The sequence below is a fragment of the Crocodylus siamensis genome, unplaced genomic scaffold (genome assembly GCF_052110815.1).
Source record: "Crocodylus siamensis isolate JL-2025a unplaced genomic scaffold, ASM5211081v1 HiC_scaffold_319, whole genome shotgun sequence".
Classification (NCBI taxonomy): Eukaryota; Metazoa; Chordata; order Crocodylia; family Crocodylidae; genus Crocodylus; species Crocodylus siamensis.
Window position 1 is genome coordinate 1 of NW_028324729.1, and position 58,093 is coordinate 58,093.

At 47.2% G+C, this 58,093-nt stretch overlaps 1 protein-coding gene and 1 long non-coding RNA gene across 2 annotated transcripts; both read left to right on the top strand.

Moving 5' to 3' along the window:
* The first annotated feature begins 13,379 nt into the window (after positions 1-13,379).
* On the top strand, positions 13,380-33,987 carry LOC149851728 (butyrophilin subfamily 1 member A1-like). Its single transcript, XM_090030443.1, has 8 exons — positions 13,380-18,698; positions 19,552-19,899; positions 22,225-22,506; positions 25,377-25,481; positions 30,419-30,439; positions 30,862-30,882; positions 32,106-32,138; positions 33,589-33,987. The coding sequence occupies exons 1-8, from the start codon at positions 18,503-18,505 to the stop codon at positions 33,843-33,845; spliced, it is 1,263 nt and encodes a 420-aa protein (XP_089886569.1). The 5' UTR covers positions 13,380-18,502; the 3' UTR covers positions 33,846-33,987.
* A 6,381-nt stretch (positions 33,988-40,368) lies between these two features.
* Positions 40,369-57,413, top strand: LOC149851729 (uncharacterized). Its single transcript, XR_016439560.1, has 3 exons — positions 40,369-41,140; positions 55,792-55,943; positions 57,046-57,413. It is a non-coding gene; the product is annotated as an uncharacterized LOC149851729 (long non-coding RNA).
* The last annotated feature ends 680 nt before the right edge of the window (positions 57,414-58,093 follow it).

Genomic DNA, 58,093 nt, shown 5'->3' on the forward strand with positions numbered 1-58,093 from the left:
ATTCACGGTCTAAACTAATGGAAAGAGGTGACTGGGGGGGAAACTTTTACTGTGAGTGCCATTAAAGAGGAATCAGTGCAGGGAACAGCTTCTTATAAAGGCTGTAATTCAGGACCTATGCCATCCTGTACTAAATATTCTTTACCCTCCCGTCTGTCAATGCTGGTATTCCTCTCTGTAGGTCAAGACAAGTCTAGGCACCAGTTTGCTTTCCCCTTCAGCAGATGCAGTCCATGTAGTGATTCTAGTCTCATCTTTGGTCCTAGCAGAAAAGCTGACCTGCAAAAAAGAGATTATTTTTCCATCTCTATTTCTGCTTTGAGAATATTTTCAATGGGAATCCACTGTCTAGGTCTGTTCTGCAGTCTTGATTTAGAAGGGTTGTGAACTTCATCATCTCCTTCAGTAATAAATGAGAGGAATTGGAATTGTGGTTTGTGGGCATAATTTTTACCTATTTGACATTAATGAAATCCGGTAAGAAGACATTCAGTAGCAACAATAACCACTGATGTTTGACGTTCTCAAACTGAATGCGGGGGTTTTTTTTTTTTTACAGTTTTATGTTTTGCCACAAAATGTGGACTTTACCATACCAAAACATCCAAGAAAGTCCTGTTATTCTGCTGAGCTGTTTGTTGTCAAAAGAGGGGGCAATTGTAACCCTAGAGACAGCGCTCCCAGGAAGTGCCAATTGTTGCACAAGGTGCCTTGTGCACCTGTTCCCTCTCTAGCTTGTGGTTGGCATCTCGGCCAATTCAAAAGCTGCTCTGTGGTGTTATGTTTTCCCAGCACATTTGCACTGGTCCAGACAGATGGTGAATAGCACGGGGAACACTCTTCTAAGGCACTGCAGCAAATACACATCACACCATGCACCGGCCTCCCACCCAGGAGACTGCAAACACCTCCTCATCTCCTCAGCCACAGCAGCCTTGCCCTGGGCTCCCCGGCACTGTGGGTGTGAGCGGTGTTTGTGGGGGAGGAGGCGGCTGTCACTGAGGTTCTGCAATGTCCTGACATGGGAATTATATCTCTGGGTGCACATTCACCCCAGCCCCGTGGAGGGGCTCTGCTTGCCTCAGGGATGTGCTAGTGCCCAGCCTGACACCTCGGGGCCACAAGTTGATGTCCAACCCAGCCCAGCGCAGCAGGGGCTGACAGCAGGTCTCAGCCCAGCTAACACAGGCTGGGCTCACTGGACATGACATGTGCATTGTGGGGTCTCAATCCTGGCTCTCCTACCACAAGGGCATTCCCTGGCACTGCACTGAATGGCCATGTCTGCCCGTGTGACACTAGTCACACTGCCAATATGACCTGCAGAACAAATACCCACGTAAGCAACAGGGGCCCAGGTAGTACTGAGATTAGGGGGCCAGTGTATGCATCTTCAGGAGGCCTCAAATGCCTCTACACAAATGGTTGTAGTAGGGGGACAAGCAGGTGGAACTTACCCTCCTGCTAGCTGACGCCAACCCAGACATAGCGGGGCTCACCAAAACGTGGTGGGACCCAACACACAACTGGGCGGTGAATATCAAGTGCTATAAGCTATACAGGAGGGATAGGACAGAGAGGAAGGGTGGGGGTGTGGCGCTCTATGTCAAGGAGAAATACACATCCTCAACGAGTAGCACAGGGTCAGAGGAGGGGCACGCTGAAGTGCTCTGGGTTAGAATACAAGGCAGTCGAGGGGAAAGGGACTTAACGGTGGGGGTCTATTACAGACCTCCCAACCAAGGGGAAGAGCTCAACCAGGAATTCTTAAGTCAGCTCATGGAGGTAGTGAGGTCAAAGGACATGATCATCATGTCTGGAAAGTTCAGGTCACCCATCTGCTGGGAAGAGCAGACATCCAGGTCTGACCGCTCATGTAGGTTCCTAGGTGAGGTACAGGACCTCCATCTAACCCAGGAGGTGCACAGCCCCACCAGGGGAGACGCCTTGTTGGATCAGTTCTTGGCCACGGGCGATGACCTGGTGAGGGGTCTGCGGGTGCTGGACTACCTGGGTGACAGCGATCATTGCCTGCTGGAATTCACCATCCAGCGCAAGGTGGCAAAGGCCTGCAGCAAGGGAGCAGCCCTGGGCTTCAGGTGGATGGATTTCAAAGAGGTAAGGAGAATAGTCGGGGAGGCACTGAGGTCCTGGAGGGGAGAGGAGTCGGGTGTCCAAGAAGAGTGGTCGCTCTTTAAGGAGACGATCCTCCAAGCCCAAAGGGAGGTAATCCCAACACAGATCAAAGGGAGCAAGAGGGTGCAAACTCTCCCATGGCTCACCAAAAGCATATGGGAACATCTCCTAGCTAAAATGAGGTGTACACCCAATGGAAGGGAAGGGCCATCACCAGGGAGGACTATACCGCAGTTGCTCGGGGGTACAGGGCGGCGGTCAGGAAGGCCAAGGCAGAGATGGAACTGGGACTAGCGACCCGGATCAAGGACAACAAGAAGTCCTTTTTTAAATACATAGCAGGTAAAAAGAAGGTACCAGGTAACATGGGGCATCTGCAGGACACGCTAGGAAATCTGGTCATCACACCAGAGAGCAAAGCTAATGTATTTAACAATTTCTTTGCCTCCATTTTTCTGAGCAGGGACCGGGTCACCCCCTCACCAAGCCCCCATAGGACCCAGGGGAAGTGCACCCGGGACTAGGGTCAGTGAGGACCTAGTCAGGGAACTTCTGGAGGGACTGGACGTATTTAAAATCAGCAGGTCCTGATGATGTCCACCCCAGAGTGCTGAGGGAATTAGCAGAGGTCATTGCAGGACCTCTGGCACGGCTTTATGAGCACTCGTGATGGTCTGGCGTGGTGCCAGAGGACTGGAAAAGGGCCAATGTGGTTCCCATTTTCAAAAAGGGGAGGAAGGAGGACCCAGGAAACTATAGGCCAGTCAGCCTTACCTCGATCCTGGGGAAACTTTTTGAGAGAATTATCCTGGCGCATGTCCACGAGGGGCCAGCAGGGGAGATTATGCTTAGGGGCAACCAACACGGGTTGATTAGAGGCAGGTCCTGTCAGACCAACCTGGTGACCTTCTGTGATCAGGTCACAAAATCCTTAGATGCAGGTGTCACAGTGGACATAGTTTTTCTGGACTTTAGGAAGGCCTTCAACACTGTCTCTCGCCCCATTCTCATTAAAAAACTAGGAGACTGTGGTGTCAACACCTACACAGTCAAATGGGTCACTGGTTGGCTGGAGAGCCACACCCAGAGGGTGGTGGTGCACAGGTCTTATTCGACCTGGAGGGACGTGGCCAGTGGGGTCCCCGAGGGCTCGGTCCTCGGGCCCGCACCGTTCAACATCTTCATCAGCGACTTGGATGAGGGGGTAAAAAGCACCCTGTTCAAATTTGCAGATAACACTAAGATGTGGGGGGGAAGTGGGCATGCTAGAAGGGAGGAATAGGCTACAATCAGACTTAGACAGGTTACAAGGGTGGGTGGATGAGAACAGGACAGGTTTCAACACTGACAAGTGCAAGGTGCTGCATCTGGGGAGGAAGAACCAGCAGCATACCTATAGGCTGGGGATCTCCCTTCTCGTCAGTGCAGGGGCAGAAAAGGATCTTGGAGTCACTATTGATGCCAAGATGAACATGGGCCGGGGGTGTGGGGATGCAGTCAGGAAGGCCAACAGTACCTTGTCATGCATCCACAGATGCATCTCGAGCAGGTCCAAGGAGGTGATCCTCCCCCTCTATGCGGCACTGGTCAGGCCGCAGCTGGAGTACTGCGTCCAGTTCTGGGCGCCGCACTTCAGGAGGGATGTGGACAACATGGAGAGGGTCCAGAGGAGGCCACTCCCATGATCAGGGGGCAGCAGGGCAGGCCCTATGAGGAGAGGCGACGGGACCTGAACCTGTTCAGCCTCCACAAGAGAAGGCTGAGGGGGATCTGGTGGCCATTTACAAACTAGTCAGGGGGGACCAGCAGGCATTGGGGGAGTCTGTGTTTCCCCCGAGCACTACAAAGAGTGACAAGAAATAACGGTCACAAGCTGGCAGAGGGTAGATTCAGACTAGACATCAGGAGGCGCTACTTCACGGTCAGGGCGGCTAGGGTCTGGAACCAACTTCCAAGAGAAGTGGTGCTGGTTCCTACCCTGGGGGTCTTTAAGAGGAGGCTAGATGATTACCTTGCCGGGGTCATTTGACCCCAGTACTCTTTCCTGCCATGGCAGGGGGTCAGACTTGATGACCAGCTCAGGTACCTTCTGACCCTACCAACTATGAATTATGAAGTGGTGACAAAGCATCCAAATCTCTTATAAAATGCTGTGCTGAGGGGATGTGGAAGGGGATGATGTAAAAATCTCGGTTCGTTTCTTTGGAGGCTCATGAATATTAATGATCCTTCAGGCATACATTGTTGGTGATACAAAAGGTATATATTTGCAAATAGGGTCAGAGAGAGAAGACAAAAGACCAAACTCTCTCTGCCCGCGGGGAACATTCCTCAGCAGGCTTTTATCCCCTCTCTCCTGAGCACGTGTACAGAAGCAGGAACTCTTATAACTCATTTCCGGTTCATACAAACATATATGAAATGACGTCACGTCATACATCGCATGTGTATTATAATTAACTACTTAAGTATGCGGGGCGGATAGGCTTATATGTATTAGCTGATTGCGCTTGCTCAGAAAGTACTTTAGGTTACAAAAAGTTCAAATTCAAGGACAAGATAGTAATTATTCTTATCTAGCTAAGAAATGTGGGAGCCATGAAAGAAAGTGTGATTTAGTGTAACAAAGAGATAGTAAATTTGCAGAACAAAGAGAGAGTGATACCTTAGTACAAAGAGCCCTTAGTAGCTTTTTTTTTTTTTTTTCTTCAATCTCCAACCCCCCTTCTTCTACCAAGGAGACAGGGAGAGCTAGCAGCTGTGCTGTTCTAACAACACTATTGATAATGCATTTTTAATAATATTTCTAACAATATCCCCCCTCAAGATGCTTTCTGCTCTTTACTTCATTTGGGCATATCAAGATAATTACGAGGAATTTTTCTGAGGACCATGACTTTTGCTACAGTCTGTGCTTTCAAAGGGACTGCTGCGACCTGCATTCCTTCTACTGTGGTGGTTATCAATCTAGTGAGACAAGGAATAAGGCAAGGGATAAAAATCAAACCAGTCAGAGAACACAAAAGCACAAATCCTACTTTTTTCCACCAGGGTCCTCCAAATAATTGAAACCACCAGTCCTTATTCCATGTGGTTTCCCACGTTTGTATAGGTACATGGGCTATTTTCCTAATCTCTTTGGCAGTCTCTAAATCCGCTTTTCCGTTGTCGTCTATTTGGAGGCAACAATTAGAAAGGTTGAGCTTTCCGCAGACTCTGCCATCCTCTGCAAGTAAATAGTCTAAGGCCATCCGATTTTGGTATATGGCTGCTCTCATCTGAGAACTCTGTCGGGCCAATAACTCGAGAGCAGTGGCAGTCTGGTTAGTAATTATTTCCAAGACTGCCTGCAACCTGATGATTCTATTTAGCATATATATTGGTGTCCGGTACCCCCAACTCCCATCATTAGCCCATGTAGCTGGTCCATAATACTCAATAATCCTCTGAGGAGGCCACTCATCTTCCTTCCACTTTTGGGAGCCACCCTGTGTCAAACTTGCATCAGTACTTCTCTTGGCCCTTTTCCAATCATCATACAAAGAGACTCCCAGCTTATTTCCAACCTCAGACGGTAACAAAAAGAAAGCTGGTACAATTACTCCCATATAGCAAGTTCCTGTCCACCCTTGTGGTAGTATTGTATAGGCCCGTCGTCCGCAAATCCAATAGTATCCTCTTAAGGCCCTATTTTCTCTATTAGTGGCATTTGGAGGGGCCCAACCATAGGGCATCTCAGGAAACCCCAAGCCTCCTTCTGGACCCAAAGGACCAGCGACTGCATGGCCTCCTTTCATGGAACATTCCCATAGCCCATCCTGGTTCTTGTCTGTACAATCTGTCCGATCATCACTTCGATTTGTGGCACTCCAATACTTATTAAACCACACAATTGTTCCATTAGGATGCTGCCACACTAGCCGATTATACCCTGGGCTATTAGGATAATGAAGCCATTCTAATTTTGTAAGGTTCATCCACCTTACTTTTAAAGTCCATATGCAACGGCTGTGTCCCAACCTTTTTCCTGTACCATTATTACTGATGCAATACTCTCCCAATGCCACTTGGGAAAGTTCCCAACTGTGGTTCTCATCCCATTTTTGACTAGTACTCTTAACATCTGCCTTACTACTTACTAGCCACTTCGGGGCCAAAGGAAAAGCCCTCCAAGGCCACTGGCCTCCGGCCTCCTGGAGCCCCCCACAGGCCCAGCAGTTGGTAAGATTAAAAGTACCTGCAATTCTTTCCATCATGTCAACATACAAATTTGTCCCTGGGGAAACAATTGGGGAAAGCGGGGGCATAGGCCAGCGGCTAAGGCTACGCAATCCTGCTTCTTTCATTATGCAGATAACAACAAGGCACATTAAGATTCCCACCATATTTTCCCTTTTACTTTCTTGACTAATTTTCTGAGCTCTGATTAAGCCGTCTCAGGCGCACTTGGAGATCACCAGTAGGTTCACAGCTCCACTTGCTGGCTTCTTGTTCCGAAGACGACTCAGCTTCCGGAGTGAGTTCGTCTTGGGAGTTGTTGTCCTCTGATGCTTGTGGATGTCATTTCACACGGGTATGGTGTATCCAACAGTCATGGCCAGCAATCTTTACAGCGGTGTGGGTTGTTAGAAGTACCTGGAAAGGGCCACTCCACCTCTCAGTCAAAGGTTCCTTTTTCCACCGCTGCACCAAGACCCAGTCTCCCGGGGAGAAGTCATGTACCGGTGCGTCTAAAGGCAGGCGCTGAAAGGAGGCTGGATACCTGTGAAGAGAAGACAAGACAGACTGCAAAGCAATAACGTACATATGAAGTTCACTATTACCTAATTCAAAAGTTACATTTTCTCGCATCCCAGGAGGTAAGACTCGAGGGGGCTTGCCAAACATAATTTCATATGGGGTCAATTTAAGGCCCCGTCGGGGACTGTTTCGAATGCTAGTAAGAGCGAGCGGCAGTGCTTGAGGCCACTTAAGGTGTGCTTCAATACAGATTTTGGTGAGCAGAGTCTTTAAAGTCCTATTCATGCGTTCCACTTGTCCTGAACTCTGTGGTCTCCATGGTGTGTGTAATTTCCAAGTAACCTTGAGAGTTTGCGTGACTTCTTGAACCACCTTTCCCACGAAGTGTTGTCCTTGATCCGACTCAATGGACTCAGGCAGGGAATACCGGGGAATGATCTCCTGCAACAAATACTTCACTACTGTAGCCGCAGTGGCAGTCCTGGTGGGCCAGGCCTCGACCCAACCAGAGAGCTGGTCTACCATGACAAGTAAAAACCCGTGATGTCCGGACTGTGGGAGCTCAGCAAAATCAATCTGCCATGCCTGTCCAGGGTACGCTGCCCAGGGTCTACCTCCCATTGGCACAGGGGGTTTCCTTCGAGGGTTTACTTTCTGGCATGTGATGCACTTGGTAGCAATGCGCTGAGCTTCTACATATAGCCCTGGGGCTACTGCTTGGCAGATCATTAGATCACCCATGGCCAAACCTCCCATATGGGTTCTTGCATGGAGCTGTTGCAGCACCTCCTGAAGCAATGGCCTGGGTATCATGACTTTCCCTCCTGGTACTATCCACCACCCCGGGAGTTCTTTTCTGCACAAGCTTTCTGTGCAAATTTATCTTCTTCAGGGGAATACTGTGGGACTAAATCCTGGACGTCTGGCCATATGGCATGGGACATGGCCTGCTTGGATACCCCTTCCGCTTCTCCCCCAATAAATGCAGCTTCCTTTGCTGCTGCATCAGCCTTTGCATTTCCAAGCTTATGCTTTTCCTCAGCAGCCTTCCCATGGGCCCGCACATGAATGACTGCTACCTCCTTAGGCTGGTGGAGTGCCTCTAATAGCTTGATAATCTGGGGGCCATTAGCAATCTTATTCCCAGAGGCCGTAATGAAACCCCTTTCTTTCCACAATAGTCCATGCGCATGGACTGTAGAAAAAGCATAGCGAGAGTCAGTGTATATATTAACCCGCTGGTCTGTCCCCAGCTGTAATGCTCGGGTGAGCACAGTGAGTTCCGCGGCTTGTGCCGACCATGAGCTCAGCAATGACTCCCTCCATACTACCTTATCCAAGGTTACCACTGCACATCCTGTTCGTCTTTTTCCATCGATGACAGAGCTGGAGCCGTCTACGAAGTATTCAACATCTGGGTCCTCAATTGGGTCCTCAGCAAGATCAGGTCGCACCTGCGTAGTTTGATTCAGGACCTCAAGGCAGTCATGCGTCGGTTTCCCTGACTCCGGCAGCAAGGTTGCAGGGTTTAAGGCTGTAGTATGTTTGAAAGTAAGTCCTGGATTAGAGAGCAAAAATATCTCATACCGTGATTGTCTGGAGGGGTTAAGAAATTTCCCTCCCTCAGTCCCTAGGATCTGGGGAACTCCATGAGGAGTGAGTATTTCCATATCCGCACCCATGACTATCTTCTGGGCTTCTTCAACAACCACTGCTGTGGCTGCCACAGCCCGAAGACAGGCTGGTCACCCGAGTGCAACTGGATCTAGAACCTTTGAGTAATATCCCACGGGTCTCCAGGTCGGGCCCGATGGCTGTGTCAGCACCCCTGATGCAACCCCTCGATTCTCATGAACATACAGTCGATATGGCTTTTTACTATTTGGGATGGCCAGGGCAGGGGGCTGGGTTAATGCTGCCTTCAGCAGATCAAAGGCATGCTGCATTTCTTTATTCCATTTCCATTTAGTGAGACTCTCCTTAGTCAGTGAGTCATACAGTGGTCTAGCCTTCCCCATAATCTGGTATCCATAGTCGACAGAACCCAGTTAGCCCTAGGAATGCCCGCAGCTCCTTGGGTGACTTAGGTGGGGTTAGACCTTGGATTGCCTGTATGCGATCTGCACTCAGGGCTCTGACTCCTTTTGAGAGCTTATATCCCAAAAATGTGACTTCAGGCTGACATATCTGGGCTTTCTCTCTAGAGACTTTATATCCTTTTTCCCCCAGAGTGTTTAGGAGTGACCTGGTGGCTTCCTCGCAGAGCTGCAAGTCTGGGCTTGCAACTAGCAGGTCATCCACATACTGGAGGAGAGTCACTGCGGGGTGTGATCCCTTCCACTCCTCCAAGTCCTTCTGAAGGGCAAGTCCGAAAATATGGGGGGCTGCTACGAATCCTTGTGGGAGAACTGTCCACATGAGTTGGGCTTTATGGAAGGTGTCTGGATCCTCCCATTCAAAAGCAAACAATTTTTGACTCTCTCGGTGAAGGGGAATAGAGAAGAAAGCATCTTTCAAATCTAGCACTGAAAATATTTCAGCTTCCCCCGGTACTTGTGTCAAAATCGTGTGAGGGTTCGGGACTACAGGATGGTCTGAAAGGACCTTCTTATTTACTGCCCGTAGGTCTTGGACCAGTCTGTATGAGACCCCATCTGCCTTCGGCACTCCAAGAATGGGGGTGTTATAGGGTGAGGACCCTTCCACTAGCCATCCGTACCTCTTGTATTTCTGTATTAACGGCTTGAGTCCAGCTCTGGCCGCTCGGCTGAGTGGGTACTGCTTTACCCAAACGGGCCCCTCCCCATCCTTGAGTACAATCCTTACCGGGGAGACGAACTTAGCTCGCGCAGGGGTTCCATCAGCCCATACCAAGGGGTCTACTCCAATCATGTAATCTTCTGGACTTACTGCAGGGCGTCGGTCCTCCAGGAGAGCCATCTGATAGTTCGAACTCTGCTTGACAGGTAGCTGGACCACCATCTGATCATCTCTGAAAAAGATCTCAGCTTGCAATTTTGTGAGTAAGTCCTGCCCAAGGAGTGCAACCGGGCAACTTGGAGAATACACAAAGGAGTGCTCGAGCAAATGGTCCCCCACTTTGGTGAGGAGTGGTTTACAAACAGGGAGTTGGGTCTGTGTTCCCTCAATCCCTTCCACAAGTACATGCTGCTTACTAGTTCCTGCACAGGGGTTTTTTTCTGGAATCATTGAAAATGTAGCCCCAGTATCCACCAAGGCTTCAACGTTTTTGCCACCAACCCTAATGGTTACCATGGGATCTTCTCGGGCTCCAACCGGAAGGGTAGTGGTCTTAGATCCCTGTCCCCTTCATTCTGAATCCTCACCCTTGTCTTCTGCCCTCATAAGGTGACCTCTCGGTTCCCTCTCTCTCTTCTCCTTCAACTTTGGGCATTCCCTCTTCCAGTGTCCTTTCTCTTTGCAATAAGCACAAACGTCTGCTCCCACTCTTTCTCCTTTCCCCTTCTGTATCCCAGTCTTTCCAGAGTTCCCTCCAGTTATAGCAGCTGCTAGTGCTGCCATCTGTCGCTGAGCCTTTTTATCCTCCTTGCGCTCCTGCACTTGCTCACGATTCCCATACACCTTATATGCAATTTCCACCAGCTCTGAAATCGGTTTCCCAGCACCTCCCTCAGTTTTCTGTAACTTCTTACGGATATCAGCAGCAGATTGACCAATAAACATAAGATTTACCATGCGTTGATTATCTGGGGCTTCTGGATCCAGATCTGAAAACCTGCGAAACGCCTCATACAGCCTCCCAAGGAAAGCTGAGGGATCCTCCTCTCTTCCCTGTCTCACTTCATACAACTTAGACAGATTGGTAACCCGAGGCACTGCCTTTCCCATTGCTTCCACTATAATTCCCAGATACCGTGCACTCAGCTCTCTGCCCTCTGCAGTATGATTGTCCCATCTCGGCTCTTCTACAGGGCAGGTATCACGCAGAGTACGACCAGCAGCACCCTCTGACTCAACTCTGGCTGCCGCAATACGTTCCGCTGTTCCCAACACTAATCTCCTCTCCTCCGGGGTTAGGAGGGTCTGGAGCATCATCTGGACATCAGCCCAAGTGGGTCGATGAGTCTGCCCAATAGATTGAAACAGGTCCCTCATCTTTTCAGGGTCTTCACAAAAAGAGGGGCTCTGATTCTTCCAGTTAAATAAATCTGAAGTGCTAAATGGGGTGTAGACAAAAGTTGCATTGCCCCCCTCTCCAATAACCTCTCGCATCGGGCAGTTCAGCACCGGCTGTGACTCTACAGGCTTGCACAAATAATAACCCTTATTCCCCGATTCAGATGAGGCACTTGGCTGAGGCTCACGCTCTAACTCATTAGGTATGCTTTGGTACGTCGGTGGTGGTCTCTGTAAGGGAGAGGGCGGTGGTGCAGAAGGACTGGATCCCGAGGAGGCGTCTGACTCATCTTCGCTACCTGACAGGGCAACCGGAGCGCGGGTCCGGTACTCAGCCAATTCAGAATCTTCCCCCCCATTAGACTCAGGGAGTACAGGCGACCTCCCCCGAGTCTTTTCCTTAACAACCATCACATGAGACTTTGCTAAGTAATTCTTAATCCAAGGTGGCTGATTTTGAACCACCCACAACCAACAATCAATATAAGGAAACTGATTCCAATACCCATTCTGCATAACAATTTCATGGATAGCTATCACCTCTTTTAGCACAAAGGATCCTTTCGGGGTCCAGTGGACCCCAAATGTTGGCCACTCGAGTTGACAAAACTTAATTAAATCACCTTTTTTCATTTTTACTCCGTAATCGGCCGGCCTTGCAAATTTATTAAAATGACGTAATAAGCACCTTAGAGGGGCATCAGCGTTTTCTACACGGGAGCGACCCATACCCATTTTGCCCACAAGAGTGTGCCCAAGGCACACCAAATACCAAAAGACCTCTATAACAGAGAGTTTTTATGATGACAACTGAGCCAGAAGTTCCTCAGTGATTGTTTACCCCTCTTGTTTTGGGCCCAGAACCAAATTGGGCAAAAGGGAATTCGTATACTCACTCAGATACCCCGGAGATCTCGATCCAAATCCCAAAATGTGTACCTGAAGACTCCAAAAAAACAAAATTTGCATAGGAGCCCTTAGTGTTCCGGATGTCCCGACTCACGTCTCAAGCCCCCCCCCCCCCCCGGGGGGGAGCCAAAAAGGGCTCGGTGCGCACGTCCCGTGGTGGCAGAGACGATGTGCCGATGGACTCCGGAGTCAGCCAAAGAGCCCCACGTTGGGCGCCAGATCTTGATGTAAAAATCTCGCTTCGTTTCTTTGGAGGCTCATGAATATTAATGATCCTTCAGGCATACATTGTTGGTGATACAAAAGGTATATATTTGCAAATAGGGTCAGAGAGAGAAGACAAAAGACCAAACTCTCTCTGCCCGCGGGGAACATTCCTCAGCAGGCTTTTATCCCCTCTCTCCCGAGCACGTGTACAGAAGCAGGAACTCTTATAACTCATTTCCGGTTCATACAAACATATATGAAATGACGATAATGGGGAGACCAGAGCCTGAGACTCTTATTCTCAGAGGAACGAACAAGGAGGTCCCTGACAAAAGCTTGGCACATGATGTGCATGGGGCTGTGGCTACATGGCCCAGCCCTGCCTAAGGAGGGCCCTGCCTGGAAGCCTACAACCCACTGCAAGCAGCTTGTCAGGGCAGAGGTGTGTTGGGGTGACAAATTCCCCCAGAAAAACTCAAAATAGTAGCTGCAGAAGTGCTTGCTCTGATGTTCCAGGTGCCATCGGTGCTGCTGGGCTTGGCCTTGCTCTAATTCTTGCTATAGGCCCCAAAGCCCTTTCTTGGATCTTGCTCTCAGAGCATCCATCTTATGGGAAGACGATGTTACCCTTCGTAGTGGCTTGAGAAGGTTCAACAAAAACCACAGCTCAGTTGTGGTTTTCTGTCCAAGATGCAGAAGACTAAACCAATGAATTCTGGTTAGTTTATTGTGATTACTAAACCATTAAGCAGCCCATTAGATATAGACATATGCTACCTCTCCTTGGGCCTATTATGGTGGATGCAGCAATTAATGGAGGAAGCTGGATACAACTAAAACAATATTCAATATTTATAGATTGGTTTTTTAAAAGTGCAGGCGTGGTAGATTAGATTGCTTGTGTTGTGTGATAATAAAGTTGTGCGTTGGCTCTTTTCTAGGGTGTGCGACTATTAGAGTGCTTGTGTTGTGCATTAATAAATTTGTGTTTTGGTTCTTCTCTGGGGTGTGAGATTATTAGATTGCTTGTGTTGTGTGTTAATAAATAGCTGTGTTGTTCTTCTGGGATGTTGGTTCTTGTTTTCTGGGTTGTGCAATTATTAGATTGTTTTGTGTGTAGTGGACTGTGGCGGGCTAATGAATCTGATTATTGATTATGAATAATAACTAGAGTGGGTGTTGCTCTTCTGTGACATGAGGTTGTATATAGTTAGTTATTACAGACATCTTCTGTGAATATATGACTTCTATGATGTGTATGAGTGTGTGTAATTGTGCTTCCTTGCATAGTGATGGATCACACTGCCAGGGAAAACACTGAGCTTTCTGTTTTAAAAGTATTGCAAAAAACAGAAGCAAAAGAGAACAAATATGCATGTAAACTAACTATAATAATATTAATAACTAATAACTACTATATATAATCTGACTAGCTTCTTTTTCTATGAATATCTGATTTTTCATCTTCTATGTGTGTATAAGTGTGTGCAATGTGTGCTTCCCTGCACAGTGATGGATCACACTGCCAGGGAAAACACTGAGCTTTCTTTTTTTTAAGTTTCCAAAAAAAAGAGAACAAATTTAAATTGAAAGAAATGAATTGGATAGTAGTAAGTAAAGAGAGTCTAAGTTAAACTAAGCTAAGCTAAGGTAAATCCTATCCAATCCTTTCTAAGAACAAAACAGAGCAGGCAGCTGACTGACTAAGAAGCAAGCCAGGCAGCACAGTACCTTTCTGACACTGTTGCTCACTCAGAACCAGCTCACAAAAGGCGCGGCAAGCCTACAGACAGAGGCTTTTATGCTGTTTCTATGTCCCCCCCCAGACACTGTAATTGGAAGGGCAGTCAGAGAGAAATCATGCTCACTGGCCAGCTAGAGATGTCAGTCCTCCCCACCTTGATCCCTCTCCCCACCCTACTCCCCTTCCTCCTTCTAAGTTTCTCTTTCCCCATTCAGACAGCCCTCTGAATTGCCGAGTATTTTCCAAATCGATTCAGAAGCTCCAAATCTATTTGGAAAGCTTCAGCTTCTAGCGATTCGATTTAGATTCGTAGATTTGGCCTCCAAATTTTCTGAATCATCTCTGAATCTGAAGTCGTGATCCCAAGCTTTGCACAGCCCTATTATCTGTGATTTCTACCTGGGTCCTACTGATCACATGCTTAGCTATTTTGCAAGCCTAGAGGAAAACAAAGTTGTATTAAAAAACTCTGACTAATTGCTTTGAAGAATCTTATTCACAGGTTAAAATATGAACTTAATACTGTACTATTAATTAGGATAAATACCAAAACATACAAAGGATACGTAGCTATTTGGTTCAATATCAAGAAAGATTTCATGTTGTTGCCATTTGACACAGTTGTGGTTAACTTTTAGTTAAAAGTAAAGACATCCCTCTTACAAGGTTGTTTCAGTTACTTGTTATACACTTTGCACTTTATAACATCATTTGTGTTATTCTTCTCTTTCTATAGCAAGAACTGAATTAATGCAAACGAGATAAGCTTTGGCTCTTTAAGAACGTTGAAATTGAGGAACATACCATGTTTTATTGCTAGAGTCTGAAGGTTAAAATGATTCGGGCTTCTAGTCGACAAACAATGCAGGAGCTGCCATGAAAACATGGATTCTTTTGGCAAGTAAAATACTCATAATGAAAAAGAAAAGGTTTACTATCTACTAGAAAAGTCAACATGAACACAGAGAGAAAGCCTCATCTTTTGTGGGAATAAAAATATCAATCTCATTTGGATTATAGGTATTTCTTTAAGATTACATATGTCTACACCCTAAGCAGGAATCTATTGGGACTGCTGCTGATTTTCTTCATTCACTTTCAAAGTTGCTGAAGAGAGATAGAGAAGGAGACCCACAAACCCAATGTAAGAGGAAAGTCTGGTATCTGACTCTTCAGAGAGACAGCTCCACTACCACAAACACCACTACCTCTTCCGTTCACTTGAGAAAACTAGAATGAAACGTAAAATTCCCGTCCTCCATTGGGATTCTCTTCCCAGCTTCATCATTTTCTTCATTTCTTTCCCTCTTCATCAGCTGGACTCAGGTAAGACTTCTCTTTCCTTCAATGTGCATTATGCTTTTACTTATGAGCTGTAACTCCATTTGTGAAAGCTCAGATCTTCTGGCCATGTTGTCAGGTTTACAAGGTTTTGCCATGACAGCCCCAGCGCCACAGAAGCAGAAACAGGTTCTTATTTGGCTCATTTTATTCCCCCCACTTTGAAAGAAAATCTCCTCTTTTTCCCATAGTTTTTTGTTTGTTTTTTTCAATAGCGACTACAGCTGCTTTTGTTGCTTCATTGTTTCTAGCTTACCCACCTGCTTGCAGTTTTGTTGAGGTCAGCATGTTTTGTTTTGTTTTTTAAATTAATAAGAAACTGTTTGTAGGACTGATGTTTAGTTGACAGTATTTGTCTGGGGGTGCTTTTTAAGTGGTGGTAGTAGGAGTAGTAGTAGTAGTAGTAGCAGCATTAAAGCCATAATACTATGAGGTTTCTTTTTTGCTGAGAAGCATCAGAGCCCTGGGCTCAAATTCAGAACCTCATTGTGCCAGTGGAGGTCTTTGTACCCCAAGACAGATTCCTCAAACAGCGTTCATAAGATAAGGCAAAAAAGAGAAGTGCTAAGCAACTGAAATTTCTGGGAGACCTAGACAGACAGATGCCATATCAGGCCTGTGGTTCTTGTGGATGGAGTTACTCCTGTGCTCAGCTCTAAAGAAGGATCCTAGTACCGAGTGCTGAGCGGAGAATGAAGACTCTGCCTACTAGGTTCCCTGAGAAAGTGTAGAGAGAGAGCGAGAAGGGAGTAAAAGTAAGTCTTTATTGCTACTGAGTCTCCCTCTAGGCATTTTCTCTAGCTCTACCTTGCTGAATATTGTCAACACCCCCAATGTGAACAGCTGAGCTTTCCATCCCCCACCTCTCCTGCAGCTTGTTCAGTATTCACCCAAGCGAGGCAGGATGAAGCAGAGGCAGGCCCCCAGTGCACCTCTGCATCCCATCTCCATTGCTCACAATTAGGGTAAAACATAGAGGAAGAGACAAGCTGTGGCTATAACTCCTGAAAAGGCTCAATTAAGCTTCCTGTTTATATCAAGAAGAGCTTGTCAGCACAAGGAGGCTACTGAATTGCATCCAGCCAGCCCTTGTTACCTAGCTGATAGCAGTCCAACTAGCCCCAGCTGCCTGCATGGGCATGGCTTCTTGCTTATAAGCAGGAGCCCTTTCAACATCCAGCAACCTACACAATAGAATTGATGCCTTATCTATCCTTGGGTTGCTGATTTCTTACACTTAGTGGCTACCTTTAATTTTCTGGTTTCCTAGTCCCTAGACCCTGGCTGTTGGTTCCTAGTGTCCTAGGTCAGGTTTTCTGGTTTCACTGCTGTTCCTGATTGCTGGTTCCTCTCTACTGGCTCCTTGTTCCAGACTGCCTTGCTGGCTCCTTGATCCCCTGTGCTCCAGACTAATAAACTTTTGTTCCCTGATAACCAGCTCATGACTTAGCTTGATGGCTCTCCACACCCCAGTCCCACACAGCTATAGTTTCCTGCTCCATACCCCCTGGCTAGTGGTATTGGTTTAGGTCCCTGTCTCTTGATCTTGACTTTCTCCCCACCCCCAGCATGTAGTGCCAGCCAGGGTGACCACCTGTGTCCCAGTCTGTTACACACCTCAGCCTCCTGCCCTGCCTGTTGCTGATCCTTTGACTCTAGTTGTGGCCCTTTCTTCCTGACCTTGTGTGGTCCTGATCTCCTGGATTGTGACTCTGGGACCAAGCACTTACTGCCTATATCCCAGTCATACCCCTGACAGAGCCCTTCTAGGAATCAGTCCATCTATTGCTTGTCTCTTCTTCTTCTGGGCTTCATGGGGACAGAGCTGCAAATAATGTAAGCAGGGAGTATAGATGTTATGGTTTGAAGTAATTGAGGCCAGTCTCCCCCAAAAGGTACTAACACACTCTGAGTCATGTCATAATGGGATCCAAAGAAACCAGAATAGTGAGGTGATAAAGAAATTCAGAGGGGACACGTGTGTGTGTTAAATCAAACTCCTCTCCCAGATTTAGGTGCTTTACTCAGGGCTGCAAGGAGGCATCCACCCCTCAGCAGGAGAAAGTCCTTAACCATCCCCTGGTATAAGGTCCTTATACCTTTTCTTTCAGAATCTGAATATGTCTGTAACCTGGCTACTCCCAAGGGTGTGCCCTATTCTCAGTTGGCTGGGATGGGTAGGCAGGAGGGGGTGCTGTGAGAGGGATGCCAGAATTTCGAGAAGATCCCTCTTCCCTCTGTAGAGTTAGCCCAAGCCCAAAGTTGTTAACTATATACAATTTACTGAGTTATATGTATATAATATTTAGTTTTATGTTTATGTATATAATATTTACACAGTGAACATTAACCAATAACCAAGGTCAAACCCTAAATAACACTATTTACAACATCACAATACAACACTTCCATTACAAAATATAAGGTGCAAACATAAACAGTCTTAATAACATCTATTTGTTATAGTCCCTGACCCATGGGAAGAGACAGTCCTCCTTCCAAGGGGGTCCCTTGGGGGGTGTCCAGGAAGCGCCAGGAGCCCCTCTCCTTAGGGCCTTGACTAGGCAGGGGGCTGCTCACCCAGCCCCTTCCCTGGGTTTTCCTGCCCCAAACATCTTTCCCCTGTGGGGCCCAGGGGCCCAATGACTCATGCTCCCTCAGGTGCTGGTGGTCAGGGTGCAGCTCGATGGGGTCTCCTCTTCGGCAGCGCCTCTCCAGGCCTCTCCTGCGCTGCTGGGTCCCTCCCCACCTGTGCCCTGCTCTGGGCACCGAGGGCTCAGCTCCTCTCAGCTGCTGCACCACCGCTGCTGGCTTCTGGGCGCTGGGCCTCGCGCTGCAGCGCTGCTATTTCCCCATTCCCTGGCGTAGGCACTGAGGGCTCTTTTAGCACAGGCTGGGCCCTTCAGGCTCCGGCCGTCCATCCTGTTTGGGTGGCTAACCCACACAGCCTCCGCTGCTCCCTGGCTCCCGAGGCTCAGTCCGGGGTTGCAGGCTTGAGCCGCGCCTGCAGCTCCCAAAGCCCGGGCTCCACGCGCTGAACCGCGCTCCGCGACGGGCCCGCGCAGTCCTGCACCGCTCCCAGAGCCGGGTCTCCGTGCGCCGCCCCTCCGCGCTGTCAGCAGCCCGAGGGGCTCGCACTGCTCCCAGGGGCCGCGGCAGGAGCCTTGGGCCCCGTGCCCGCTGGGGGAGAGCGCCCCACCTGTCCTCAGCCCCGCTCGTCTCGAGTCCCTGGCTGCAGCTGCCCCGCCGGGGCACGCAGCTCCTTCCATGCGCTCCAGGCGCCGCCCCGACGTCTTCCGGGCCGGCCGCTTCCGGTCTTCAACCGGGTCCGGGGAGCTCTTCTCCCCCTCCCCCCGGCGAGGGGCGTGGCTTTATTTCTCTTGCTGCCTTCTGGTTGGTGGATGGGCTCCACCAATCAAAACATCAGGATCTCAAGCCCGGGGCTCAACCCAAGCCCTGCCAGGTGAGCCTGCTGCGTGCCGCTGAAGCTTGGCTGGGGGAGGGGCGGCCGGTAGCGCCCTCCAGTCCTCCAGTGCTTGGCGCACTTCGGCAAGGTGCGAGACACCCAATCGAATGCTGTCTCCTGCTGAGGAGAGTCACGTCTACATGACTACAGATCTTCCCCGGAACGCCCGCTGGTCTCTCTGTATATATGCTGTGGAAAAGGCACTTTGTCTTCCTGTGCACGTTCTTCCATTTTGCAAAATATAAATCAGAGTTCAGGGCGCTAGAGGCACGAAATAAGTGCGAGCTTTGTTTACATGCTAGTCTTGAGTTCAGAAAAGCTCGGTCCCTGGGCATACCGAAGAGAGACTGGAAGTCCCCCTCTCTTAAAATAGCGTTTTTTTTCCTGGTGGTGAGGTTGTTATTCTAAGAGTTGGGTTTGAATCCCTATAGATAAATGAAACAAAAAAGTAAAATATCCCGCTGCCTGAGGGGATATGGTAACCACTCGTCTATTGGATGTCAGTGGTGGACAGGACAGCGGGTTTTCCTTCACTGCATTTTGGGAACCCAGCCCAGTACATGTGTGCTAGCAATGTCTTAAGATTATCATCCAGATTCAGCTCCTCTGAACCTGGCCCACGCTGGCTCTGCTCCCTGGTGACAGTCATTGAAATGCCTTCTTTCCTAGTAGACTGAGCAGCGCACAGTCACAATATTCATTTATAAATACAAAGGCCAACGCGCAGGCCATGTGGATGTGTATTTGATACAGCCAATATTTAGCACCAAAATTGTTGACCCTCTTAATTCTTCTGATTATCGCTGACCACCTACATTTACTTTTGCTTTCCCTTGGCAATATTTCACAGCCGAGTTCACAGTGCTTGGACCTGCCACCCCTATCACTGCCATCGTGGGTGAGGACGTTGTGTTACCCTGTTACCTGTCCCCTAGGATGAGTGCTGAGAACATGGAGGTGACGTGGTCACGGCCCCAACCCTTATCAGCTGGACAGCTGTACGGTGATGAAAAGGATCGTGCTGAGTTTCAGACGCCACAAGATCAGGGGAGGACAGAGTTTCTCAAGGAGAACATTGCCAATGGAAGTGTTGCTTTGAGAATACGTAACGTCAGACCCTCCGACGAGGGACAATACGAATGTTTTTTTCAGTCAAGTACTTTTTATGCAGGAGCCACACTGGAGCTGAAGATCGCAGGTAAGAAGCCTGGAGTGGGGTGGTTTTACCAGACTTGTAAGTAGCTTACGTTAAGATTTCTTTTGGAGATGAGTTGTACTGGGCAGATTTGGTTTGCTACTTTGTTTTGTTTGTAAGTATTAGAGTTGGTCAGTATTTTTCCTTAAAAAACACTGAAGTTGGAAAAAGGTTATTTCATCAAGAAGCGTATTCCTGTGGGAAGTGTCTATTTTCAGTTAGTTGTTGTAGATATTGCTCGAAGAATTTAAAAACAAAGTGGCTAGCCTCATAAAAATACAAATGCAGCTACACTTTCACAAACTCAGCGTGACAAAAATTGTGTTTTTTAATTTGTTGTAGTGGGGGGAGGGGAGAATGATTTCCAGTCAGTATCTAGAATTGCTCTTTAGATTAGCCTATTTTCTCTACTGACAGTGATAAGAGTATGAGATGTGGTAAAGAAATGGCAGCCTGCATCTTTCTGCAGTAGAGAAAAAAATGGATTACAATTCTACATAAACTTAACGCTATGGACCACTATTACTCTCTGATAATCTTCCAAACAGTCAAATAAAAACCTAACGTGTCATTTTGGGAGGATGTGACACATACAGGATTGTGGGGACAAACTGCTCTGTTCCTAGCTCTTCAGTCAGTGTTACAGAAATATTGAGATGAGTGTGAAAATCAAGCTGGAGGCACAGAGAGTCATGCCGGCTTTGTGTTGGATTCAGCGCAGTTGTATATACAGTACCACAGGGATATCAAACTCATCCAGGTCTGCAGGCTGGATGAGTGGCAGGGGGCCCACCCATGGACTAGACTGGCCCCACATCCTGGATCTGGAGTGGGCACCGTGTGAGGCTCAGTCCTGCTCCACCCGCCACATGGCTGGGCTGTGCAGGAGGTGAGATGGAGCAGGTGCCATGTGCAGCATATGGGGGCCATCCAGCACGCCTCCTATGCATCATTTCAAGACCCACACACAGCACCAGGGCCAGATGAAATAGCTCCATGGGCTGTATCTTTGACACCCCTGCAGTAAACAATGAGTCGAAAGACTGGCTCCTGCAGTCATTTAAATCTGCAGCTGGAGAAATTCATAGCAGTGGCTGCAGTATCATCACATTCCTATGACAACCCCATCACAGCTCACAGCAGGGTTTGGACCAGTGAACTCCAGGGTCAAAAGCATGAGTGTCTACAGCCTCAGTAAAAGAAACACTGTAGGTTGGGCTGTAACAGCTTCATATAACCTATGAATTACGCATCTTGGGTAATGTGCAGTATACACTGCATTGACCAGAGGTAATGTGAGGATCTAGCACATGGCTGAACCTTATATGGACATGGTCCCAAGTGCACACACTTTGTAAAGTAACTTCACAAGACACACACACACACACACACACACACATATGCACAAAGCAGGCCTCAAAACATCCTCTCAGTGTTTACATGCATTTTTTTACATTAATAATTTTCTCCTAGGTCCCTAGGGACAGATATATTTTGGACAGAAAACTCAACAAATCTCAGTAGTAAAACACAAGGAAAAAGATGGCCTGTAAATTATGCAGAGTTCAAGCTCTATGGATTAAGTCAACCCAAAGAGGGATGTTTTACTGGAAGATGCGGATGGAACTCGCTCCCTCCTCCCCTTTTTTTTTAATCTCTGTGTTTTCCCTACATTTATGAGTAAAAGCATCTTGAAGCTTATTTCGCACACACTAGATTTTTCACATATATTTGGGTTGAAGCTTTTGTTACCCCTTTGCAAAACAGGATCTAATATTTGGAGTCCTACAGGTCTCCTTTGTGTATGGATTAGAAATTGGTGATCTGAAATCCAGAATTTTCTTAGTGTTATTTGCCTCATTATGGAGCATACACAAGCCCTTTGCTACGTGGCTGAGCTGGTGGCAGCCTGTAGTCAGGAAGGTGCCGACGACAGTGTAAATTGTAGCTTGGACTCTTGCAGAAACCTCAGCTGGGCACTTCCGGAGAAAGGAAACAGCCCTCTTACCTCTGTCTCTCCAACAACTATATGAGAAATGGGAGTGAGTTTATTTACTTCATCTCCTTAAAGCATGTCTGTGTGCAGTGAATAAATTCACTCAGGAGCTCTGGGCTCAAAGCAAAGGATTGTGCTGTAATGAAGATAAAGGTCCCTCAACCAATCAAGAATTGTTAACGTTTGCGTAATTTGCTCTGCCTATGGGTAGAAGGAATCCAGAAAGAGTATCCATTTAATCTGCCCATTGATTGCTCAAAGTGTTATCTTTTCTGCAGAATATCTATGCAAGTTGATTGGAGAATTAACACATGCCTGCCATTCTCCTCCAGGTTTAGGCTCCAATCCACACATCTCTATTGAGGATTATCAGGATGGAGGGATTCGAGTAGTTTGTCAGTCTACTGGCTGGTACCCTGAACCAGAGGTGCTGTGGAGAGATGCTACTGGGAAGCATTTACAATCGCTCTCTGTAAGAAAATCTGAAGTGGAGGATGGCTTGTTTGGAATACAAGCCTCTATCATTCTTACGCAGCATACCAATCAGGAGTTGTCCTGTTGTATCCAGAACAGACATACCAATCATGAGAGAGAGTCAACAGTTTACATATCAGGTCAGTTAAGACAAAGCCACTCACTGGTTGTTGCTATCGTTGTGCAATGTGCAAAGTAACCCGAAGTGAAAGAACAAACATGTTCTTGAATCAGTGACCCAGCACCCAGGCGACACAAAGTCACTTCTTTGTCCTGTTACATCTATTTGCATCACCTAGGAAAGTGAATCAACTCTCCTGTTCCTGCCTCTCCATCTGTACAATAAGGACAAGAAGGTTATTTACAGCCCCTACTTTTTTCCCAACACTTTGTCATGTCTACTTGGGTTGTAAACTCCTGGTGAAGTCGTCATCTCTTAACTTATGTGTTCTGGGTCTAGTGCAAAGGAGCCTCTAGGAACTTATGTATCATAAATAACAAGTTAAAGTTTGTCTGATTATCTAAAATTACACCAATAAACCAAATGACCGGGAACACTGGACCCTTAAAAGATGGACTTAGGTAAAGGCAGCGTTTTGGAAGGCACCGAATAGCAACAGGCAACATTAATCCTTTATTAACAAAGGGTCTTTGTGGATTTACTCTGGATTTTTTCCTCCAACAGAAAAAGAGGTTTCTTTTGAAGATGGTGTTATCTTGGCGGTTGTAATTATCACATGGTTTTGCAGGTGGGACAGAGCCTCAGTATATGATGCTATGTGGTTTCTAAACAGTCCCCCCTTCCTGTGAACATGTGTGTACAATTCAGTGTGGATAAAGGAGGGTGTTTCACCAAATGCTGAAAATTGTACTCCGTATAGTTAGCAGTAACTTTAAGTATGCAAACGAAGCTATTTTTCTCTCCCCTCTTATTATTGTTTCCCATGTGGTGAGAGCCTGTAACACCTAAGCCTTCATATTCAGACTGCCTTCCCACTGCATAGCCTTCCTGCCAGCATTTACAGCCCACTGTCTTGTCTAAAGCAGAGTCTTCCACCGTCTTAAAAGGAAAGTCAAACAAGCAAACCCACACACGAGCAAGAGATATGGGTTAACTATCTTCCAGTGCCTGAATAACAATGAAGCCTCACTCCAGTGGGCATTACAACCAAACAAGCGTGCAAAAACTGTCCTGTAACTGTGGAACAGACCTTGATTCGCAAAGAAATCTCTATGTAGTTCTGCTAAGTAGCTGGCCCAGCAGAGCACCCCCATAGCGCATGCAGGCAGGCTGGCAGTCGTGGGCTTCTGCTTCTGGTGCTTTCACTGTCCCCATCAGCTGAAACAGTCTAAGCCACAGAAATGACTTCTTTTGGCCTGGCTTTGTGCATTGGGGTGTGAAGAGGTGCGATCCCTAACTATTGACACAGAAGAACCTAGTACAGTCTTTATACTAGAACAAGTGAATCTCTGCTGACATCAGCTGTATCCAGCTGGCCTTGCAGAACATACGTATGCATTCCTGCACTGTTCGAAGGGCTTGTAGTGCCCATTTTCCCAGCTGTAAGCTATAACTGCACAAGTGCAGCTTTACCAATACAACTGTGGCTGCACTGGGGCTTTTACAAACATACCTATGTAACCCGGGCAGTACTCCAAGAGGAACCCCCTCTCCAATTGAAAGGATCAAAGCAGGTGCACAAGCGCTGGGGGAGGTGTAGGGACTCTCCTCCCCCTATAGAGCAGAGCCAGACCACCAGTGGCAACAGAACCATATATCTTTTAATGAGGGAACAATACTGGGAGCATAACAGGCATAAATCAGAGGGTATAGTGGACACTACAATGCCCCAAGAGGGCAGGATTCAACAAAGGTTAGACACTTACAATCATTGACAAGAGACAGGGTTAACAAAATATAAAACACAAAGAGCAGAGCAAACAATACGGGTTGGTGAAATATAAAAAGGCACAAAATACAAAATGTCAAATCACAAGGGAAATATAGGGCCTAGGTACCTGGAGAGGGAGAAAAGTGGGGAAAACACAATGGCCCCTTGCCACCGCAAGAAGACTTGCTTCTTGTTAGCTCACTCACCCCAAATCACCCCAGCTGGGACTTGAATTCAGATCTCCCACGTGGTCGGCAGGAACGCTGCCACGCAGCCACCACTGGGGGCACTGCGCCAGCCTACTAGGGGGCGTGACCTTCCTGGAGCTCCGCCTCTCAGCGAGCTGCCTGGCCTCTGATTGGAGGAGCTGGAAGCAGAGCGGGGAACCTCTCAGGTCACTGCTCAGATCCTTGCCGGAGCCGGGGCGCCTCCTGCTGGCTGCAGCCTCTCCTTGGGGATCCTGGAGCCCAGCGGGAGCCTCTCTTGCCGGCTGCATGCGGCGCTGCTGAGGGTCCCACTGCTGCCTGCAGGTCCCGCTCCTTCAGGCTCTTCTGGGGCAACTGCTCCCACCCGCTGGCCCAGCTCTTGCCAGCTCTTTGAAGCTCCTTCCTGGTGATCCCTCACTGGGCTCTCCTGAGTCAGCCCTGCCCCTTTTATCCCCCTCCAGGTGACCCAAGGGGCCAATCAGGGGACACGGAGGGTGAGTCTCTGGGGCCCAATTGGTGCGGAAAGGGAATCCCAAGTCCTCCAATCATCTTTTGCCCTTTCCAACCCCCTGGGCCAGGTCACTGCCAGCTAGCCTGTCACACCTATAAACTAGTTTAAATTCACCCATAAAAGAGAAAGTTTTCTTTATGTTGTTTTGTTGTTTTAATATAGCCAGGGCATTAGGTACATCCCATTATACTCTATACACTGCAGAGTAATTACATCTCTAATTTATGTTAGCTGGAGTCTTGTTTAAACAGTTGTGTTTTCTGTAGTACAGACATGACCGTATTTCATTTTTTGTGTAGCCCAGTTTGGTTGGAGATAAATTTATATCAACTGGAAGCAATTTGATTTTGTTTTCACTGCTTACATAGTAATGTCAGTCCTTTTGGGGTTCTGTTTTTCAGATCTTTTTTTCCCAAGGATGAATCCCTGGATCCTAGCCCTTTGTATGATTCTGGTGCTTTTGTTTCTTTTCATTGGCCTGACTGTTCATCTCTTTAAGATAAAAGGTAAATATTGGAGAGGGAAATGGATCATAATTCAGATTAATATAGTTCCCTAACAGATAAATAAAATGTAGAGTTTCTGGTGGGGTAGTATTAATGGAAAACCTGTAGCCATTCTGTTCACTAATCAGCCCCAAGAAGGAAATATTGGTACGTTTTCCCATGTAGTGGGTAGGGCATGTTTTGGTAATGTCTTGATGGCTTCCTGTTGCCACAATGAAGACAGGCTCATAGTTTCAGATTGTTCATAAAACAGGTGATATAGGCCTCAATGGGGATCCTGGGTTTCTCTGATAAAAAACCCCAAATTTTCTGACTTAAAGTAGTAACCCAAATTCCACATTTTTCTGTGATTAAAATGAAACACTGCTATATATATAAAATTTGGTGTTTCATTTTAATCATGGAAAAATGTGGATTTGGGGCTAGTTTTTTAAATCAGAAAATTTGGGATTTTTGTATCATAGAAAGCAAGGATCCTTGGCCATCAAAGAGCCTTTCCTGCTATCTCAGTATGGTTTTTTTTTCATCAGTGCAAGCACTTTTACAATCTGTTTGTGTGACATGTTATGATATGCTTATACATAATTACCCAACAAAGAAGCAAGATCTTTGGCTTTCTTTTCCCCTAAAACACATGTTTGACATGCTTTCTGCTCTGAAGGAAACATACGGTCAATTTCAACATCCTCGGTCAACTTTTATCTCTTGATGATAGTGATGAGAAGCTTCCATATCGTAGTCAAGCGATAGTCTTAAGGGAGTTGTCAAATGATGCTGCGCCCGGTGCTAGATCCAGACATAGGGCTCCTGTCAGGTTAAATCCACAGAACCAGTGGCTGAGGCAGCAGTGTGTCCAGGGGTGGTGGCAGGGGCCCAAGGACCCCAGATTCATTGGTTGGCCACATCCCCCAGTCACAGGGAACTCAGCAAGCTGACTACAGCAGCTCCATGAGCTGCATCTAGCCTGCAGGCCATATGTTTGACACCTCCTTAAGTTGTTAGCATCAACTGTTTCCTTTCCTGGATTATTTTTTTAATAAGCAAAGCCCTGCCTTCCTCCTTCTACTTAGATAACTTTTTCCAGTGTTTCTTGAGCAAGTTTCTGAAGTTGAGGATGTAACTTAGTTAAGCTCTTCTGCTAATACAGGCAGTCCTCAGACTTAAGACACAACTGGTTCCTGAAAACCGTGTCATAAGTCAAAACGTTGTAACTTGGAATACATTTTCTCATAGGAACAAGGTTACAAATGGGGTATTGGTTCCTGTACGATGCTTGATACACCTGTGTTGAGCTGGTAAATCTGTTGTAGCGGAAGGGAAGGGGGCAGATTGATGCCCCAGCAGTGAAGGAGGGATTGGGGTGTGGGAGGGGACAGGGGCTGGGTCAAGCAATGCCCAGCCAGGGCTGGGGGAAGGGGTGCGGGACAAAGACACGGCTCATCCAGGGGGTGCAGGAATGTGGGAGGTGGCACCCCCACTGCACTCTGCTCGCCTGGAGGCGGTGCTGTGGCTCCATCCTGCACCCACCCTGTCCCGCCTGGGTGAGTGGCGGCAGGTCATAATCCTCGCTGCCAGCACCGCTGTGCCCACCCGGAGTGCAGTGCAGTGCAGCCACGGTCCTGCACACCCCACACAGATCTGGGGGCACACACCCCCAACTTGCCCTCCTGGACCAGCAGCGCACAGCAGTGGGAGCCACCCTCCCCCCACACCCCCCAGATGAGCCTCACCTTTGTCCCACACCCCCCATCCCAGCTGGGTAGCGCTCACCCCAGCCCCTAACCCAACCCCAGCCCCAGCCCCAGCCCCAATCCCGCCTTTCCAGCTGGGCCATTGATCTGCCCCCTCCCCCTCCACCACAAAAGACTTACCAGCTGGACGCAACTGTATCGAGGATCATTAAGTTGAAACCTCGAAACAGGGTCCCATTGATAAAGGTTGTAAGGGCCGTTCGTCAGAACTCAAAAAGTCGTAAGTTGAGGGCTGTCTGTACGCATGGTGTCGATACCTTTGCAGTGATAACCTTCTCAAGCTTCTTTATACACCCCCATCAGTGATCAGCACTGCCATTCAGTGAATTAGGCATCAGCTGATTCAGACTGTTTTTTCAAGGCACTTGCGCAAAATATGGGAGGATGTCCTCCTTTCTCTTTGCTCACGTATCATTACATTCTAGAAAAGACAGCTCTTCGGTTCTGTCCTTTCTTTTCAGCACTGTTCATTGCCTTTTCATTAGACAGGCTTGGCTCCAAAGGCCTTGTAGCAGAGACCAAACCTGATTTTCCTTTCTTAGAAGAGTTTTTAAGCCCCCAGCCTTGAGAGTCAGGCTCCCTCTTGTATTGTCTTCTGACCCCATGATTCTTGTGGTCTTACTTGCCCAGTGGCTGACCTTCAGTAGGATGAGATAGGCCTAGAAACCAGAGGCTAAATCCTATTGTGCTTTATATGCTTAAATGGCATATCTGTAGTTGGGGAATAGCAGTTTTTCAGAGTCTGGAATTCAACTTTGGGCACACAAGTATGAGCACACATACTGGACCTGCTCAGCTGTGTTGCATTCTGCATTGCATGTTTGTGCAGGTATGTATTGAAGGCCAGCTAAGTCCTGATATTAAAGCTGGGCAAAAATCCACGATCAGTAGAAGTTAGACAGTGAAGGAAGATGGCCCTCTCTTCTGATGGTTAGGGTGCCCACCCAGGAATTGGAAAAACCAGGTTTCAGGTTCTTCTCAGCTGGTTTGAGCCTCCACTCCTCTGATTTCCCAGCACAGTGTTCTGCGCACCAGTACACAGGTTAGGGGTTAAGCAGCCTCTTTGTTTCTTCCCTTCAGGCTAATGCATTGCACCTTGCATTTAATATTCATTGGATAAAATAGATGGGGGTAGAGAAGTTTCAGTCCAACTGGGAACAAGAGTCCAAGCTGGAACCCGAGGCCTCCTCCCTTCCAAAGCCATGGCCATTTCTGTGTGTTGCCACCATCTGGGATAGTCTCTTCCTCCTGGCTCCACTTATGACCCAGAGGCATAACTGGTTAGTGCTACATGTTGGGCATAAGTGGCACGTGATGCAGGAGCAGCAGCTGGTGCTTCACTGCTGCTGAGGGCAATTCCCCACTGGTTTTCAGCATAAAAAAAACCAAAGTGAAATCTCCCCCAATAGAAATGAACCACCAACCTCTGCTCCTGCACTGTGCATCTGCCTAGAGGGGCAGGCTTCCACTTGGGTCGTCTTCTGCACCCGCGATTCTCGTAGTCTCGGCCATTCTCCCCGCCCCCGCCGGAGCTGGACCTGCAGGAAAGGTGCAGAGTGCAGGGGGAAGGGGGACGTGTTCCCCTACCTCCGTCCCTGGCCCACCCCTTAGGCACTGCCTGTGGCTCAAGCCCCGCTTGCCCACCCACTGTTCTGCTACTGTTGTCTCTTTCTCTGCACAGCCAAGAAAAGGGCTGGAGAGACTTCAGCCTGTGACTGGGTGCTTTGAACACCTTTCTGTGAAGTAGGAGATGCGCCTTGAAGTGATGGACAAATGTCCTTACCAGTGTGCTATTCGGCTATAACCCAGGTGGCTGTGCCTCCCCCCACTCCATTTTGCTCCCAGCAGTCGAAGGCAGCAAGTGATATAACATCACTGTGGGGTGAACTAGAAGCTGGAAGGGTGTGCACGCGCCCAAACTGCAGTTACACGGCTGTGTCGTATTTTTTAGGTGCGTAAAGAGAAATTAAATTTAGACTTCTGTTTCTTGATACTTCCAGCACTGTTCTCTCTCATCTATTGTCCTTTCTTATGACATTATTTCCAACTTGTCTAATATAAATTGTGAGAAATAGCCTGTATGGGAAGCCTATTTAAGTCAGGCAACCATTGTTCAGGAAAATCCCCACAATTCTCTTTCTTTGCTCAACTGAAGCAATCTCTACGTGTATCCCAAACTGCCACTTCTATGTCAGGGTGGTGGTTTAATCATGGTTTTACCAATTCCTCTTCATCCCCTCCGTATCTTTTCTTGATGGTTTTGTAGTCATCTGATGATAATTTGCCCCAACCTGTGTGGCTTGAAACATCCCCCTGGGGCAGGGCTCTCACCAATATCGTCACAAGTTCCATTTATGTCACTGTTACAGCCCCCTATGAACACACATCTTGTTTTTGGAAGGCAGAATCTATAAAAAATGACTTTTTTCCAGAGTCACAGCCAACTCTGTGAGAAAGAGTAAGTCCTCCTAGAAATATGGAGTGTCCTGAAAATGTGGCAAGCCAGGAGAAAGTCTGGTCAAGGAAGCAGGGACTTTCTGGTGTGGCAGGACAACAACAAGGCTAGGCCCCAGCCCCTTGCAAGGGTAGACTGTCAATAGTTCCCTATATAGGTTCCTGTAAATAATAAAGTGTTGTTTCCACAACACACGTCTCATCAAGATACTCCAGGCTGAATGCAGCAGCTCACTTGCCTTGAGCCAGTTCAGTTGCTCCCTCAGGCACAGGCTACAGTGTTCAGTCAATAGCTTTGAGGGGGTTAATACTACACTTTGCTTCTGCTGTTTGCAGCTCCAGGGAAAAGTGGCAGCATCTTGGCTCCCATAAGACAGTGTCTGTGTGCTCTGCTCCTCTCTGCTATGCCAGTGAAGAGAATTCAGCTTGTCAGCTTAAAATATGCACCCCAGTTTTGGAAGGCTGATTGGAGGGGGAAAATACATGTGGTGTGCAAGTAAATATAGTAACCCCTTATTCAACTTCCCCTTGTTGATTATTAGGATTCCAGTACTGAAGGCCATAACCCCCCAAAGAAAAAACCTGCTACATGTATCTGCTGAGCTTTCCTATAAATCAGCTACATCCCTCTGCACCATTTATGAATTACATAGATACCAAATTTGATCAGGTAACCATAAGGGAGAATCTCTGGAGCGCAGTGAATATTTGTTTGTTTGTTTGTTTTTTTAGGGAAACTTACTGCAGAAATTGGTAAGTCTCATTTCCCCTTTTTTGCTTTTGTATAGGGTTGTATCCTAGTTACTATACTGTTGCAAAAATAGAAGAAAGGAAAGGAATCTCATTAAACAAAACTAACTATAATGTTGACAATCTTGTATAATAGAAGGAGATAACAGAAAAAAGAAAGGGAAAGGACCACCCCCCAACACACACATGCATGTGCGCATGCGCGCACACACACACACACACACACACACACACACAAGCTCTTTACCTTTGAATTAATTTAATCTCTGCTAAGACATGCACTTTTACTTCTATTATCTTTTATTATCTATAACTGCACCATTTATAAATTACATAGATAACAAATTTAGGCCTTTGATCAGGTAACCAGGAGGGAGAATCTCTGGAACATGGTGGTTATTTGTTTTTGTTTGTTTGTTTTGTAGGGAAACTTACTGCAGAAATTGGTAAGTCTCATTTCCATTTTTTGCTTTTGTATAGGGTTGTATACTAGTTACTATTCTGTTGAAAAATAGAACAAAGAAAAGGAATCTCATTAAACAAAACTAACTATAATGTTGACAATCTTGTATAATAGAAAGAGATAACAGAAAAAAGAAAGGGAAAGGACCACCCCCCAACACACACATGCATGTGCGCACACGCACGCACACACACGCACACACAGAGCTCTTTACCTTTGAATTAAGTTAATCTCTGCTAAGACATGCACTTTTACTTCTATTATCTTTTATTATCTATAACTGCAATCTCTTTAGTTGCCAGTTTAACTCAGAATGAATATTTGTGACCAAATTTTCTTCCAAAATTATAAATCTATACAAATAATCATTGCGCACCCGTTCCTGTAGAGGTATGAACAGCTAGTTATAAACAAAAATCAAATTTTCAAAGCTTGGTAAACATGTAGTTGTGGAGATGTAGGGATAGACAGTTAGATGACCCTTGAGGTCTCTTCCAATGTTAGGAGGCTATGTTTCTGCTTAATTATTTCCCAAAACACTTTAATTGAGATGTAGAGAAAAAATAGAAGAATTTTTGACTCTATTAATTTATTGGGGACACAGTGTTTCATGAACAAAAAAACAATGTTTTAATTATTGAATTTCAAAATTTACAACAACCTTTATCTGAAACAAAAATAGTTTGGGGTTTTTTCTTTCTTTTTTCCTGAAAAGGCCATTTCTTGAGTAAAACATATATGTATTTTTAATTGACATAAAAGTTTATGCTCAGAGTCAAATCTATTAAGTAGAGCCTTCACAGATGTAACGGTAAAGATACACATCAGTTTCCCCAAGACAATGGTGCCTGGACCATGTTCTAACTCCCCAGAGATTTATTGGAAGATTTTTCTCCAATTTCCATGATAACAGGTTTAAACCTTTTTAACCTTTTATTTGCAACATAAATCTTGTGTTTTAAAATGTGATTTTAATTTAATGGTTACATAAATGATAGGATCATATAATGGAAAAGAATTTGTTACATACGTAACAACAGAGAGGTATGATCTAGGTGTGATTTAGGTATGTTTCTGATTCTTTCTTCCACCATAACTTTGGGTAGACATTCTAGAAACATTTTATTTTTTCCTTCAGCGTATCACACTGTACACTCCTGAATCCTACAGTATTTTTCTCATCTTTGGTTATGTTGTTGATTTCAGGCTGGAGACAATGTACTGTACCTGTAACACAAGGTAATAAAGATGATATTTCGTTGTCCAGATCCCCTTCTCCCTTAAGAAAATGCTGTCCCTTCTCCCCACATGTGGAAGTGGATAGCACATGGAAACCTCCACCAGCACCTGCATGTTGCTGCGCATTATATGAATGACGTTTGCTGCAGGTTCCAAAGTACAGCCATGCCAGTGTGCTTCCAGACACGACCACATCTCCTCCTCCTCCGCGGGTGCACGCGCCTGTGGGGATTCCTGAGAGCTCTTCCCTCCATGAGATGGAGCTGATTGCACACTCATCTATGTAGGGCTAAGGCCTGCTCTCTCTGCCCACAGTCCATCCCTTCCCCACTGATGTTTAGAGGGGGTGTACATAGAACAGGGGCCCTAAATTGAAGTTGTGGATGCTTTGCTCCATGGCTGCAAGGGAAGGAAACTAAACCTCAGTTTAGCAGTAGCTGTACTGTGGTAACATGACCGCCACAAGATCTCAGCTGGGCTCCGGAGCAGCTCTATGCCCTGCCACACACCCTGCAAGCTGAGGTGGCATTAGAGAGGGTCCTTGCGGGGCGTATAGAAGTTTCTGGCTGTGGTGTGGGAAAAAGATTATTTCTTTTTTCTCCAAAGACTGTCTTCTGGCATATGCATAAAAAAACCCTAAAACCAGTAGAAATGTGTGTTGCTCTTTAAAAGAGGAATATTTCCTACTCATGTCACCCTACGGAAATCATAGCACAGCAAGGAGATGTCATGTCAAATTCTAGGAAGGGGGCAGCTGGAACAAAAAATATAGAGCATTGGAAGGAGGCACTGCAGGCGCTGTGAGCTGTGTACATATTTTCCACTTCACAGCCTCCACTGGATCTCATTTGAGATACAAGGATTTCCAATCCCCTCCTTGGTGAGAAACAAGCATAGGAGGGTTGGATTCTGAGCATGGGGAACTGGTGCCACCTTAGTTGGAGGGGGCACATGCTCCCCCCAGCGACCAGTCAGCAACTGAGATGGGGGGTCCCCCCATGGCCAATCTCACCAATCAGAGGAAGTACCCTCATGGCAAAACTTACCAACTTGTGAGTGGCTAGTGCTTGCACTCCCTAGCTGGCACTCGCAGTGGGGAGGCACCAGTGCTCCCATCTGCCCTACCCACCATCGCCTAAGCAGGGAGCGTGGCTGGTCATGGGGTGCACCAGTGCTCTCAGGGGGTGCACGTGCACTCCTGTGCACCCTCTGCATATCACCACTGATTCTGAGTCCTAGGCCTGGCTCAGATGACCCTTATGCTGTTTCTGACAGGGCAGTGAATCTCCCATGCACTTTGCTGAGATCTCAGAGCTCTTCCCATTCAAAGCCAAAGCAATCCTGGAGGAAGGAAATTCACTTTCCGGCTACAGCAGGCTGGATCACTGAGAAAAGCAAGCCCTCCCACAAGGTTGTACTTAATACTCTGGTTCTCTCTCCCTCCCTACAGAAAATGTGACTTTGGATCCAGACACAGCTCATCCCATCCTCACCCTGTCTAAGGATCAGAAAAGTGTGAATTGGGCAGACAAACAGCAGGATCTGCCTGACAATCCAGAAAGATTTGACACGTGGCGTTGTGTGCTGGGCTGTGAGGGATTCACCTCAGGAAAACATTACTGGGAGGTGGAGGTGGAGGGTAATGGAGATTGGGTTGTGGGGGTTGCCAAAAGGATCTTTGAAGAGGAAAGGAGAGATAAGTTTTAACCCTGAGGAGGGGATCTGGGCAGTGCAGATGTGGGGAGGTCAGTATAGGGCTTGCACCTCCCCTCTGAGGCCCCTGTTTCTGAGCAAAGTCCCCAGAAAAATCATGGTATATCTGGACTACGAAGGGGAGGAGGTGACATTTTTTGATGCTGATAAGGGGATCAAAATCTTCACTTTTCCACAAGCCTCATTTGCTGGGGAGAGTATCTATCCGTGGCTTGGGATGGGTGCAGGACCTCGGCTCATACTGCATCCCTGACCTGGGGAGGAGGGCACAAAAACATTTCAAGCATAAAGTCCAAGACAGAGACAGAGCAAGGTGTCTTGATGACAAGCAATGATGCTGGATTCAGGGGTCTGCAATAAGAAATGGGCAGCCTGTGATCTCACCTCTCCTCCAGAGAAAGGCTGAGACACATTCTGTAAATAATACCAATAATTTACTCTAAAAATATCCTGACATTGGCTTTCTAAAATGTGGTTTGGGGGTCAATGTTCAAGATAGCTCCAGTTTTGTCCCACTCTAAATAATAGTTGGGAGAGCTTGGAAGCTCTTTCTGCGTTGTGTGGAGAGTGGTGACAGTGGTTAAAGCAACTTGCTGCAGCTTTGGAGATGTAAATACAAGCCCTACTGTGTGCTTAGACCAAAGTCTGCTCTCTGTTGACCTCACTGTAAATGGATACTGGTCAGTCAGAAATCAAGGTGGTTGGATTAGGGGCCGATCAGGTCACTTCCTGCAGATGGTTGTCTAAGAACTACACGTAACCACACTAGCTTTGCAGGTTGCTAGGCTCAGATGGACCTTCCCTCTTTCTCCTGCAGATAATCACGAGGATTCAGGAAAGATGGAATATGAGGAAGAGCATTATTTCTTGCTTGTTATTAAAGTGTGTGGTTGTTTTGGTTTTTTTTGGCATTTGAGTGCATCATTGTCAGTAATATAACTGGGAGCGAGGGGGTGACTGGGACAGCAGACCTGGATGCCTCGGGGTGCGGGGACAACACAAAAACAGCCACCACTGCAGTAGCAGCTGACTGCTGCCACACGTGGCACAACAGCAGCCTGTGCTGCCCCGTGCATCACAGCTGCCCTGAGCACAGAGCTCCGGGAGCACTGCTGGCCACTGCTATTCATCCCCGAGAGCAAGGGACGGTTTCTACACAGCTGAGGGTGCAGCCAGTCCTTCCGAACCCAGAGTCATTGCTCACCAGCATTTCCACCTGTGATGTTAATGTATTCATAAGTATAACTTGGCTGGACAAAAGTTGATGTGCTATAGTGGCTCAAGTGTTATTTTCATAACTTTTGGAAGTGTTTCTCCATGCCAAAGAGTAATTAAAGACTGCCACCACTACTGACTGCCAAAGCTGGACAGGTTGCCTTTCATGTCCAGGGCAGGGAGATGAGCTGAATCCACCCTCCAGAAGGCAGCAGCTGTTCTGCAACAAGAGGACCAGGTTCATCAATGAGATGCTGAAGTAGGAGAGTAGAGCAGGAAGTCGAGGCTTTTTCTTTTTGCATTTGGCTCTTTGGCCAGTGAACCCCCCCAGTCACCTGTGTTGAATGGGTAGAATACAGAAGACCCGAAGAGGCTGTTCGCTATCAGCCATTCATGCTGTGGCCGACAATCACCGCATCCCCTTACACAGACTCCCAAACCTGTACCCACTGACACTTCAGGAGAACTTTATTATAGGTAGTGGTTGAAGAGGTGCCCTTGCGGGGCGATCTTCCCTGGCTTTTTGACATTCAGGGCAAGTGGCACAGTGGCGCGCCATGTCCTCCCCCAACTTGGGCCAAAAGAACCATCGGGCTATATGGCTGTTGTTTTGTCCCAACCCATATGGCCCCGGGTGGGGTTGGAATAGGCGAGGTGCCAGAAAGTGTGATGGAAGCAGGTGGGCACCGTGAGCTGCATTCTCTCAGGCTCCCCTTCCCTTTCGGGATGAACCCGGTATAGGAGTTGGTGTCTTTCCTTGAATTGAGGAACATCCCCGGGTCCCAATGTTGAAGTGGTGGTGAGGGTCAGAGCCTGGGCCCTTAGCTCCTGAAGGCTGGCATCCTCTTCCTGTGCTTCCTGGAACTGTCATCTACTGGTCACATCATGAAGGTCGAGTGCGTCCGTATCATCCGTTGAGTCCTCGCTGTCTTCGAGTTCACCAAGTCATCCCTCTCCATCGTGTAGTCTTCTCCCCGCTGCTTTGGCATCTCAGACCCTCTCAAGCGCATCATATATCAGGGTTCAGTCGGACCCTAGCAACATGTTGCAAGCTAGGTGGGACACTATCCCCACCAGCAGCTCTCCTTGATATTCCATTCCTTGGAGGCATGTCCATTGGCAGCTAATGTCTTAGTTTCCCCGTCAAGGCATGACACCTTCACCGGGTCTGCCTCCCGGCCTTGCTGCAGGGTGACCAGATCAGCCCTTACCAATGACTGGGCACACCCTGAATACAGCATGGCTTGCACAGGGTGTTTCCTAACCCAAGCTTTTACTACCAGATGCCTCCAAACCATGCTTTCTCCCCCGCTGACATAGCTGCAGTCCATGGGTTCCAACTGGTCCAGTTCTTTTCGTCCCTCCATCGGCCCCCTTGCCGTATTATCACCATCAGCAGGTTCGCTCGGACACTCTTTGGAGAAGTGCCCACTCTTCCCTCAATGGAAACATATCATATCTCTGACCACTCCCCTGACATGGTCCGCCTTCTTTCTGAATCTCTCGGGCTAAGCATTACGGGGAAGGGAGGGAATCTGCCTCTCCTGACCGTAGCTGGCTTTGGAGGCTGCGAACGCTTCTGCTACCCTGAGTGCCTCTTCACACTTATGGGGTGAATGTTGGTGTACCCAACGCTGTGTGCGTTCTTCGAACTCATTAATAAACTGCTCCAGCAGTATCTGATCCGCAGGAGTGTCTTGATTGCAGAACATGGGATTCAGCCACTTATTGAAGAGGTCCCACAGCAACTGTAGCAAGAGTCGGGGTCACTTTTCCTCCAGTCCCTTTCTGGCCCTGAAGAGCTGCCAGTAGTGTTCCAGATTAATTTCCAGCCAGTATAGTATGGTGGTCTTTACTCGGTCGTAATCCCAGGCTTCCTCACAGGGAAGGGCACAATATGCAACCTGGGCCTTGCCAACCATGACGGCTCTGAGCTGGCTGGCCCAATACCCCTTATCTAGGCCTGTCATAATGCCATGTTGTTCAAAGGCCTCAGTGCAAGCCTCTGGGTCATCTTCCTATATCATCTTAGGCATCCTAAATGCCGTGAAGCTGTGCCGCAGCCAGTCCTGCTGCCATTCCATCATTTGCTGCTCTGCATCGAGAATTTGTGTTAGGGCCTGCAAGTTTTGCCCCAGGACATCCGGAGGGGTCATGGCTGCTGGTTGCATGGCGGGAGGTCCTCTAGGGGTTGGATCTTCACTGCCCTTCCCGGCCAATGCACCACTTTGTGCCTGCCTGAACTCGAACGCCCACTCGTGCACCACCTTGGGATGGACAGTAGAGGATGTCTGCTCTCTGGCTTCATGGGTTCCCTGCAATGGGCTTTGGTTGTCCTTCTGGCTTTCCCCAAACTCATCTGCCACATCTTTGAAGGGTGAATCAGTTTGGGGTTCAGCCTTGAAGTTCCCCTTGGGGTCGACCACTCTGCTTGTGGGACGTTTGTGCAGCTCCAACATCCCTTACACCCCAACCTTACACCAGCCTCTGGCGGGACACCTGGTCTTGGAATGGCCCCCTCCGGTATGGATGTTTCTCGCATGCACTCTGCAGTATCATTGCTCCTCATTGCCTTTAACTGATATCTGCCCCCTACTCCTTAGGGGAGGATGGTCAGTCACCTCAGGCCCTCGACCTCGAACCCCCTTGAGTGGGTTGGCTCTGCCCCTGGAGCGAACAGGCGGGGCGCCCCTGTTGGACTGGGGTAAAGAAAATAAAACAAAGAACCTGGGAGCGATCGAGCAAGGAGACTTGCTGTTCCCTCGGGGCCGGCTTCATGTCTCCCTCCATGTCACTGCACCCGTCCCCAGCAATTTTAGGGGTGAGTTGCCCCAAATGCTCCTCCTCATTTGGGGCTTGATTTCAATACCCTGGGTGGGGAGATCCCTCGCAGCTTCTGCTGTCCTTCACTGTCTGGCTCTGTCCTTTGCTGATGTGGAGAGCCTCCACCTCTTCACTTGCTCTCTCCTCCCTGCTGCTGGCAGCTGCTTTTATTCTTGCTGGCTGGTGTGTCCTCACGATGTCACCCGATGGCCTTAATTGCACAAAGATGCAGCTTGTGAACCATGTGGGCTCTTCCCTTCAGCATTCCAGCATTGCTCCTCCTGCAAGGAAGTAAATGTTTTGCTTTTTTCCCTCCATTTTGCTATCTTTTTCAGTGCCAAGCACTGCGGGCAGGGCTTCCTGGTCCCACTTCTTATCCCCGGGACATGGACTGCTGAAAACAGAAGCAAATCTGGTCTGCATCTCTGCATGTGTAGTTGCCTGCCTGGGGTGGGTTTACTCTAGCATAATTTACTCTAGAGTAAACCCAGCCCACAGTATTTGCATGTGTAGATGCACCTAGTGTGAAATTTGAACATTAAAGTAATTGTAGATGTACCTATTAATTAGTTTAAAGATTAGGAATAGGGGCTTAACATGGCATCACCAGGTGGTTGGGAATCATTGGAAAGACTTAAACAGGTGCCTCCTGTGTACAAGGTACCCTAAGCCACAGAGAAAATAGGCAGATGTATTTAGGGTGACCACCTTTTCAAAATGGAAAAGTGGGAAACATGCTTGCCTCTTCTCCCCCACCCCTCAACACCCACCAGCAGCATGGCCATAGCAGAGTTGAGTAGATGCAGGCTGCCTGTTGTGGATGTAGTGATCCCTGCCCTGCTGCCTACTTCCCCCAGAAGCCCTGGGCTGGCCATGAACTTCCTGCCCACCCAGCACTAGTGCGGGGCACAAGTCCATGCTGTTGCTGCTGCCACCCCTGCTGCTGCTAGGCAGGCAGAGGATGCCTCAACCTGGCAGCACGGCCAGCTCAGGGTTTGTGGAGGGAAGGCAGGGTGGGAATCCCTGCAGCAGGCAGCCTACAACTGCCCCCACACCACACAGAAATCTGTGTCCCCCTATCTCCCCCTTGTGAAAGGAGTGCAGTGACTAGGAGCTGCCTCTTACCTCCCCCCTCCACATGAGCCACCTGTGACCTGTTCCTGCTCCATGTCGCAGCCCCAGGTCCCATGCACTGCTTTCACTGGGCAGTGCCACAGTCCCACTACCTCCCTCACTGTGAGAATCTCAAGCTGCCCCCGCCCCACTTATGCAGCCCTCCATAGACTTACCTGCAGGGAACTACTCTCCATGCTGCCTGAGATTCTTTTCAGCCCCATACATGCGTACGGCCACAGATATGCATGTGGCGTGTCCTGCGTCCTATTCCCAGCAGCCTTAAACTGCCCTTTGCAGGGTGAAATGCTGCAGCCTGCAGGTGTAAGCCACCTTCCATGGTGAATGGACAACTCAGATTCGTGCACAACACTGCCAATCTGAGACAAATGCTGTCCTGGAGTCCTGCAACCTGGGACCCGGACTTGATGCTCCCATTTCAGGACTGTTCCACTCAATTAGAGACAGGTGGTCACCCTTGCTGCATTCTGTACCTACAAGAAACAGCTCATAAAGAATGACTAACAGTAATCCACCCTATATGCCAATAACAGGAGTATCTCTGGAGCCAGGCCCTCTCCCAGGGCCTACAGCATTTGAAAGTCAGTGGTGTCTTTGGATACTGAGGCTTCCTGGTCATTGCAATTTAGAGAGTTGTCAAACAGCAGCTAGGGATTTGACATCACTTTGATGGATGAGGTTTATACAGATTTAATGCCATGAAATGACAGTGTCCCAGTTAGTCCTTCCACATGTTGCCCCATTTGTGTCTAGCATCACTCTGGTCTTTCCAGGCTTTTGCTTGGGCCAAGTGCTCCTCATCAAAGAATCTTTTTATGGTTCCATTTGGTCACCCATATTTCTCTTTCTTTCAGTGGAGAAGACCTGTGATCTATCCAGGTAATGAAATCTCATACTGTAGTGTATGTATTGTGTAATGTAATGTATTGTGTGAATAGGAAATGTCATAGGCAATGCATACAGGGGGTAGTGGGGGCACATGCTCCCCTCCCACCCCACTCCCCCGCCGAGATTGGCCACCACCAAAGCTGCCACCAGCTTCTGTGGGCAGTCCCCACTCACCACTTGCCAACCCTCCCCCCCACTTCTAACACTTCTGATAGCGTCTGTAGGCGGTCCCCACTCACCGACACCAACACTGGCGGCTCCAGGTGGTCCCTGCTTGCCACTCGCCACTTGCCGACGACGACACTGACACTGATGCTGGTGGCTGCGGGGAGTCCCCGCTCTCTGCTCACCACCATAGCACCCCCCACCGTCTCAGAAGGCACCAGTCATTCATGGGAAATGTTATATTACTGTATAACAGAAGGGGAGCAAACCTACAGGTTCCTGAGGGCTGTGATGCTGCCCTCAGGAATCTGGAAGCAGGAAGAGGAAGTGATGAGCCGTGATGAGCAACCCTGCAGAGTCCTGAACTACAAATCCCACTTTTCTTTATAAAAGTGAGAAAACCCCTTTTGGCTGAGGTGCTAATGCCTGAGTATAGATATATTGGTACTATATTGAATCAATTATCAGTACTCCCTTTTCCTGGGACTTCTGTTCCTTTTTTTGCTTTCTAGGCAAGTTCTTAGGCCCGCTCAGAGTTAGTGGCAGGAAGGTCTCAAAATCTCTTAGGGCCACATATTTTTGGAGCAACCTAAGAGTCCCCACCACACACACGGCACATTCTGTTTCCCCTAGTGAGTGTAAACAGCAGATTTTAATCACATAAGTGCCAAATGCCTCCTTTTCATAAGTAGAAATGCTATTTCCCTGGCAGCATGGACATGTAAGTGTTTGTGTCTGAGCATATACAGCAGGCTGGGCCCTGCCCAGGAAGCTGCTGTTCCTTTCACTTCCCAATTTAACAAATGCTTCAAGATGACAATGCATATAGAAGTTTTAAATGTAAAAACTGGACAGAAAAGCTACAATTAAAACCTGTAGCTCTTTTACTGCAGGAATTAGATATGGAACTTGCTATATGACATGCTGAAGAACTTTTTCCAACTTTCTGGACAAAACTGAAGTCATCTTTTGGAGGGCACAAGGCATCTTTCAGGTTCTTGACAAAAGCAAAAGCATTTTTGGAGCCAGAACACAGAATAAAACTTCCCATCAGGATCAGCCAGGTAGGTGAACTTTGTTGATTGATAAACATTCAGGAGACCTTTTATGCTCTCCAAGAGACCATTTTTTGTTAGGTAATGTAATAATACAAAAAATAGACAATCCTTTGACAATTACTTTTATTATTTATTTAAAAACTCCATTATTTGTACACTCAAAATCAATTGCATTCAAATATTTTACAGATAGATTTCATAGCAACCCCCCCCAAATAAAACCCCAAAACCTCAAAAAAGAACAAAAAATTACCCAGAAAATACTGAAACTAAATGGAAATGAAACAAACAGGCCCAATCTTTCTCTAAGGTAAGACAAAGTTTTGTAAAAGAGAACCTCTTCTACTTGAAGTACAGGAAAGAATAGACTGTTCCAATCTCAACTTACATCATTTTCTTTTTTTGATTATTTTGTTTGGACCTTTTCTTTCTGTGGTTTTCATGCTCTGATTGTAGACTTAAGCATTTCAGTATTTGTCTTTGAAAGAAGTAGGAGAAAAAATATTTCTAGAATGAATCAAAGTACAAAATTGTATCTTTTACTGAGCCTGAAATCAGTGGGAATTAAGCACATAATTAAATATTAATACACAGGGAAACACGTATATGCTGAAATGGGACCAGCATTTCCAAAGAGCTTCCAGAGATGTGTGGGGCTGGCCAGCAAGGACAACAATGATAATTATACCTTCAGGGAAGATTTGATAACCTCCTGGCAAGATATAAGTCATGTTCGAAATGGTGAAATAGAGTATTCTCCACTTATTTTTTTAAAGGACAGATGATTTTATTGTAGTATCTTCAGAGAAACTAAACATTTTAAAACAATTTTTCATGAGAGCTTTTCAACAAAATATACTTTAATTTTATGCACTTTTCCCAGTTCTTTTAGAAAGTAATTCACAGCATACATTTTTGTCATGTGACAAATTAAATTGAAATTAAAACCAAAACCAAAAAAGTTCCTCTATTTTTTCCTTAAATCTTTTCTCCTTTAATAATCAATAAAGGGCAAACCATGCAAATCTATAAATTCCCAGCAATGCATATTTTTTCCCCTTTGAAACTATTTGAAACAAGAATTTGTTTGAAATAGTTGCATGACAAAACTAGAAAGAAATACTTGAAACAATTTGATATTGTTTTAATTGCCATATAGTACCAAACTGTATTGTAATACTGCCCACTTCCACTGCTGCGCCAATGATAAAGAAACAGATAATGATTTTCTTAAATCCTAAGCTCCTCCATCCTGTTATAAATTTTATTTATTGCTTTAAATTGCTTGTTTGTTTGTGTTTTAACAGAGCTTTCTAATCCCCATTATTCCAGAGTAAAGCTAGAGAATATGATCCCAGTATAAACTGAGGCCTCGGGGGCTGAATTAAAAATGTATTTTATACCCCATGATTTTTAGGCAAGTCTTATGAGTTCTGGGGATCTACCTGACTCAGGATTTTTTGAATACTTGTTAGGAGCCTGCAGGTCCGTGTGGGAGGCGTCTCTTCCACAGTTTCTCGCACAGAACACACAGAAGCTTGGGAAGGGTTTGGGCAGAGGGCAGGCAGTAGGCCTGTGCAAATAAGGAAGTATTTCATTTGGATTTGGATTTGGATTCAACCAATTCATTGGAAAACAGCAGTGATTCGATTCAGAGACTCAAATCACTGTCCCAAATCAATTCAAACTGGCGAAATCGGCTCAGGGAAAGATTGGAGAGATTCAGTGGATTCAGAGGCTGATTCGGAGAGATTGTAGTTTGTAGTATAGCATAAAGATACCAGATCTAGGCCATAGACTATAATCAGTGTACAGATTAGTCTGCTATTGGTTAGCCTGAAGAAAAACTGCTTTGGGTTTCCGGTGGCTTTCACCAATTTGTCTACACTAGGGAGCTGTTGCCACTACAGCTGTGAAGACATAGCTGTTGTGATAGCACCTGCTAGTGGAGATGGTGGCAACCGAGACCAACTAGTTCAGAAGAGCAGGAGCTTTTGTGGGCAACAGCTTACTCCATCGGATCATATGGATAGATTAGCCAACAGGAGCCTAGAACCTGCATCCCCCCTTTCCAGGAAAGGACTACAGCCTCTCAGCTGTTGGGCTAAAATGTACAGGTCTCCTCCACCATATAGTTCCTGGTGCATGCACCCAGGTATGTAAGTACATAGAGGTCTACACGTGCAGCTTATACATCAAGGAGTAGAATTTCCACTGTACAGAAGTGCCAAAAATACTGTTGTAAAGATTAAAAAATAGCCACTTAAATGATGAGCATGGATCCTGGTTTTCCCTAATAAAAAGCACCAAATTCTCTGCTAAAAAAATCACATATTCTTTAATAAACCCCCCCCAAAACTGTGATTAAAATTAAAGACCCCCAACAGCCCCCACTTCCTCCAGATGCCCCTCACTTTCTGTCCACAGCTTCTTGGCCCTGCCTGTGCCTCTCTGTCCCTTTCCATAACACTCACAGGCTTGCTGGTGCCCCTCACCTCCCCCCCCAGCCACTGCTACCCCAGCCCTGCTGGAATGGGGAGCCAGCTGCCAGGGCTACGGACCTGGGTCCAGACCCTTCTGTCCCCACTCCCTACTGTTGCTTTCTCTAGGCTTGGATGAGGTGGCTTCCTGCCACCCCACACACTCCTGGGGACCCGCACCTCCCAGATTTGTTACTTCCCTCCCCTGGGGCCTGCGCAGCCCAGGAGGCATGTCCCATCATGGCAGAAAGCAGCTGAGCTGCATGGAGAACCTGCTTGCTGTTGTTGCAAAAAATTGCAGTCCGTTTCTCTGGAGGCACGCGAAGAAATCTCAGACACACACTTATTAGCAGCACAAAAGGTGTATTTGCAAATAGGGTCAGAGCAGAGCCAAGAGACTCAGATTACTCCGAACCCCTGAGGAACTTTTCAGCTAGTTTTTATCCCTTCCCTCCTGGGCACATGTGCAGAAACAGGAACTCTTACAGCTCATTTCCGTTTCATACAAACATGTATGTGGCTACTTCTCTTCATCCATCGCATGTATATTATAATTAACTACTTAAGTATGCAGGGCGGATAAGTAAATATGCATCAGCTAATTGCGCATGCTCAGAAAGTTCTTTAGGCAATACAAAAGGTATATATTTGCAAATAGGGTCAGAGAGAGAGACAAAAGATCAAACCCTCTGCCCGCGGGGAACACTTCTCGCAGGCTTTTATCCCCTCTCTCCTGAGCATGTGTACAGAAGCAGGAACTCTTACAACTCATTTCCGGTTCATACAAACATGTATGTGAATACGTCACATCATACATCGCATGTGTATTCTTGCCCAGAAAGTACTTTGGGTTACAAGAAGTTCAAATTCAAGGCCAAGATGGCAATTATTCTTATCTAGCCTAAGAAATGTGGGAGCCATGAAAGAAAGTGTGATTTAGTGTAACAAAGAGATAGTAAATTTGCAGAACAAAGAGAGAGTGATACCTTAGTACAAAGAGCCCTTAGTAGCTTTTTCCTTCAATCTCCAACCCCCCTTCTTCCACCAAGGAGACAAGGAGAGCTAGCAGCTGTGCTGTTCTAACAACACTATTGATAATGCATTTTTAATAATATTTCTAACAATATCCCCCCTCAAGATGCTTTCTGCTCTTTACTTCTTTTGGACATATCAAGATAATTACGAGGAATTTTTCTGAGGACCATGACTTTTGCTACAGTCTGTGCTTTCAAAGGGACTGCTGTGACCTGCATTCCTTCTACTGTGGTGGTTATCAATCTAGTGAGACAAGGAATAAGGCAAGGGATAAAAATCAAACCAGTCAGAGCACACAAAAGCACAAACCCTACTTTTCTCCACCAGGGTCCTCCAAATAATTTAAACCACCAGTCCTTATTCCATGTGGTTTCCCACGTTTGTATTGGTACATGGGCTATTTTCCTTATCTCTTTGGCAATCTCTAAGACCGCTTTTCCGTTGTCATCTATTTGGAGGCAACAATTAGGTTGAGCTTTCCGCAGACTCCGCCATCCTCTGCAAGTAAATAGTCTAAGGCCATCCGATTTTGGTATATGGCTGCTCTCATCTGAGAACTCTGTCGGGCCAATAACTCGAGAGCAGTGGCAGTTTGGTTAGTAATTATTTCCAAGACTGCCTGCAAGCTGATGATTCTCTTTAGCATATATATTGGTGTCCGGTACCCCCAACTCCCATCATTAGCCCATGTAGCCGGTCCATAATACTCAATAATCCTCTGAGGAGGCCACTCATCCTCCTTCCACTTTTGGGAGCCACCCTGTGTCAAACTTACATCAGTACTTCTCTTGGCCCTTTTCCAATCATCATACAAAGAGACTCCCAGCTTATTTCCAACCTCAGACGGTAACAAAAAGAAAGCTGGTACAATTACTCCCATATAGCAAGTTCCTGTCCACCCTTGTGGTAGTATTGTATAGGCCCGTTGTCCACAAATCCAATAGTATTCTCTTAAGGCCCTATTTTCTCTATTGGTGGCATTTGGAGGGGCCCAACCATAGGGCATCTCGGGAAACCCCAAGCCTCCTTCTGGACCCAAAGGACCAGCAACTGCGTGGCCTCCTTTCATGGAACATTCCCATAGCCCATCCTGGCTCTTGTCTGTACAATCTGTCCGATCATCACTTCGATTTGTGGCACTCCAATACTTATTAAACCACACAATTGTTCCATTAGGATGCTGCCACACTAGCCGATTATACCCTGGGCTATTAGGATAATAAAGCCGTTCTAATTTTGTAAGGTTCATCCACCTTACTTTTAAAGTCCATATGCAACGGCTGTGTCCCAACCTTTTTCCTGTACCATTATTACTGATGCAATACCCTCCCAATGCCACTTGGGAAAATTCCCAACTGTGGTTCTCATCCCATTTTTGACTACTACTCTTAACATCTGCCTTACTACTTACTAGCCACTTCGGGGCCAAAGGAAAAGCCCTCCAAGGCCACTGGCCTCTGGCCTCCCGGAGCCCCGCACAGGCCCAGCAGTTGGTAAGATTAAAAGTACCTGCAATTCTTTCCATCATGTCAACATACAAATTTGTCCCTGGGGAAACAATTGGGGAAAGCGGGGGCATAGGCCAGCGGCTAAGGCTACGCAATCCTGCTTCTTTCATTATGCAGATAACAACAAGGCACATTAAGATTCCCACCATATTTTCCCTTTTACTTTCTTGACTAATTTTCTGAGCTCTGATTAAGCCGTCTCAGGCGCACTTGGAGATCACCAGTAGGTTCACAGCTCCACTTGCTGGCTTCTTGTTCCGAAGACGACTCAGCTTCCGGAGTGAGTTCGTCTTGGGAGTTGTTGTCCTCTGACGCTTGTGGATGTCGTTTCACATGGGTATGGTGTATCCAACGGTCATGGCCAGCAATCTTTACAGCGGTGTGAGTTGTTAGAAGTACCTGGAAAGGGCCACTCCACCTCTCAGTCAAAGGTTCCTTTTTCCACCGCTGCACCAAGACCCAATCTCCCGGGGAGAAGTCATGTACTGGTACGTTTAAAGGCAGACGCTGAAAGGAGGCTGCATACCTGTGAAGAGAAGACAAGACAGACTGCAAAGCAATAACGTACATATGAAGTTCACTATTACCTAATTCAAAAGTTACATTTTCTCGCATCCCAGGAGGTAAGACTCGAGGGGGCTTGCCAAACATAATTTCATATGGGGTCAATTTGAGGCCCCGTCGGGGAGTGTTTCGAATGCTAGTAAGAGCGAGCGGCAGTGCTTGAGGCCACTTAAAGTGTGTTTCAATACAGATTTTGGTGAGCAGAGTCTTTAAGGTCCTATTCATGCGTTCCACTTGTCCTGAACTCTGTGGTCTCCATGGTGTGTGTAATTTCCAAGTAACCTTGAGAGTCTGCACGACTTCTTGAACCACCTTTCCCACGAAGTGTTGTCCTTGATCCGACTCAATGGACTCAGGCAGGGAATACCAGGGAATGATCTCCTGCAACAAATACTTCACTACTGTAGCCGCAGTGGCAGTCCTGGTGGGCCAGGCCTCGACCCATGTCTACCATGACAAGTAAAGACCCGTGATGTCCGGACCGTGGGAGCTCGGCAAAATCAATCTGCCATGCCTGTCCAGGGTACGCTGCCCAGGGTCTACCTCCCATTGGCACAGGGGGTTTCCTTCGAGGGTTTACTTTCTGGCATGTGATGCACTTGGTAGCAATGCGCTGAGCTTCTACATATAGCCCTGGGGCTACTGCTTGGCGGATCACTAGATCACCCATGGCCAAGCCTCCCATATGGGTTCTTGCATGGAGCTGTTGCAGCACCTCCCAAAGCAATGGCCTGGGTATCATGACTTTCCCTCCTGGTACTATCCACCACCCCTGGGAGTTCTTTTCTGCACAAGCTTTCTGTGCAAATTTATCTTCTTCAGGGGAATACTGTGGGACTAAATCCTGGACGTCTGGCCATATGGCATGGGACATGGCCTGCTTGGATACCCCTTCCGCTTCTCCCCCAATAAATGCAGCTTCCTTTGCTGCTGCATTAGCCTTTGGATTTCCAAGCTTATGCTTTTCCTCAGCAGCCTTCCCATGGGCCCGCACATGAATGACTGCTACCTCTTTAGGCCGGTGGAGTGCCTCTAGTAGCTTGATAATCTGGGGGCCATTAGCAATCTTATTCCCAGAGGCCGTAATAAAGCCCCTTTCTTTCCACAATAGTCCGTGCGCATGGACTGTAGAAAAAGCATAGCGAGAGTCAGTGTATATGTTAACCCGCTGGTCTGTCCCCAGCTGTAATGCTCGGGTGAGCGCAGTGAGTTCCGCGGCCTGTGCCAACCATGAGCTCGGCAATGACTCCCTCCATACCTTATCCAAGGTTACCACTGCACATCCTGTTCATCTTTTTCCATCGATGACAGAGCTGGAGCCGTCTACGAAGTATTCAACATCTGGGTCCTCAATTGGGTCCTCAGCAAGATCAGGTCGCAGCTGCGTAGTTTGATTCAGGACCTCAAGACAGTCATGCATGGGTTTCCCTGGCTCCGGCAGCAAGGTTGCAGGGTTTAAAGCTGTAGTATGTTTGAAAGTAAGTCCTGGATTAGAGAGCAAAAATATCTCATACCGTGATTGTCTGGAGGGGTTAAGAAATTTCCCTCCCTCAGTCCCTAGGATCTGGGGAACTCCATGAGGAGTGAGTATTTCCATATCCGCACCCATGACTATCTTCTGGGCTTCTTCAACAACCACTGCTGTGGCTGCCACAGCCCGAAGACAGGCTGGCCACCCGAGTGCAACTGGATCTAGAACCTTTGAGTAATATCCCACGGGTCTCCAGGTCGGGCCTGACGGCTGTGTCAGCACGCCTGATGCAACCCCTCAATTCTCATGAACATACAGTCGATATGGTTTTTTACTGTTTGGGATGGCCAGGGCAGGGGGCTGGGTTAATGCTGCCTTCAGCAGATCAAAGGCCTGCTGCATTTCTTTATTCCATTTCCATTTAGTGAGACTCTCCTTAGTCAGGGAGTCATACAGTGGTCTAGCCTTCCCACCATAATCTGGTATCCATAGTCGACAGAACCCAGTTAGCCCTAGGAATGCCCGCAGCTTCTTGGGTGACTTAGGTGGGGTTAGACCTTGGATTGCCTGTATGCGATCTGCACTCAGGGCTCTGACTCCTTTTGAGAGCTTATATCCCAAAAATGTGACTTGAGGCTGACATATCTGGGCTTTCTCTCTAGAGACTTTATATCCTTTTTCCCCCAGAGTGTTTAGCAGTGACCTGGTGGCTTCCTCGCAGAGCTGCAAGTTTGGGTTTGCAACTAGCAGGTCATCCACATACTGGAGGAGAGTCACTGCAGGGTGTGATCCCTTCCACTCCTCCAAGTCCTTCTGAAGGGCAAGTCCGAAAATATGGGGGGCTGCTACGAATCCTTGTGGGAGAACTGTCCACATGAGTTGGGCTTTATGGAAGGTGTCTGGATCCTCCCATTCAAAAGCAAACAATTTTTGACTCTCTCGGTGAAGGGGAATAGAGAAGAAAGCATCTTTCAAATCTAGCACTGAAAATATTTCAGCTTCCCCCGGTACTTGTGTCAAAATCGTGTGAGGGTTCGGGACTACAGGATGGTCTGAAAGGACCTTCTTATTTACTGCCCGTAGGTCTTGGACCAGTCTGTATGAGACCCCATCTGCCTTCGGCACTCCAAGGATGGGGGTGTTATAGGGTGAGGACCCTTCCACTAGCCATCCGCACCTCTTGTATTTCTCTATTAACGGCTTGAGTCCAGCTCTGGCCACTCGGCTGAGTGGATACTGCTTTACCCGAACGGGCCCCTCCCCATCCTTGAGTACAATCCTTACCGGGGAGACGAACTTAGCTCGTGCAGGGGTTCCATCAGCCCATACCGAGGGGTCTACTCCAGTCATGTGATCTTCTGGACTTACTGCAGGGCGTCGGTCCTCCAGGAGAGCCATCTGATAGTTCGAGCTCTGCTTGACAGGTAGCTGGACCACCATCTGATCGTCTCTGAAAAAGATCTCAGCTTGCAATTTTGTGAGTAAGTCCCGCCCAAGGAGTGCAACCGGGAACTTGGAGAATACACGAAGGAGTGCTCGAGCAAATGGTCCCCCACTTTGGTGAGGAGTGGTTTACAAACAGGGAGTCGGGATTGCGTTCCCTCAATCCCTTCTACAAGTACATGCTGTTCACTAGTTCCTGCACAGGGGGTTTTTTCTGGAATCATTGAAAATGTAGCCCCAGTATCCACCAAGGCTTCAAAGTTTTTGCCACCAACCCTAATGGTTACCATGGGATCTTCTCGGGCTCCAACCCGAAGGGTAGTGGTCTTAGATCCCTGTCCCCTTCATTCTGAATCCTCACCCTTGTCTTCTGCCCGCATGAGGTGACCTCTCGGTTCCCTCTCTCTCTTCTCCTTCAACTTCGGGCATTCCCTCTTCCAGTGTCCTTTCTCTTTGCAATAAGCACAAACGTCTGCTCCCACTCTTTCTCCTTTCCCCTTCTGTATCCCAGCCTTTCCAGGGTTCCCTCCAGTTATAGCAGCTGCTAGTGCTGCCATCTGTCGCTGAGCCTTTTTATCCTCCTTGCGCTCCTGCACTTGCTCACGATTCCCATACACCTTATATGCAATTTCCACCATCTCTGAAATCGGTTTCCCCGCACCTCCCTCAGTTTTCTGTAACTTCTTACGGATATCAGCAGCAGATTGACCAATAAACATAAGATTTACCATGCGTTGATTATCTGGGGCTTCTGGATCCAGATCCGAAAACCTGCGAAACGCCTCATACAGCCTCCCAAGGAAAGCTGAGGGATCCTGCTCTCTTCCCTTTCTCACTTCATACAACTTAGACAGATTAGTAACCCGAGGCACTGCCTTTCCCATTGCTTCCACTATAATTCCCAGATACCGTGCACTCAGCTCTCTGCCCTCTGCAGTATGATTATCCCATCTTGGCTCTTCTATAGGGCAGGTATCACACAGAGTACGGCCAGCAGCACCCTCTGACTCAACTCTGGCTGCTGCAATACGTTCCGCTGTTCCCAACACTAATCTCCTCTCCTCCAGGGTTAGGAGGGTCTGGAGCATCATCTGGACATCAGCCCAAGTGGGTCGATGAGTCTGCCCAATAGATCGAAACAGGTCCCTCATCTTTTCAGGGTCTTCACGAAAAGAGGGGCTCTGATTCTTCCAGTTAAATAAATCTGAAGTGCTAAATGGGGTGTAGACAAAAGTTGCATTGCCTCCTTCCCCAATAACCTCTCGCATCGGACAGTTCAGCACCGGCTGTGACTCTGGAGGCTTGCACTTGTTGCAGAAATCTGCTATGGTTCGTTTCTCGGGAGGCGAAAAAAACTCTCAGTCACAGACACACTCCATTAGCAATACAAAAGGTATATATTTGCAAATAGGGTCAGAGAGAGAGACAAAAGATCAAACCCTCTGCCCGCGGGGAACACTTCTCGCAGGCTTTTATCCCCTCTCTCCTGAGCACGTGTACAGAAGCAGGAACTCTTACAACTCATTTCCGGTTCATACAAACATGTATGTGAATACGTCACATCATACATCGCATGTGTATTATAATTAACTACTTAAGTATGCAGGGCGGATAGGCTTATATGTATTAGCTGATTGCGCTTGCCCAGAAAGTACTTTGGGTTACAAGAAGTTCAAATTCAAGGCCAAGATGGCAATTATTCTTATCTAGCCTAAGAAATGTGGGAGCCATGAAAGAAAGTGTGATTTAGTGTAACAAAGAGATAGTAAATTTGCAGAACAAAGAGAGAGTGATACCTTAGTACAAAGAGCCCTTAGTAGCTTTTTCCTTCAATCTCCAACCCCCCCTCTTCCACCAAGGAGACAAGGAGAGCTAGCAGCTGTGCTGTTCTAACAACACTATTGATAATGCATTTGTAATAATATTTCTAACAAGGTCACCAAGAGTTTAAATCCCCCCCCCCCCCTTTCAAGCACACAGTCAGTTGAATTCCAGCTTCTGTAATCTGCATGAGAAAACCAGGGGGAGGCTGGGGGAGAGAGTGATTTAGCATAAGAAAAACTGTAGCAAGACTGGCCAAGGAAAAAAAAGTCCTTGGCAGTGTTTTTTTCTTATCAGGTACGACATGCAAACTGTGCATTTCTAACAACACTCCATTTCTAACAATATTATAACAATACTCCATTTCTAACACTGTTGTGAGCCCTGTGCTGCCCTGGCACAATTTGCCCAGATGCAAATTGCAGGGTGGTAGCCCCTTCTGAGGGCATGAAGCCTGCCAAGTTTCAAGGGGATGGGTGCAGCGGTTTCTTGGAAACTGCACCTCAACGTCTTAAAAGCAAAATCTGCTGGGAGCAGCAGCCTCCTGTCATCTGAGTGCAGATCTGGGGGCCCACACCCCCGGGAGGGCTGTGGGGTTAAGCTGGACTCCTCCCGGGGGTGAGTGCACCCAGATCTGCACCAGATGACAGGAGGCTGCCCCTGCCACCTGGGACCAGCACTGGGCACAGCCCGCATCCAGCGCCAAGAAAGGCAGATGCTGCCACTGGCCCCAGGCAACAGCAGCAGCCTCCTGTCATCTGAGTACAGATCCAGGGGCCCACACCCCCGGGAAGGCCATGGGGTTGTGCCAGACTCCTCCCAGGGATGTGGGCCTGCAGATCTGTGCTGGACCAGTTCTTGTTCAGGCAGAGGTGGGGAAGGGGGAGTCCTTTGGGAGTCAGACAGGCTGCGTCCTGGGCCAGGGCTCCCCAGGACCCCCGAGCTGAGAGGTAACAGTGTGTGTATGTTTGGCCATAGTGGAAGAGGGGGTTGGGGAGCAGGGGGAATAGGAAGGCATGTGCCTACTGCCCCAAGCCCAGCAGTCTCCCCAGGCTCCCCAGCCAGCACCAGGAGGAGAAGGGGCCACTCCCCAACTTCCCCTGTAGCCCAGCTCCTGTGGGGAGAGGGGACCTCCAATTTTGTGTTTGCCCAGGGCCCCAGGACACATTAATCCACCCGGGCAAGGAGCACATCTGGACCTGGAGCCCGTCATTCTGGACTGGCAATTTGCTGGTATTATTATAATTGTGATTCTATAATGGAAAAAAATGAAATAGAATGACATTTAAATTCGTATTCATAAAAGAGACACTTATGTTCGTACCACTTATGGCTGCATCCAGATGAGTGAGCATGTGCCTGTAGTGGCATCTCAAATCAGTTTGAGATGCTGCAAGTGGCACACTGGGAATGAAAAAAGTTTCCCCGTGCTGCAAATATGCAGTGCAGACTCTAAATTTGATACTGGGAAATCCTGGTATCAAAAAATTACACAATGGAAAGAAGTGACACGCAGCACACTCCCGGAGCTTGCCCTGAGGAAACTGGAGGGTGCGTCCCCCCAGAGGAATGCTCTAGCTTCCAGCCAAAGCATCTCTATTAGGCCTATGGCTAACATTCGCTTGGATTTGGATTTGGCCGATTCTGGGGACAGTGATTTGATTCGGTGATTTGAATCACTGTCCTGAATCAATTCGGCCAAATCAGATTTGGAGATGTAGTCACCACCGAATTGGCTGAATCTCTGAATAAAACAGGATCCCATCCCCTGCTTACTCTCCCAGCCCTGTCCGTGGCTGCCCTGCATCCGAGCTCTTAAAAAATAAAAAATATATAAAAAGCCCCACACTCACCAGCTGCTGCCAGGTGGGGAGGTGATATCTGTTTTTCCCCATTGCCCTGTGCTGGAGGGGGCTATGCCATGAGCCCCAAGAAGCCGTGAGGCTGCTGCAGCAACTGGTAAGTGCAGGCTTTTTTTTTTAAGAGCCGAGATGCTGGGGCCGGGGGGGAACCATTGATGGAGCTGGGAGAGCAGGTGCTCAGGAGGTGCTCAGGAGAGCAGGCAGGGGATTCGGCCTGGTAGCTCTCCCCCCATGTTCCCCTCCCCCCTCCTCTAGTCCGTCCCCCGCACCCCTTACTTACCGGCATGGAGTCTGCGTCAAGCTCCCCGGGGCAACAAGTAAGGACTGACCGAATCTCTGAAGCTCTCTGGATCTTTTCTGAACTGATTTGGAGAGCTTTGAATTGATTCAGACCATTTTATTGGTCTCCTGATTCAATTTGGATTCAGAGATTTGGCTGCCAAATCGGGTCAAATCTCCTCTGAATTTAATCAGCACCTGAAGCTTCACACAACCCTCATGTCTATGGCTGCCCCATGCCCCTGCTGCCCCAGCATGCTGCCTAAGCCTGTTGGGGGGAAAAGGATTGGCACAAGGCTGCAGCAGATTGGCCTCCTTAGAGCATCTTGTGCACAGGGAGGGAAGGGGCTTGCCCAGCCCGGTCCCTGAGCCCCAGTCAAGGGCTTCCCAGAAACAGCATGGGGATTTCTGGGGCCTAGGCACAGGCATGGGGAGCAGAACAGAAAGGGCTGGCACTGCTCAGAGCCACAAAGCAGCAGCTGGAAGAGCTGCAGCTGGGCTCATATGCTGGTGCTGGGATGAAGCTGCTGCCAGGAGGGAGCTAGTGGGGGCAGACAGGGGCTGTGGGTCAGGAGTGAGTGGCACTGGCAGAGCTGTGGGCTAAGAGTGAGGGGCAAGGGCAGGGGCAGGGCACCAGCATATCAGCGTTGCTCAGCACCCCACCTCCTGCCCTATTTACTGCTGTTCAGTAACTCCTATAAAAACTGTGAAACAGCATTTTGAGTCAACCTGAGAACAATACTAAAATAGCTATTGCCAAGGGCATGTCTCTGGAAGTGGGGAACCTTAAGTTTCCCAGCGTTCAAAGTCACACCCCTGGGACCCTGGAAGCACATGTCTGCAAGCAGGGAAAGCCGTGAAGGCAATCCTGAAGTTAGAGTCCTGATCCTGTGTGGGAAATCCCGGGGCACACGAGACTGAGACCTCCAAGTCCACAGACCTTCTGCCTGAGGTGCCTGGAGAGGGCGGGAACCTCCAGGCTGCCTGTGCTCTCCTGCCATAAAGAAAATAGACACCCATCACAATAAAGCGGCACAAATTACTGTTACTTTTTGTAGCAACCACATTGCAGTGTGACATAGTATATAGATGTCTATTTGCTTTTGTTTTGGGCCACCATAAAATGTTTGTGCCAGCACAAAGGCAAAAAACGTGATGCCTGCATTACTGTTCTCGATTGAATGGACACCTAGCGGAAGCCTGTGACCAGTTTTGCACAGCAGTGGGCAGCCTTCTCAACACATACATATCTTAAGCCAAGATAAATGGTTTTCTCTTTTGATTGACTGGAAGTTAAAACATTCAGTTTAGGACTTGTGTCAGGGGGAGTAATTCCAGAATAACCATTCCCAGTTAACTCTACATGTCAAAACACTTATTGTGAAGTAAGACTATCCACAGAGGAAATAATGAGGAACACTTTGAGTTTACACTCTACCTTATTCTACATTAATTTCCATTCACTCCATTTTGTCAAAGCCGTGACTTACTTTTCCATCGCCAAGCTCAGTAACCAAATATCTCAGCAGCTTTGACTGAAGAGTCTTTGTTTTACAACATTCATCCCACCAGATGTCTATCAGTAGGGCCCTGGGATAATTACATCATTGTTTGTCAGTTAAACTTCTTTAGGCTTCATGGCCTGCTGAAGATAGAGAAGGCCTGTGAAACTTTCTGAAACTGTCAGACATCTCAAAACACTATCTCCACAGTCCAAAGCATAACACTCATTATGCAGGACTGATACCACTCACCACTTTTGCCAGAGCTATTTACACAGTACTCTGAAGATCTTGAAGAGGATGAATCTCATGTTGCCTTGAGCAGCTATATTGGCATGCAACTGTATCTGGACCCCATGTTTTCTTTTTTTAACAGTGCATAGTGTTATGATTCTAGATCTCATTCATTTAATATGGTCTAAAATGTAACGACAACTCTTCATTATCACCAGACTCAACACATGAGTTTTCATTTAGGGAAAAAGAGAGAGGGAGTTAGGGATAACCCTGGAATTTCTGCTTCGGTGGCTGATTTTCTTGGGAATTTCTGTTTCAGTAGCTGCTTTAAGTCCACACTTTCATAAGCTTATTGAAACCCTGGTTCTTCCCCTTGTCTAGGTTGAAGTATGCACTGTCTTCCTGCTATCTAATCCAATACACAAAAGTGATAATCAGTGCTCTATGTTCTCCAGGCAAATTCTTTTCTGCATTCCCCTTGTGCTTCTGGATCACGTTTCAGTGAAGAAGATGCCTTCCTTGTTTTGCCAAATCTCCAGGGTCTCCACATCGCTGCCTGGTTTCCTCACATTCTGCATTATTCTTTGTATTTGCAAGGTGGAATCAGGTACGTGTCTGCTCCACATTAATGTGTGTTCTGCTGCTGCTGAAAAGTTTATGTAGATTTTTGTTGACACAGAGAGTGTCTAAAGGTGTGTTTAAGCCAGTTTAAATTTACTGTGCAGTAAATTACTGCGCATTAAGCACGAATAGGCTGGCATCTACACATGCAGGCATTAAAGTGTATTAACGCTGTATGTGGAATGACTTGGGACTAAAATTAGTCCCAAATCAGTCCATAGACACAACTGTTACTGCCCAGTAAGGCATCTACATATGCATTACTATGGTGTAACTAATCGGGCGTAAATGTGAAAGCTACATGATGCCAAGACCAATTTATGCTCAAGTTGCCATAAGTTGCCGTATTTACTGAACAGTAAAGGTGTGTATGTGTAGACACATACCCCTACTGCACCGGCATTTTGGTTAGGGCTCAGTAAATGCTTATGTGTAGACAAGCCCATTCTGTCCCAATTCTAGTCTTTTACAAAAATGGAAAAGAAATTGCAAGAACTTCCAGACTGTATCAACATTGTTATGGGGAAAGAAAGAATAAATATGTCTAAAACAAAATGTTTTCCTCTTTCCCCCAAAGCATACAGGAAAATTGCTCTTTTTCTATCACCTGATAATTCCATTTTTCTAAGCATTTCTATGTGCCTCAATACCACAGTATCACAACATCCTCCTTCTCTTCATTCCACTGGCTTTTCAAAACCAATATTGAGGAGGAAAATTCTCTTTTACATGACATTTCAATGATTTGATATCTGTATTTAATCCCAAACTGTGATTAAAAATTCAAAGTACCAACAAATTTTATGGAATGCAATGTTCAGAAAATTTCCAGTAAAAAATGTTGAAGTTTCTAAACCCATATGTTGTATTTCTTCAGGGTATTCTATCCTTTTCACCGCCTAAATATCTCCAGGTGGACAGTCAGATCCAGTTAAATTTGCTCAGTCCTTTTTATTTTCAGACTGTGTTTTTAGTTATTTGTCACTTTACAGGCTGAAACACTGCAAGGTGGGTGTCCACCTCTTTGTTGAGCTTCTTAGATTTCTCTTTTTACTTCTGAACTTATTTTGGGGTGTTTCTTGTTACAGCCCTGTTTACAGTTGTTGGACCTGATCAACCAATCACTGCCATTGTGGGGAAAGAGATCGTATTGCCGTGCCGCCTGTCCCCCAGCATGAGCGCTAAGAACATGGAAGTGAGGTGGTTCCGGTCTGAGTTTACAAATTATGTGCATCTGTACCATGATGGGAGAGATCAGTTTGGACGACAGCTGCCAGAATATGAGAAAAGGACAGCGTTTTGGAAAGATGGCCTCACAGATGGAAATGTTTCCCTGACAATTCTCAGTATCAGGCCTTCAGATGAAGGGCAATACCACTGCTTTGTTGATGATGGTATTACTTATGCAGAAGCTGTAATAGAACTGAAGGTAGCAGGTCAGTGGCTTGTGTCAGTTTATCTGCATGGTTTTCAGGCTTTTTCTTAATATGCCAACTTCATGTAACTTGTATATCAAATGTTTTACAAAGAGAAACTATGGGCATTTATACACATACCTTGTTGTCCCGTGATGTGCCGGAGACCCACCACTTCAAAGCAGACTCGATTAATCGACTGTGCTCTGCATGTGAGCTGATGTGTTGTACTGCGTGCGCTTGTAGAAGGGGTGAATGCACATCAGGATGCAGAAAGTGGCGGTAGCATGTTTTTGAACTAAAACACCTCCCACGTGTTCTAGTTCAAAAGCATGGCACAGCCACTTTCTCAGTGCTGAAATGCATTTTGCCATTTCTCCAACTACAGGTGATGCCGCACGAGACGCTTTTCAAAGCGCCCAGTGCTGTGGCACTTGCATGTCTAAAAATGCCCTATATTTCAATTTTAACCAGGCATGTTCACATTTCAGAAACATATTTTAATATTTGTCAGTGTTTAAATAATGTTAAGCTACTTCTCTAAAGTAGTTATTTTAACTGCTGATTTCTTAGTGTTTAGGACCTTCTAATTTCCAGCCTAAACTTATTTGCATCCAAGTTACATTATTTTTTTCTTGGTTCAACATTGTCCTTTAGCCCAAAATAGTGCCTTTCCCTTCATCAACTTTAGCCCCCAAATATATTTATAGATAACATAGAT

Excerpts from the sequence above, each read along its gene's own strand:
- LOC149851728 (XM_090030443.1), top strand. The coding sequence starts at position 18,503 with ATGCGCTCCAGGCGCCGCCCCGACGTCTTCCGGGCCGGCCGCTTCCGG. Across the intron at positions 30,440-30,861 it reads GAAACTTACTGCAGAAATTG|GGAAACTTACTGCAGAAATT; the intron begins GTAAGTCTCATT and ends TTTGTTTTGTAG. Across the intron at positions 32,139-33,588 it reads TACTGTACCTGTAACACAAG|AAAATGTGACTTTGGATCCA; the intron begins GTAATAAAGATG and ends CCCTCCCTACAG.